This window comes from Heterocephalus glaber, unplaced genomic scaffold, assembly GCF_053883595.1.
Source record: "Heterocephalus glaber isolate CG9 unplaced genomic scaffold, H.glaber_assembly_v1.0 deba00000896, whole genome shotgun sequence".
NCBI classification, from domain to species: Eukaryota; Metazoa; Chordata; class Mammalia; order Rodentia; family Bathyergidae; genus Heterocephalus; species Heterocephalus glaber.
The window spans coordinates 1,567,972-1,640,060 of record NW_028258170.1 but is presented as its reverse complement, the minus strand read 5'-3'; the positions used below and the strand labels follow the sequence as shown (position 1 = coordinate 1,640,060).

Genomic DNA, 72,089 nt, shown 5'->3' with positions numbered 1-72,089 from the left:
CTTAGCACAGTTATATTTTATTTTACTTCTTCCTGTAGTCTTTTCATACTTTTATTCAGCTTTTGCTTTCTGTATATGTTTCTTTATTATTAAGGAATCACAATATACTAACAATAAAATATGGAATATTATTGAACTCTCTAATTCAACTGGCATTTTAATGTAAGATCTATGAAAATATCTGTTGTAAGCTTTATCATGATTTTTCGTGGAGAGGAATGGACTTGCTTCCTTTTGGGTAAAGCTCAGGATTTAAAAGGTACAGCTAACATCTATGCTTAGGGAAGTAACTAATTAGAATGTGAAGATTTGAATTGTGCATTCATGGTATGGAAGAAGCAAGACCAACATTCATCTCCATGATTGCCCTGCATCAAACAGGTCTTCAATGATTGTTGTTTTTTCTTCACATTATTTGCTCTATTCAATCCTTAATGTATGTATATGTGTTTTTACATGTTTGACTGTATGAGACTGTGATTATTTATCTTAATACATTCTTTCCTTATCATTATAGTTATACTATACATTTCTGTTGGTATTTCATACCTTTTGTATGCAATTCAGTATTTCACAAAATTGGATTCCCTAACAACATATAAATTATAAATGAGTGAAAATGGTTGCATTACTAGACTTCCCCAAGGTGGACACCAGGCCCTTACCAATATGCAGATCTCACCACCAGACAGGGATTGAGTAGAACTTCTGGTGTGTCTCTGTTTGTGCTCAGGATATGTGGTTGGAATTGGGGTATTTACCAACTACTGTGATTTAATCACTATTGCAGAAGTAGCAGTTCATCTCATTGTTACTGTTATGTACTGGATCACATCCATGTTATTTCAAAAGCAAAGGAGACTAAATCAACACTCAGAAGAGACTCACAATAATCCTAAGCTGAGACTCATGCTGAGTCTGGACCATGATCAAAATGGAAGTTTAGAAAGTACACAGACGAAGGTCCTGGGTGCAATGGGGGATATCTGTGGTCCCAGCACTCTGGGAGGCTGAAGAGGAAGGTCTCAAGTAAAACCCAGCAAAATACAGAAAGCCTATCTGAAATAAAAAAAAAAAATACAGGGCTGCATAAAAACCCAGGATTCAGTCTCCACTATTATACAAATACCACACACACACACACACACACACACACACACACACACACACACTCAAATGGAGAAATAACAGTGCATGCACCACAGGGCACACTAAAGATTTTCTGAAAGTGAAAGGAAACATGTATATGAATCCATTTCATAATCTACAAAATTCCAGACAAAGCATTAAGGTACCTCTCAAAGTTTGCTTAAAATATTTAAATAAACTTTCATAATTATATACTTCCCTTGAAATGTGTTCGAGATTCTAAAGCTACCATAACTTGATATCACATAAGGGAGAGAAGAACGCTGGAGGTGAGGCTGTGAGGGTGATGAATGGATATAAAGCTCCAGTTAGAGTTAGTAGCTGTGCTTTGCTGCTACTTGAAATGAATATAGAGAACGTGTAAGTGTATAGTTATTTTAAAAATATAAAATAAATGAAATATTTTGAAGGTTTTCATCATAAAGAAAAACTATGTTCAATGGATAAATTTATTCTGAATTGAGAATGACAATGTTTACATGTACGCAAACATCACATGTCAGAATATAAATACAGAGACATACATAATATTATATATATATATATATCAACAAAAAGTAAAAGAAAAACGTTGATGGCACATCCTGCTAAAAAATAATTCTATAACTGAATTTCTCTGATGGTCAGAAATTAGTATATAATTAAGACAGTAAGATATGACTTCAAGTTAAGACAAAAGTATAGTCTTTTTTACTATACTATCCTTCACACTATAATCACATTTTATTCATTTCCTGTTTATTCAAAATAGACATTCATGTGGGAACAGTAAGCAAAACAACCAAGGCACGCCTTTGATATAGAATCACATTTCAATGATGTCTATTCAGTATCTTGCTCATTAATTACATAAAGTTGAATCCTAGGAAGATAACACTCCAGGACTTATTACAGACACAATGTTTAAGTATACACTTACACATAGTAATCATTTAATAATTAGTGAGAAACACAATGCTAACAGTGATAAAATTGTAGTATTTAATCTATGAACTCATTATACAAAAAGTACTTTTCATTTTGATCTTGTCATAATTAAAGCTAGGAAAACACAAGGTCTATCTGAATCAGTGGTTTGAAACTTAATATAATAAAATTACTTTTAAAAATTTTTGTGTAATTTCCCAGAGCTAAAGATACAGATACTTATACTATTTAATTTGCATTAGATGGAAGGAGCTCAAGCTTAGCTCTTTGAATCAAGGTTAAATATAATATTTATCTTTATTGGCTGCATAAGAGATGAGAGAGGAAGAAGAAAGTTTTATTTCAAGGCTAGGTAATTTATTTGAAGGAGGGGCAAACAAACAGCTCAAATATGTTCTATCATCAGAGCTAATAATGCTCTTTAATACTGAATATTTTCCACCCTGAGGTGAACTCCTTTCTCAAGTACACTTCTAATTGAGCTAAACCATTGTGCCTGCCTCCCAAGGAATTAGGGGTACCACCAGAAAACCTCTGTGGCCATGCTGCTTCCATAAATTAGCAGACACACATCCTTTAAAGTAACCATTACAAACCATGAGCATTGCCAACATCAGAACATTATAATTATCATACCAAATGAGATGTTCTTTAAAATATGCAGGCACAGCATGTGTTAAGACTAGAAAGTTCATTTTTCTACTATCCAACATTGAGATATAAGAGTTCTAGGACAGCCAGATGGCTGTGCTATCTTCACTGTAAGTCTTCCTTTGCCAGCTACACACTTACTAGGCCAGCCTCATCATACCTTCCACTGAAAATGGGATGGGAGACAGGATAATGAAATAGGACCTCTTACCTATTTCTTTTTAGAAGTACAAACAGGCAAAGGTATGCAGAATTTCTAGACACAACTGCTCATATAAAAAAGAATTAAAAGAGTTCACCAAGACGAAAGAGAGACTACAAAATATAATTTCCCGGTGAATTGCCCTATGACTAGCTATGAGACTCTATTTCTATCATTAAAAGCCCTTGATAATCAAAATATAAAATTCCAAGTAGTGACCTGAACTGGATATGGTGGGAGAGGGCAGGAAGGAGAGAAGGAGAAAAGAAAGTAAAAAGGATCAAGATGCACTATGTGTGTCCACAAATACCCCATGATAAATATGATTATGATATATCACAAACACACATTATTAAAAGTTTTTAAAAAGTGGGCTTTTTCCTCATCTTTGACAAAGGAGCCAACCACCCTCATTGGAGGAAAGACAGCCTATTTAATAAATGGTGTTGGAAAAACTGGATTTCAACCAGCCAAAGATTAAAATTAGACCCATAGCTATCACCATGCACTAAAATAAGATCAAAGTGGATTAAAGATCTAAATATTAAAACAGAAACAGTAAACTTGCTGCAAGATAAGTTAGGTAGAAATCTTGAAGATATTGGCATAGGAAAAGCCTTTATGAACCAAACCTCAGTAGCATGGGTATTAGCATAAAGAATCAACAACTGGGATCTCATCTTATTAAAAAGCTTCTGCATGGCAAGAGAAACCACCAACAGAACTAAGAGACAACCTACAATGTGGGAAAAAAAAAATTAACAGCTCTACCTCAGTCAAAGGACTACTATCTAGAATATATAAAGAACTGAATAAAAACAGACCCCCAAATTCAAAGACTCAATTGAAAAATGGGAATCTGAACTGAACAAACATTTCTCAGACAAAGAATTAAAAGCAGGAAATAAACATATGAAAAAATGTTCAACATCACTGGTCATTCCAGAGATGCAGATGAAAACATTGCTGAGGTTCCACCTCACTCCAGGAAGAAATCAACTAATAACAAATGCTGACAGTGGTGTGGGTAGAAAGGATCCTTTTCCTTTGTTGGTGGGATAGCAGACTAGTGCAACCACTGTGGAAATCAGTATGGAGATACCTCAAAGAACTAGGACTAGAGGTCCCATTTAATCCAGCTATTCCCCTGCTGGATATCTTCCCCAAAGAATTAAAAAAATCATACCACAGTGATATATGCACACCCATGTTTATAGCGGCACAGTTTGTAATAGTTAAAGCTTGGAAACAGCCCAAGTGTCCATCAACTGGAGAGTGGATAAGGAAGATGTGCTTTTCTTTTATATATAAAATGAAGTACTACTCAGCCATATAGAATGAGAAACTAGAGACAATTATAGCTAAATGGATGCATATTGAGGCCATACTCTTAAGTGAAATAAATAGAACACACATGTGAAATTATTGAATAGTTTCTCCAATGTGAGACACTGAAAGTGTAAATAAGGATTAAAATGAGTAATTGATGATTTGAAATAGGAAGAAAAGGTGAAAAGGGGTAGGAGAAGTGGGACGGGAAGGGGAAAGGAAAGAAGGGAAAGGAAAAATTATGAGAACAGTAAAAAATGGAAACAAAGTCTTTGTAAGTAGGGAAGGGAACACAGAAAATGGGGAAAAAATAAGAACTAAGATGCATCATGTATAGGTACAAGCACCCAAGGAAAAATGTAAGTGTATTGCATACCTAAAATGTACCAATAAAAGAATTTACACACACACACAAAAAAGAAGTGGGGTTTCATCCCCATCTGCAGCTCCTGTTCAGTGGTGGAAAAGTCTCTTCATGGGTCCAGAGGTGAGGGAGTGTGGCAGTCAAGCCTGAACACGGAGCTCTCTGCACCTGTGGCTGAGGAAATTGATCTAGTTTGGAAAACAACATATGATACTCTATGTCTAACTTTTTTGTCAAAAAATAATGGCGATCTTGTGGGGGAGACCAGTGATGTTATAATAAAAACTCCTGGAAGATATGTTGATGGCTCCAGGGAAAATGCATTACCATGCAAAATGGTGTAAGAATTAAATGTTTAACAGAAGAACAGAAAGACAGCAAGAAGAGCCTCCCTAAATCCAAAGTAAACTCTGATAGAAAGAAATTCTGATCCCACTCAGGGGTAATAAGACAGGGTGTTAGGGGGATTGAATAGGTTTAGAAGATGGAGACAAACCAATGTCAAAGGGTGGAAATGTTACCTCTTCAGTACTTAAGTTTAACTAGTACTGTTGACCAATAAAGATCCCTGAGACACAGGAAAACTGAAGAAGCTTTCAACACCACAGACATCCTTGGCTCTCTGGGATGCTGTGATGCCCAGGCTGGGCCAGCTCTTCAGGGTTCCACAAGAGGCAATGCCACTCAGTGTTTTAGCTGAGTGACCTGACAAGCTAGCACACTGAGGAGTTAGCTGTACACTGAGTTTGACTGATGAGAGACTTGTTCTTTCCAGTGGTGGCTCTTGGGCAGCAAGACCAAATGACAAGCAGGACATACATAACCCTGTTCCTGTAGGATTCCTCAGAGGTTGTTGTGACAAGGGTTAGAGTCATGTTTCCTGGGCCTTCTCTAATCTGTGGAGGGTGGAGGTTGGCACGTGGTGTACACTGGCACAAGTGGGCAAATCTCCTCCTTGGTCCTCTTGTGTGCAATGCACACCTCATGGGTGTTCTCCACTTACAAAGTGACCTGACAGGCAAGACATGATAACACACTCATACATCCAGTCAGATCCTGTGTTTAAATGCTCTAATTGTATTTCCTAGACATAATCATGCTTTCTTTATATTCTCATTTTGAACCAAAATAAAATCATGATCCCATTTGTATATTAAATTCATGAAGAAAGCTTTTGGTTGTACTTCTTCTGATGTAAAATTCTTTATTTCATTCATTTTCTAAGTAATGCACAATTATTCATACCAGCTTTTTCAACATAATTTTAGAGGAAATGTGAAAATTTTATATAAATTGCATATATAATTCTGCATGACATAATATCTCAGAAATCAGTAATGGTAAACATTCATGCATGTTTCATCTCATTCATATGTTTTATTACAAAAGTCTTTAGAAATTAACTTGAGAGGCAAAGTGAGATCACTGGAAGTTCTTATGAAATGCTGCATATTTTGGTCTATTATCTATTTTATTCTACACATTATCATGTATTTCATATACTATATGTATCATAAAATTTACACTGTCTTAAAAACCACATTGCATAGATGTAGCAACTGATACATAGAATCTCAGAGATAATAGGTTTTTTAAAATTTAAGAAAGTGTGCCCTCAACAAATTCCTGCTTAAAGTTCCGTGAAGTGAATCCCTTTGAAAACAACAATTACATGGCTACTCTCATGAGAGGCTAAAGAATTTTTAGATGGATTTACACTTTCAAACTTTACAAAATCAATTATCTACAGAATTTTAGAATCCTAAACCAAGTGAAAATTTATCTGAATCCCATGTATAAGCTTGGTATAGTTTCAACCAAGATGATTAAAGATCAAAGAATAAAAAGACTACCATATATGGAAGTAGGGTTTTATCTATTTTACTCAAACAATTCAGCATTATTAACATTGATATTAAGAGAAAATGCTGTATAATGCTGGTGCATTGGACAATTTCAAAGACTACATAGAAAATAAGAAAAATGATTGCACCCTGAAATCCTGCAAGCTGGAGCTCTGAAGAAGCTTCTGTGTCAGCTTTTTGTGAAGTCATAGTTTATAATATGTGAATGGTGACACTGCACCTACAAATTTGCTTGCTATGTGTTCACTAAATGTTGCATGACAGCTGCAGATAATTGCAATAATCTCCACAATAGGTGTATGTTTTTAGTCACAATGCAGTTATTAGTCAGTAGGCCACCAACACAAAACTTGTGGACAAAACCAACAAAATGAGATGTGGTTGGCATATTTCATTACGTGCAATGAGTAATTTAGGTATTTCTTCTGAAACCTCACCATGGGATTCATTGCTACATAATTGTTGCCTGTGTGTGTGTGTGTGTGTGTGTGTGTGTGTGCATTTATGTGTGTATGTGCTGTCTTAGGCATATTCTCACCTTTGGGACACAATGTCCAACACCAACAACCTCTAGGAGGAGAAAACATTTACTCTAGTGCACATTTATAAGTTCCAGTCCTCCCATCTGCTGGGTCCAGGTAGGAGTGGCATGGTGGAAGGCAGCAGCAAAGCTGCTCATGACATGATGCTCACCAGCCAGAGAGCTGAAGCAGAAGCTGGATGGGAGAGAAACATTTCCAGGCCATGCTCCTTCTTACCCACCTCTGCAGTCAGGACCCACCTCCTCACCTCAAATTCAGCTACAGATTCACCCGTGGACTAATCCACCTGTGAATGTACTGCCCCATTACCCAGTCACCTCCTGGAAGCCCAACCTTCACAGGTTTTGGGGAGACATGCCTTAGTTTCCATATGATTTTATGCAATTCATGAGTGTATATATATATATATATATATATATATATATATATATATTTAAAGTACATGTCATTGTAAGTTTATTTCCTTTTATTAACATTTGATAACACTAAAAATATCTAGCTTTTAAAATTATTTGGTTGTTTCTGCATTTGTAGTCACAAGCACAATGCACACAAATTAGATAACATCGATGGAACTCTCAGTCCTTGGAAAAAGATCTCACAATCTCATATTGGACATCATCATCTCAGCATCTGAACATGCTCATTAAGGAGCCAGTTGTCTGTGGACTAAACTTCTAGGGCCTTTAACAGGAACAGAGTCAGGTTAGAAGGGGAATATTTCCTAGGTATAATTATAAAGATTCTATAATTAAGAATAACAACACATGGACATCTTTATCAAGGCAGTTTCTATCACTCTTTAGCCATATTGAAGACATCCACTTCTTGAAAGCTATGGAATTCCTCACCTAAAGATATTGATAATTATTGGACCCTCTTCTAGAATCCTTTCTTTTCCCCAGTTTGCACTTTTTTATGACTAGGATTTAAAGTGTATATCCAAGGATGCCTCTCTTCTGCACAATGAAATTTGTTGTTTGCCTTTCATTCATTTCCTTTAGCCTTTCTATTTGATGAAGGATTTCAAAGTTATTAGGAAATATTTGATTACTTAGTAAATTAATGCCTCTTCCTTTTACTAGACTACAGGATCCATTAATTTAGAAATCAATGAATTTATCATGAAAATGATAAACTTAAATGCACAAAAGCATTAGTGAAAACTTGATAAAATTTAATATATTTGAACTAATGTGTGAATGATAGAATAAGCAAATAAAAAAGCTGGTAAAAGTAGAAGTATCAGGAAAGTTTTCCAAAGAGAATTAGTACTATACAAGAATTTCAGGGAATTTCAGCTTAGAGAAACAAAACATATGCACAAATGAGTATTAGTAGAAATAAGTGTCAGTATATTCATCTGGGAAAGGTTTGGATTTATTATAAATATTTAAATCCATATTCTAGTTTTCAGTTTTTCAATAGCTGCTTTCACATATTTATTTCTTAAAATATAAATCAGAGGGTTCAGCATGGGAATCACCAGGGCATAAAACAAGAGGTCATTTTGTCTTGATCTAAGGAATAAGATGTACTTGGCTGGAAGTACATGCAGAGCACAGTTTCTGGAAAATTGTACCTGCAGTTAAAAGGGAGGTGCAGGTGGAGGAAGCTTTAAACCTCCCCTCAGCAGAGCAGGTCTTTAAGATGGGTAAGATGATATAGCAATAGGAGACAAGAATTCTCAAAATGGTGCTCAGTTCAATGAATCAAAAAATGGTAAATATGGCTAACTCAATTGATCTGGGTCTCTGAGCAAGACAGTAATAAGATGGGTGGGATATCCAGAAGAAATGGTCAATCATTAGACCCACAGAAACACAGGCATAATGTCAGTGTGGTGTGTATCAGAGCATCTGCCAGTCCCACCAGGTAAACCCCAGCCACCAGCAGGGGGCACAGCCTGCAGGACTCATGGGCTGTGTACAGCAGGGGACTGCTGATGGCCTTGTAGTGATCCAAGGCCATCACCACCAGCAATATGCACTCAGAATCTAAAAATGTGCAGGCAATGAAGACCTGGAGAGCACAACCCAAAGAAGGGATTGACTTGTCCTTGCCAAATATGGCAACCGGCATCTTGGGTCCAACTGCTGTAGAATACCAGAGGTCACAGAAAGACAGGTGGCTGAGGAAAAAGTACATCAGCATGTGAAGCTGGGAGTCCATTCTAATTAAGATGATCATTCCAAGATTTCCCAGAAGATTAATGACATAAATAAGCAGAAACAAGTTAAATAATGTTACTTTCATCCTAGGCTTATTAGTAATTCCCACTAAATTGAATTCAGTTAATGAGGAACAATTTCCTTGGTCCATTCTTCATAATCTTGTTAAGGTTTTGAGAAAATAATAAAAATTGTACATTCATATATTACAATTCTGGACATCAATTATATATATGGCAGACATATGATATTTTCTTCATTGTCCTATTTATCATGGTCATGTTATGTTTTAAAAAACATTTTCATCTATTTGAAAAGCAAAGAAAAAATCTAGTATGTCAGACAATTGAGAAGATTTGATCCAAATCAGAGATCTAAATCTTCATGATTTATTTGTGTTTCAACATGTTCCTTGCTTTTTAAGGGCCTTATTTCCTTATTTCATGGACTACATGTGGATGAAATGAAATCATATTAGATCTTTAAAATGTTACTGAATAAAGCAGATATTACAAAGGCAAAGGTTTAAAATACCTTATTAAGCCACTTCTAGTTTTTATAATATCTAAATATACATAAAATGTATATTATGTTCTGAAATATATAATATATATCATCGACATTTCAATTCTCATATGTCAACAGAGAAAGGTAAAGTTGCACTTGTCTAAAGGTGGAGTAAGCTAAATATCTCAGAGATATTGATTTTCTCTCATTCCATTCCAAATTTTTAATATCCAAGTGTTCTTAACTCAGTGAATTGTAAATATATTGTTAAATGTATTGCTTCTGCTTTTTTTCATCCTTTTTTGAAGAAAAGGCTGATTCTTTCGTAACAGAACATTGCTATAAACAGATAATGAGTATTATGGTAAAATTATAATAGATTTCTAAAGAAAAGGTAAATAAAAATTACTTCTCTCATAAAATGCTAAAGAAAGCATGGACCAATAAAAGTGTCATAGTAATTTAATATTAGCCAGTGTTATGTTCGGTACTTTTAGGACAACTTTTGAACAAATCATGGTATTTAAGAACATAATATAGTTTCCTCCCACCTTGAACCCACTTCACCTCTTGGCTTTGTCCCATAAAACACCTTTGAGAAGTTGGGTGAGTGGGCAACCCACTTTCTGGTCCCCCTTCTGTCTCTCATAGACAGAAGCTTTCTTTCTCTCAAAAATTTTTCTGACTTTTAAACTCTATTGTTCCTAGAATTCATTCTTTGACTTTAGAGAACAGGAACTCGCACTTTGGATATCTAGCAGGGCTGGAAGTTACAGCTTTTCCCCCTATATCAGTAAAATATCATAACTCATATTAGCCAGAAAGAAGAAATAAGTCAGTTGCCCTCCAACCAATGAAGGAATAATCAAAATGCATTATACCCCAAAAAAGGAACATTCCACGAAAGTAAGGGCATCCTGACACAAAAAAATGAAAGAACCTTGGAAATATTCAGGTAGATGAGAGAAATCTGTTGCAAATGACTAAATATTCTGTAATTCTGACTGTGTAGGCTGTTCAGAATGGACAAATATGGAGCATTGGCAGGAGAGTAGTAGTTGCCAGGCATTGTAGGGTGAGGGTGAGGATCATAACTGCTAGTCTGAGGAAACTATATACAACTAGTGAGGTTACAAGTACAGTTGCTTAGGTAATATTGATCCAATGAGAAATCACAAATTTGTTTTAAATGAGGCCATCAGGTAGGCCCTGGCAGTGTGAGGCACAAGCTCCTTCCAGAGATGAAGTGTGAGTTGCATGTCCCTTACCCTTTTCTGCAATACTCTGAGGGGTGTGGCCCAGGAAGTACACATGAATGTCAGAAATTTCCTATTCTGACACACTGCTGATGTCATCTCTCATAAAGACCTAACCACAACAGTTTGATTATATTATTAGTTAGTGTAGGCCTTTTTGATGGAATTTTGGAAAATTTTTGAACTTCCTGCACTGCATTTGAATTTTTATACCTTTCTCCAAATGTGGCAGCTTTTTGGCTGTTATTGCTCCTCTCTCTCTCACTCTTGCTCTTGCTCTTTCTCTCTCTCTCTCTCTCCCTCACCCTCTTGCTCTCCCTCTCCCTCTCCCTCTCTCCCTCTCATTTTTTGAGCCAGGTTCTCACTATGTAATTCAGGCTGGCCTTGAACTCACAATGATCCTCCTGTCTCAGCCCCCCAAATGCTGGGATTACAGGCATGCACCACCATGCTCAGCTTGGCTGTTATTTCTGTAAATAAGCCTCCTGGTATTCCTTTAGTTTTTCTTATCTTTCTTCAACTCCTATGATGTAAATTTTTGTTTACTTGATGTCACATATACCCTGTGAGTTTGCCTCACTCTTTTTCATTACTCTTTTTCTTTCTTCAATTTTGATTCTATATTTTCAAGTAACCAGTCTCACAGTTCATAGATTCTTTCACATCCTTTATTAATTCTGTTGTTGATGCTCTTTCTCATTGTTTTTATTTCATTGTTTGCATTCTTTACTCCAACATTTTGGTTTGTTCTTCTTTCTGATTTCAATCTTTCTGTGAAATTTATTGTTTGTTTTAGTTCAATAAATCATCTCTTTCTGTTCCCCTAATAAAATTCTCTAAGTTTCCTTAGATAAATTATGTTGAGTTTTTAGGTGAGAAGCATATAGATATCTTTTTCTTTAAGGACAGTTACTAGGACTATTTGGGTTTTTTGGTGGAGATCTATTTCTTTGCTTTTTTCCCCTTGATTTTAAATTCATGTTTCTTACTGGTTTATGTTGACATCTACTCTTTTGAGGGAATGGTTCTTTCTTCCAAATTTCACAGGCTGGTTTCACTGGGGAAAGATTTTCCCTTATGGAAGATTGTGAGCACTCTGTCAGGGAGACAGGGTGGTTCTTCCTCAGATGGATCAGTGGCATTGCCTCTGTGCTGTTCTCTCAGCTTCAGTTGGCAGAGGGGAGCACAACACAGACATCAGGGCCAATAATGAGCGGGTGACCAGGGCAGTAGTGAGGGTCTTGAAGCATTCAGGGATAAAGTTTCCTGGAGTTCTCACAATCTCCTTTCTTCTCACTTGTGCAGTCATTGTCAGGGGGCTCTTTTGTGGTACTGGGTCCAGGTCATATGCATATGCAAGACTGCAATGAAACAGATATGTTATCTGTGGCTCCCATGGAGTAGACAAGGGACAATTTCGGGGAAGGATTTCCCCACCTACTTTATTCTTAAAGGTCTACAATAGAGGAGGGTTCACTGGACAGTGAGGGGCCAGGGGCCAGTGTGTGTGTTTGTGTGTGTGTGTATGTATGCACACAATACTACAGCAGCTTTGGGTGGCTATGGCAACAGAACTTGTGTATCAGTCAGTTCTCCTTGTTATAATAGCTAGAATCTAATGAATTTCACCTATGCTAGATTACTTACTTAGATATCTATCTTTATCTTCTCTTTTTATCTTTAAATCAGTTCCTTCTCACACATGCATCAATGACTGACAACAAATATTAATTATTGAATAGTATAATATTAACAAACATTTATAGTGGAATAACATTATCTTCAAGATCCTATATCTTGGCTCCTTTCTTTATTCATGTTCCTGAAATTACAGAAGAGAAGCATGATACAGATTGCATATCATCATATGTGTATTATGCAATGTATGTGATTGCATGTCTAGCACAGGTAATAGACATGTGATGGTGAGAGGTCATATAAGTACACTGACTAAAGTGTATGTTATTACATTTCTGGCACAGGTGCATGTGATTATATATCTAGCACAGGCAATAGATATGTAGGGGTGAGAGGTCATATAAGTACATGGATTAAAGTGGTGATGATGTTCAATGCCTTGGTGAACAGGAGATTCTGCATTTATGTCAGGTGCAGTAACTGTCTTCCCTTCAGCCTTCTTGATACAAACACATCATGAAGGAAGGAAGTACTCAGTGCCACACTAGGTCTCTGGATGTATAAAGTGAATCTTATATGGAACTAGGGTCCTCTCTGTGACAGAGGTAATGAGCCCAGGTTGTTTTAAGGAACTTCCACATGACATTTCTGTCTCCAAATTCTCAGAACTTTGATTTCCCTGCTCTGTGAGCCGCTCCCCACTTTAAAGCAAAGAGGAGCTATTTCTGCACACGAAAGGGGTGTCCTGCATCTCTAGTCTGTTTTGACCAGGAAAAATGGTGACAATGGGTCTGTCTAGAGAGTAAGAATTTCACAAGGTCAAATATTTTCAACTGTGACCATAGTAATGGATGTCTTCACATTCAGAATTTAATCAGCACTGCTTTCATATGCAGTTTTATTACTACTATGTAATTAGAAAACTAAGCTTCAATGCTATATTATGATTTACCTAGAGACAAGTCATAATAAAAACATGTGTTAACAGTAGTACCATTGAGGTTATGAAACAACCCACAGTTCTTATTAGAAAAGAGAATTGGTTCCATTGAGTAAAATTGTATGAAAATGCCTGCCCTGTTGGCACACACTTGTAATTCTGGCCATTTGGCAGGTTGAGGCAGGAGAACTTCAAATTGAGTACTTCCCTGGGCAACTCAATAACTTAATAAGACTCTGTCCCAAAGAGTGGGTAGAGAGATTGGGGATGTAGCTCAGTGCAAAAGTGCTGGTTCACTTTTCAGTGTATAAAACAAACAAACAAAACACAACTATACAGACATACAAAACAGTAAGACAGAAATCTCATGATCCCCAAATTCCATTACCATGCCCACTCCCAGACACAAACACAAACAAGTAACCTTGGCATTATTTGCAGTAGCATAGGACTGAAGGAACTCAATTATTCTCAGCTTTAGCTCAGATTGTTACTTTGTAACATTAATGTAGCTATACCAGCTCAGGTTGTGAATTAGGGTGAGCTTGTGGGGAAGGTGATATTTATGGTTTTGAGGAGCAGCTGTGTTGAAGATGTTAAGGTGATTTAATTTCTTGATACATTCTACAACATGGATAACCTGGAAAATATTAAGATGAATGAAAAAAGTTGTACACAAAAAGTAGCATATTTCATTTATGTGAGCATCCTGAACAGGGAACTAAGCTGAGATAGTAAATAGGTGAATGGTTGAGTTGCTAGGTACTGGGGAGAAGGAAGTATTTGTGAACTGGGTGAAGATTTTTTCCTGTTGGTGAAAGTATTCTAAGTATCAGAGAGTGATTTAGTTACACAATAATGTAAGTTTTATGCTTAGTGAATGTTACCTTCATTGAAAAAAAAATTGGAAAGAAAAAAGAAGCTAAAGCTGGGACCTGACTAAACAAAATGTAACCACAGAGTATTTAGCATTTCTCATAAAGGGACAGAAAAGCAGCTGAGGAGAAAATAAGTCTGGGAAGAATCAGATGTTGAGCAAGGGCAACTCCATGTCCTGCATATATACATCAAAGAAGTAAAAGATGAGCAGAAATATCTAACTTCATGAGGTAAATGGCAGAAGGTTACTAGCAATCAGTAAAGTGGTTTCAGTTGGCTTAGGATTATAGCCCTGCATTAGTAATGGGCTCATCATGGAAAATGCTAATGAAGTAGAAAAGGCCATTTAAAACATGACTGTCTGCAGTCTGAAAAAATGTTTCTACTTTGAACAGGATGAGTTTCCCATCTTCATTAAAAATGGCAGGAAAGGGCGATGCAACAAACAAGTACAATAAACAGGAACACACACACATACACACACACAAGGAAAAGCAGTCTCCTTAAGTCCCAGGTGAGATTTGAAAAGAAACTTTGAACACTAAAAATACCCAGTGATTACATGTAATTATTTGTTTTCCTATCTCTTCTCACAATCACCATGCATTGTAGGTAAGCAGACAGGAACACCAAGTCCTTGAGGGATTCACAACCTTATATTGCATGTAAGGGATTCACATGTTTTCAGGGTAAGAGCAAAACAATGCTCAGAGATAACTCTGTGAACTGCACTCCAGGAGGATTAAAACAAGACAGAGAGGGGCAAGAACCTTTCTGGGGGAAGACACTGAGAGATGGTGTTTAACAGTGTCTGCACATGGACAACCTGACCAAGGCTCTTTGCATTTCTCCCCATTCTCCTCATCTTTACTTCTGAAAAGACACAGGCCTTTCTGCCTCAGGCCTTCTCTAACAGAAAGATCCTGTGCCTGTGAATCTTCTACTTTCCTCTGTTTTCATTTGCATGGATCTGATGTAAAATCCCTCCAGCCCAGGATCCCCTCACCTGCACACTGGGCTTAGACACTTTGCTCTGGATATGTTTACCTGAGTTTTTGGAATTCATAATGGATTTGAGGCTTATCATGAATTCAGTAAATGAACTGTTTATTGTCATGGTTTTCTTCCACTAGTTTATGTGATTAAATATGAAGATTCATTTCAGCTTATCAGATGCTGCAGTATTTACCATGAAAACAAAGCCCTTAAATCCACAAAAGCACTTAGGAAACACTGGATAGATTATAATATAATTGAACTAAACTTGAATTACTAATTTACTAATTTAAAGAATTACTTATGGAAAGTCTGTCAAATTGGAAATTCTGGAACTTTTTCACAGAAAGATGACTTCATATTCATCTTCATGATACATAAAGGAAAGACAGGCATGAAGTCATATGCTTGAAATCCAAGCTAATCCAGAGGCTAAGGAAGGAGAATTAAAAAATTCAGTGGCATTCTGGAAATATAGTAACATCCTATCTAAAAAACAATAATAATGAAAGATAGCAGATGAGAGAAATACTTCACAATATTTTCATATTATTAGGTTTTAGCACTAACACTCATTTCATTAAACTAAATTACATTCTCTGACATGTGGTTTTAATAAAAATTACTATGTATGGGGAATTCTGCATAAATTTTTAAAACCAGCTTTTATTTTTAATTTTTTTGGGGAGGTACCAGGGATCGAACTTGGGTCCTTGTGTTTGCGCAGCAAGCAGTAAAACTACTGAGGTAAATCCCCAGCCCCTATTTTTAATTTTTTAATGGGATTCTTCCACATCCTTGTTCCATAGGCTATAAATCAGTGGGTGCAGCATGGGCATCACCAGAGTGTAAAACAATGAGGTCATTTTATCCTGATCTAAGGAGTAGGAAGAACTTGGTCTGAAGTATGTGAGAGTTTCTTAAAGGAGAGTTCCTTGAAAAAATGCAACTGAAGTTAAGTGAGAGGTGCAGGTGGAGAAAGCTTTGACCTTCCCCTCAGCATAGCGGATCTTTAGGATGGATGAGATGATATAGCAGTAGGAGATGAGGACTCCTGAAATGGTGTTCAGTTCAAAGAAGAAAACAAAATGATGAATAATACCAATTGATTGACCTCTATGTCAGAACAGGAAAGGAGGTAAAGTGGAGGTAAATCACAGAAGAAATGATTGATTTCAATAGACCCACAGAAACACACGCCAAATGTCAGTGTGGTGTGTATCAGAGTGTGTGCCAGTCCCACCAGGTAAACCCCAGCCACCAGCAGGGAGCATAGCCTGCTGGACATGTGGGCTGTGTACAGCAGTGGGCTGTGTACACAAGGGGGCTGCTGGTCAAAGACCATGAATGCCAGCAGCACACACTCTGAGTCTGCAAAGGTGCTGGAGTTGAAGACCTTCAGAGCACAACCAAAAAAAGGGATTGACTTGTCCTTGCCAAATACGCCAACAAGCATCTTGGGTCCAACTGCTGTGGAATAACAGAGGTCACAGAAAGACAGGTGGCTGAGGAAGAAGTACATGGGTGTGTTGAGCTGGGACTCCATTCTAATTAAGATGATCATTCCCAGATTTCCCAGGAGAATAATGAGATAAATGAGGAGAAATGTGGTAAATAGAGTCACTTTCATCTCAGGGTTACTGGTAGTTCCCAAGAAGATGAATTTTGTCACTGAGCAATTTCTCTGGTAAATTGTCCTTGTTCTTCTCTAAACTACTGATAAAACAATTAAAAGGATAGCTGCATGTTTTGCATTTGGAAGATCAACAATATATTTGTCGGGGCCAGGGATTTGGCTCAGTGGTTCCACTGCCTGCCTCTCAAGGACAAGTTCCTGAGTTTGGTCCCTGATACCAAAAACAAAAACAACCCCCCCCAAAAAATATATTTGTAAATTAGAATACAATTTGTTTATTGTTATTTATGTTTTGGGAAAATTATCTATGTCATCATATGTTTCTTTTAAAAAACTATTATCTACTTGAAAAGAATAAAATGTGTCTGAGATAGACAATTGGATATTCTGATAAAGCTAAATTCCATTTATGAAGCATGAATCCTTTTATGAGTGCCATAATTTCTGTGGACCCTACTTTCCTTACCTCAGGGGATAGAGTTGAATAAACTGTAATATCATTTGATCCTCAAATTAATGTGTAACATACAGAGACATTGGAGAGACAGGGTGTAAGATTTGCAAATCTTTGTTTCCATTTTTTCCTTCTTTTCTCATATTTTTTCTTTCCTATGTACCAATAAAGTTAATTTTTGAAAAAAAAAATATTTACAGTGCCTCAAATTATTTGTGTGGACACAAATTAATAACATTACATTCCTAAAAATCATGACTGGTTCAAAATACTTTACATTACTTCTATAAGTAAAAAGCACTTAAGTTACTGATATTGAAATTTGCCAGACTACATTTCTTATTGTTTGTTTCTTTAGTATTAGAAGTGACATGAAATGCATTGTACTGAGCATTTATATAAGCTTTTCTTGGTTTTATCACAATACACCTTACCTATTTGTAGCAGTGATCTGATTCCAAGGGAAAAGTTCTCTGAAAAAATATACTAAGAGGCAAAGTCAACAGAATTTAACACCTTACCTTGCATTTTCTTATATGTAAAATAAACTTGTGTGTTACAACATAGAATTAGCACAAGGGAAAGTAAATATTCTGTCATGTAAAGGCTTTCTTGCTATGTATGTGATTTCCTGCAAGTGTCCAATACTTAATGTGTTCACATCTCTTTGTGAATGTATGAGAGCTGGAATACAGTGATTCATATTTGTGGGGTTATTTTAAGACTAAAATACAGAATATATTTCACATAGAGTTGAATCTGCATACATCATTATTATAGTGTAATAACTAAAATAATTTTGAGATAAAACCAATTTTAAAATCTATGAAATTCATGCACATGCTTATACAATGATAAAAGGAATCAGGGCTCTGCTATGTATCAAGACTAGAATAAAAGAATCAAAATATTATGTTGTGGATACTATGAAGTTCAGTCAGATTTTTTTTTATTCTGAGGGTAAAATATTTTCAAGCACCAGAATTTCCAGAACCATTTATTAAATTTGGCATGCATAAAATGTTTTATTCACAAATCTTTTTGCTGAAAAACTAAATTATTTTCCTTTTCTTCTCTCCCTTTAAATCTGAGGATTCTGAACCTACCTGAGGTCTTAGTAGCTAAACACTAAGCAGGGAGCATTTTATTTTGGTAGGTGGCAGTTGGGATTTTAGTTTCTGATGCTATTTTCCCTGGGTTTGGGGAGATTATGTTTGTCATTATGCATTCTCCCCTGTGAATGTCATCAATTTTAGCAAAAGGTGAACTTATATTCTTTATAATCATAATGAAATTGATCTATTTCAAGAAGAAAACCAGAAAGCATTTTGTATGTGTGTACACACTATATAATATAATGTAAACCTTCCTTTTCCATAGTATGAATCTATTTAAATTCAAATAAACCTGTGCTTAATCATTACCATCAGTTGTCTATTGTTTGTTTCTCTTTCATTTTAAAGTTTCCTTTATGACTTCACACAGGAGCATTATTATCCTTCAGAGAATTATTTTACTTTTATTACCATGTGATTCCTATACTTTTATTCATCCTTTAGAGTTGGACACTCATTTTGGTTTTAGTGTATTCATAAAGTTGAGCATCTGTGATCACTATCTCATTCCAGAACATTTTCCATCACCACAATAAGAAATCCAAAACTATTAGTAGTCACATTCTCTCTCCTTTCACTGTCACCCTGGGACCATTCATCAGTTTCTGTGGCTCTGTGTTTGTCAGTTCAAGGAGCACAGTTAAATAGAGGCTACAATGTGTGCACTCTGTATCAGGATTCCTTAGCCTGATATCATTCAGGGTTCATCTATGTTGTTGCATGTGTCAAAATCGTCTTCCCTTAATGTCTGCGTGAGATTTACATTCCACACATTTGATAGCATAATTTAATATATTTACATTCAATGTAATTATTAATGGGTATGGACTTAATTGTGTCTTTTTGCTACTATTTTCTGGTTGTTTTATTGACCCTTTATTGTTTTCTTCCTCTATTACTTCCTTTGTGGTTTCATTGCTCTCTGTAATGGTATTTCTGGAGATTTCCTATTTGGTTTATGTAACTGTAATAGACATTTGGGTTTACCCTGAGGATTACATAAAACACCTTGTGTTTGTAAATGGCTATTTTAAGTTAATAAGAATTTATTGCATACATAAATTCCATTTTGCTCCCCGCTTCTCATATTTTATATTTTTCATGTGATAAGTTTTTATGTTCTGTATGCTTAGTAAATTATTGTAACTAATTTTTTTGGTTCTCTTTTTACTAATTTTTTTCCTAAGTTCATTAATTGGTACATTTTAGGTATATGATTCTTTTACATTTATCATTGTGTGTTTATACCTGTGCATGGTGCATCTTGGTTCTTATTTTCTCCCCACTACCTGTGCACCATTCACCCCCTCCACCCTTCCCTATTTATACAGACATTATTTCCATTATTTTTCTTTTCTCATATTTTTTCTTTCCCAACTTTCCTTTCCCCTTCTCCTCCCTTCAGCCCTTCATCTTTGGACCTTTTTTCCTATTTCCAATTATCCAATATTCATTTTAATCATGTTAACCCTTGTTTTCCCTATCAGTTTCTCACACTAGAGAAACTATTTGGTATTTACATAAGTGTTTCCTATTTATTTCACTTAAAAGTATGGCCTCAATATGCATCCATTTAGCTATAAGTGACTCTAGTTTCTCATTCTTTATGGCTAAGTAGTACTCCATTTTATAAAAATACCACATCTTCTTTATCCAGTTTCCAATTGATGAGGACTTGGGCTGCTTCCAAGCTTTAGCTATTGCAAACTGTGCCGCTATAAACATGGGTGCACATATATCGCTGTGGTATGATTCTTTTAATTCTCTTGGGAAGATACCCAGCAGGGGAATAGCTGGGTCAAATGGGACCTCTAGTCCTAGTTCTTTGAGGTATCTCCATAATGATTTCCACAGTGTTCGCACCAGTCTACACTCCCACCAGCAATGGAGAAAGATTCCTTTCTCCCCTCACCCTGGCCAGCATTTGTTATTAGTTGATTTCTTGATAGCAGCCATCCTTTCTGGGGTGAGGTGGAATCTCAGTGTTGTTTTCATCTGCATCTCTGGAATGACCAGTGACGTTGAACATTTTTTCATATATTTGTTTGTTGCTTTTATTTCTTTGTCTGAGAAATGTCTGTTCATTTCAGATGCCCATTTTTGAATTGGGTCTTTGAATTTTGGGGGTCTGATTTTTTCAATTCTTTGTATATTCTAAATAGTCCTTTGTCTGATGTACAGCTGCTAAAATTTTTTTCCACATTGTAGGTTGTCTATTGGCTCTGTTGGTGGTTTCTTTTGCAGTGCAGAAGCTTTTTAATAAGATGAGATCCTAGGTATTGATTCTTTGTGCTAGTTCCCGTGCTACTGAGGTTTTGTTCATGAAGTCTTTTCCTTTGCCAATGTCTTCCAGAGTTCTACCTAACTTATCTTCCAGCAAGTTTAGAGTTTCTGGTTTAATATTTAGATCTTTAATCCATTTTGATCTAGTTTAGTGCATGATGATAGGTATGGGTCTAGTTTTAATCTTTGGCAGATTGAAATCCAGTTTTTCCAACACCATTTATTAAATAGGCTGTCTTGCCTCCAATGATGGTGGTTGGCACCTTTGTCAAAGATGAGGTGGCTGAGTATGTCTGGAGTTGTTTTTGTATCTTCTAATCTATTCCACTGATCCTCAGGTCTGTTCTTTTGCCAGTACCATGATGTTTTTAACACAGTAGCTTTGTAGTATAGTTTCAAGTTGGGGATAGTGATACTCCCAGCCATGTCTCTGTTACTTAGAATTGCTTTTGCTATTCTAGGTCTCTTCTGGTTCCAAATGAAATTTTGGATTGTTTTCTCTAGTTCTGTGAAGATATTATTGGAATTTCAATCGCCATTGCATTGAATCTAGATAGTAGTTTTGGAAGTATGGGCATTTTCACTATATTGGTTCTTCCTACCCAGGAACAAGGGATATCTTTCCATTTTTTTATATCCTCCTCAATCTTCTTTTTCAGAGTGCTATAGTTTTCAGTGTAGAGGTCTTTTGATTCCTTTGTGGGATTGATTCCTAGATATTTCATTTGTTTGGATGCTATTCAAAAAGGAATTGTTTCCCTAATTTCTCTCTCAGTGAGTCTGTTATTTGTGTACAAGAAGGCAATTGTTTTTTGAGAGTTGACCTTGTATCCAGCTACTCTACTGAATCTGTCAATTAAGTCTAGCTTGGAGGAGTTTTTTGGGTCTTCTATGTAAAGTATCATATCATCAGCAAATAATGGCAATTTAACTTCTTCCTTTCCTATCTTTATTCCTTTTATTTCTTTCTCTTTTCTAATTGCTGTGGCTAGTGTTTCCAGAACTATATTGAATAGGAGTGGTGATAGTGGGCATCTTTGTATTGTTCCTGATTTTAAAATGAAAGTTTTCAGTTTTTGACCATTTAGTATGATATTAGCTGTTGTTTTTTCATAGATAACCTTAATCAGGTTGAGGTAAAGACCTATTGTAATTTTCTGTAGGATTTTTATCATGAATAGTTGTTGGATTTTATTGAATGCCTTTTCTGTATCTATTGAGATGATCATATGGTTTTTGTCCTTGACTCTGTTTATATAGCGTATTACATGTATTGATTTATTATTGATTTATGAATACAATTTTTGAATGAACCTTGCATCCCTGGGATAAATCCAACTTGGTCAGGGTGTATGAACTTCTTGATGACCCTCTGTATTCTGTTGGCCAGTATCTTCAGGATTTTTCCATGTGTGTCCATTAGGGAGATCGGCCTGTAGTTCTCTTTTTGGGTAGTGTCTTTTCCTGGTTTTGGAATCAAAGTAGCACTTGCTTCCAGGGATGAATTTGGTAGTATTGCTTCCCTTTCAATTTCCTTGATGAGTTTAAAGAGTAATGGTGATAATTCTTCTTTAAATGTCTTGTAGAATTCAGCAGTGAAGCCATCAGGACCTGGGCTTTTCTTTGTTGGTGAGTTTTTTATTACATTTTCATTTTCCATCTTTGTAATTGGGGTGTTTAGAATTTCTATATCTTCTTCATTTAACTTTGGCAATTTGTATTGGGTCTGTTCTGACTTCACCTTTTTCTTTCTTAATTGCATGTATTTGTGCCTTTCCTTTCCTTTTTATGGTAAGTTTGGCTAAAGGTTTATTGATTTTATTTATTCTTTCAAAAACCCAACTCTTCGATTCATCTTTTTTTGTATTGTTCTCTTAGTCTCTGTTGCATTGAATTCTGCTCTGGTCTTTATAATTTCCTCTCTTGTATGAGCTTTGGATTTGTCATACTCTTCTTTTTCTAGCAGCTTGATGTTCTGCATTAGGTTATTTATCTGACTTTTCTCTCTTTTCCTTATATGGGCATTCACTGCTATGAATTTCCCATGTAGAACTGCTTTCATCATGTCCCATAGATTCCTTTATGTTGTAGTGGCATTTTCATTTATTTGTAGAAATTGTTTAATTTCTTCTTTAATTTCTTCTGTGACCCATTTTTGTTCAAGAGGGTGTTATTCAGTTTCCATGTGTTTGTGGGGGTTTTGCTGTTTCTTATGTTATTGATCTCAAATTTTATTGCATTATGGTCCGATAAAATACAGGGGGTAAATTCAATTCTTTTCCATTTACTTAGACATGACCTATGTGCTAGCATGTGGTCTATTCTGGAGAATGACCCATGTGCAGCTGAAAATAATGTGTATTCTGATTTTGTGGTGTGGAACACTCTGTAAACATCTATTAAGTTCATTTGTTCAATAGCTTGGTTCATTTCTAGAATTTCCTTGCTAACTGTTTGTCTAGATGATCTGTATATTTGTGATAGTGGGGTATTGAGTTCCCCTACTACAATTATGTCAGTGTTTATTTGATTTTTCATGTCCATTAATATTTTTTGTATAGTCGGTGGCATTCATATTTGGTGCATATATATTTAGGACTGGCATCTCTTCATCTTAGATTGTTCCCTTCACAAGGATATAGTGACCGTCTTTGTCTCTCTTAATTAGTTTTGGTTTGAAATCTACTTTGTCTGCAAATCAGATTGCTATCCCTGCTTTTTTCTGTGTTCCTGTGGCATGGAGAACTGTTTCCCCTCCTTTTGCTTTCAGTCTATGAGTTTCTTTTTGAGTTAGATGTGTTTCTTGTATACAGCATATTTTGGCTTTTGCTTATTAATCCATCCTGCCAGTCTGTTTCTTTTGATTGGTGAATTGAGGCCATTAACATTGGTGGTTACAATTGATAGATATTGATTCATCCTTGTCATGATGTTTTACTTTCATTGGCTCTTTATTTCCCTCCCAAACCCTTTCCCTTTAGTGTCTTACCTTGCCTGGTGGTTTCCTTCTCTTGGGACTCATGGAGTTGTGACCTTCATTGTTTTTTTCTGGGATATTGTTTAGAATTGCTTGTAGTGCTGGCTTGGTGTTCATGAAATTTCTCAGGTGTTCTTTGTCATGGAAGTGTCTAATTTCCCCATGAATTTTTAAAGATAATTTTGCAGGATACAACAGCCTGGTTTGGAAGTTATTTTCTTTTAGGGCTTGAAATACTTCACTCCAGGCTCTCCTTGACTTGACGGTTTGTGTTGAGAAGTCTGCTGTGATTTTGATGGCCTTTCCTTTGTAGGTGATTTGTTTCTTTAACTGCTTGTATAATTTTGTTCTTCTGTTGGGTTTCTGGGATCTTGACTATCATATGTCTAGATGTAGATTTTTTTGATCATGCCTAGTTGGGGTTCTATATGCCTCACTTCTCTGTATGTCCAATTCGCTACCTCTGTCTGGGAAGTTTTCCACTATTATTTCTGTGAACAGGTTTTATGTGTCAATTGTGCTTTCTCCTGTTTTTTCATGGACTCCTATCAGTCTTATGTTATTCTTCTTTGCATCATCTAGCAGCAGTTGGATTGATTTCTCATGGTTCCTTACTATTTTTAAGAAATTTCTGTTTTCATGGTCTTTAACTGCAATCCTTTTTTCTATATCTGATAGTCCATCTTCAGATTCCCTTAATCTTCTGTGGATACTTTCAATGGAGTTTTTAATCTCCTGAATATCTGTTTGAATCTGTTTCATGGATTCCATTTCTTTCTTATGTTGGGAGATCATGGTTTCTATATCTTTGTTATGCTGGGTATTCATGGCTTCCAGGATGTTTCTGAGCTCATCTATTTTTTATCTGTTTTTTTTCTGGAGCTTCTAATCATGTCTGTCACTCTGCTCACCATCTCTGTAGATATCTGGGAGATTATTTCTGCTTTGAATTTTTCTAGAGCCTCATTCATCTGTTTTGTTACTTCTGGTGCTATCAGCTCAGGGTGACGAAGTGGTTGGTTATTGGACTTTTCCACCTCATTTCTCCCAGGAACCCTTGGTGGGGTGGAAGTCTGAGTTTGCACCTTGCTTAAATGTCTTCTCATATTTGTTTTTGGTACTCTGCTTGGTTTAACTCCTGGGTTGATACTTTGGAATTGCCTATTGTAAGTATCTTTGTTGCTTATAATTAGAACACTTATGGAATGATTACTTCTCAGAGGGGACTTTCAAATATAGCTGGTTTTTAAGTTTTGAGTCTCTAATGACTCTGAGGCTATCTCATTATCATTATAGTAGGAAGGATCACTGACTAGATCAATAGCAATACCTTAGCCCAAGTGATACAATCAGCAACACCATTGCATCAAGTACATCTTAGAAAATGACATTTTGTGGTAATTATTAATCTATCACCTTTAACTGTGTAAATTAAATCAAGGTCAAGGACCAACCCAACATATGATTATAGTGAGTAAACTCTTCAATATAACACTTTACCCTTCTGGATGGAGAGTTAGAAGGAGTTGGGGAAGGAGGAACAGATAGATAGAAGGATCAGGGAGGGTTAGCAGTGAGGCCAAAGGACACAAGCGAGAAGGAAAAAGAGAATAATAGAAAAATAAAGAACTCTGAATGAGGCTCATAACAAGGACATAAAGGGAGATGAACAATATGGGACAGCAAGAGAGTGAGTGTAAGAAAGAGAGTAAGGAAAGAGAAAAAAGAAGGAAAAAAGGAGAGAAAAACAAAAATTTGCAAACAGTAAGAGAGAAAAAAGTTAGATAAGAGGGAGAAAAGTAAAGAGGAAAAAGAAACAATCCAATAATACTAATTTTAGAAACAAAAAATGAAAATAAAAATGAAGGGCCTCTTTCAGGGTATGTCTCTGTTGTCACAATAGACAACGTGGGTAGCAGTGTGCAGATATAAGTCAATGGGTCTCAGTAAGCCAGTAACAGAACCATGAGATTCAGGCAGATTTCTGACTGCAAGTCTCAAGGTGAGCTCCCTGTCCTCTTGTAGGTTTGAACTCTGCAGGGTTGTACTGCAGGTTCCAGCTGCCCTTCCCCTGAAGATAGTCCCAATTCCAATGGGAGGTGATGATCACTCCAACTTACCCAGTACAGTGGACTGGTGGGCCGGTGTCCTCTGTGTCTTTGTAGTGTGGAACCAGATGTCAGTGCAGCCAAGAGGCTAGAGGAGTGGAGGGGAGGGGGGATCCAATGGATTGCTGCTGGGTTGCGGGCTGGATGGGCAAGTTGAGTGCCAGCAGGAACTTCCTATTGTAACTTACTTTAATAGGTTTTTAAAATTTTATACTAGAGAGATAATTGATTAACTCATCACCATTATGGAATTAAAATATTTTGTATTTCACAATGTATTTTTATCACTAAAGTTTTGGGTTTTTTTTTACATCATGTGGTACTAATCACATCCTTTTGCTTTTAGCTTGATAAAAAACCTGTGGTATTCCTTTTCTTTTTTTGTCAGTATCTCAGGCTGGCCTTGAACTCACTATGTAGCCCAGGCTGGCCTCAAACTCATGGTGATCCTCCAGCCTCAGCCTCCTCAGTGTTGGATTACAGGCTTCCACCTACACATCTGGCCCTTTAGCATTTTTATAAGGTAGTTCTAGAGCTGATGAACTATCTGTTAGTATTAATCTTAGGAAGTCTTTGTATAACCTCCATTTTTAAGAGGTAAATTTTCTGGCTAGCATAGTCTTGACTGGTATGTGTTTTTCATTCCAGGATTTTGAGTCATCTCAAATTCTTCAATTCTTCATGGTTCCTGATGAAAAATCTTCTGACAATATTATGATGATTCTTTTGTATGCAGCAGTTCCCTATTTCTGTGCTGAGTCCAGAAATGTTAAGCTTCTGTATTAAATTTTTCATATTTCTATTTTGATGTGTCCCCAAGGAAGAACTTTTTAGATTCCTTCTAGATCTTGCCTGTGGCTGGAGATGAGTTCTATCTTATTTTTAAATATATGTCTGTCTTTTTCTCTGTCTCTCCTTTCCTGCTGGCTCATGGAAAATATGCATGTAGTTAAGCTTGGCATTGTCCTATAAGTTTCTTAAATCCTCCTCTATTTTTTCCACTTTGCTCCTCATGTTGTTTTTTGTCCATTTAATTGTCTTTAGGTTCTCAGGTAATTATTCTTGAATGATCTCATCTTCTCTTGAATCTCTCTATTGAATTTTAAATTCAGGTGTAAAAATCATTCTACTCTCATATTTCTATTTGCTATTTTTTGTACCTTTTCTTATTGAAAATTTCCGTTTATTCCTGCATTATCTCTAGAACCTGTGAGCATTTTCATGAGCATTGTTTTGAATTCCTTGACAGATGAGTCACGTATCTCAATTCACACTTAGTTTTTAGACCTTTATCTTTTTATTAAAATTTGGAATAAATGAGCTTCTCTTTTCATCTCCTTGATTCTTTTGTTGCTACTCTGCATTTGATAAATCAGCAATCTCTCTCAGTGTGCTCATGCTGGCCTCCAGTGAAGAACTAGCTCACAACTCATTCATCCAGGGAATACAAAGTGCTACTCAGATCCTTCTGTTTGTCCAGATTAGTATTTTTTGATGCCTCTGGAAGCTAGGAATGTGCAGTATCCTGTGAGTCCCTCCGAGTCTGGATGTAGCAGCAGGGAGTGGAGTATCAAAAGCCATGCTCCAATTCTGCATGTATGGTGATCCAAAGAATGAATGTTCACCTACCACTGTCTGTAAATGCCTGGAAGAATGATCTGTGAAAATACTGATATTCATGCACAGGTTGGACTCTACGATGGTATGGAGAGGCTTGCTGGAACTGGAACTGCATTCTCTCTCTCTCTCTCTCTCTCTCTCTCTCTCTCTCTCTCTCTCTCTCTCTCTCTCTTCCTCTCCCTCTCTCTCATCCTGGGAGGTCAAAAGCCTTGTCTCCCTATGGAGAAGCTGAATGTTTGGAATGTCTTCCTCACTTTTGTATGCCACTCCCAGGACAGGCTCCATGACAGAATGCCAGAATGCACCTCATGTTCTGCTAAATATTTCATATGGATGTTTTCTCAATTTCCTGGTGAGCTGAAGCCTCTCCATTGTTCTCTGATTCTCTCTCAATGAAATTGATTTATCAATGGATGTGTATTTGGCTTGTCCATGGGAAATGGGAGCTTTAGGTGATTATTTTGAAATGTTGCTGACATCACTCCCATAGCAATAACTTGACAGTTTGTTTAAAATATGTACTGGTGTAGTTGCCTTTGCACTGAACCTTACTACACATATTTGAATTTTCTGCACTTGCATACTTATATTTTTCTCCAGATTTCATCACTTTCTGGTCATTAATTTTTACATCAACTTCCTCTCTTTCTTTTTTCTACTTCTTTAACTCCTGTGATGTGAAATTAGCTATCTTGATGCTCTCTGATGAATCTTATAGGTTTTTCTTCATTTCTTCTCAATATTTTTCTTCTTGGGTTGTATATTTTCAAATAACTTGCATTAGAGTCACAGATTCTTTCTGGAGGACCCTAGTTAGCAAGACAGACTCCATATTGCTGCTTCACCTACCTGCCTGTCCTTTAGAAGAACTCAGAAGGAGGAAGCTTAGAAACCTCCTCCCCTTAGAAAGTCTTTAGAAATAAAAATTAATCAACTATTGTTTCACAAATGTTCTAACAGCAGGACTTTCTGCTTCTGTACCTTTCCCTTGCTTTGCTAGTTCTATCCCCTAGAGGGGCCTAGAAACTGTTGGCCTCAAGGGTATATAAAACATGTTTGTCTCCCCCCTAGTCAGGGCTTGAGTCCAATGTTTGGCTCAGGTTCTGGCCTGTAATAAACTCCTGTGTGGATTTAATATCGGTCTCTAGTTGGTTCTTTCTCACTGGGTCTAACATTCTTGAAGGCCCCAGCAAGATATCCAGTTGCTCTGGAGCTTATTATCTTGGAGCCATTGTTTGGTTTTAGGAGAGACCATGATCGGACATTGGAAGCATTTGGCCCCTCTGGACACCAGTCTGTCAAAGGAGAGGCCACCCTGATGGTATTCTGGAGCTCTGGGTAGGCCGGTCCCAGTGGGGCCCTATCACTGATCAACTGACCCACAGGAGCTTATTGGGAAAGACTCTAGAGGTAAGAATTGAATGATTTTTAGTGCACTGTGGGTAGATAGGAGGAAGCTGGATGCAGCACAGTTTCCCCTATCTAGAGTCTCTTTGTGACTGCAAGCAGAATCACTGGGTCAGAGTCAGAAGGGCAACTCCCTGGGTGGGGGCTGTATCGATTTGGCCCCAGAGGTTTTACTTGGCCAAAGTTTGTCTTTATCTGTTTATTGTTGTCTGTCTGCTTGTTCTGTGTGCCTTTTGTGTTTTCAGAGGCTAAAATTATGGGTTCCTCACAGTCCACAGAAGGAACTCCACTTGATTGTTTTGAATAACTTCACAAAAATTTATTCCACAGATGGGGAAGATGAATATGGCATGAAATTTTCTAAAGGCAAATTACAAACTGTATCAATTAGAATGGCCCAGTTTCAGAGTCAGTTGGCCCCCAGTGGGAACTTATTCTATGCACATTGTTCTCAAGGTTCCAAATGTGGTCACGGGAGTCTGGGCCCCATGACATCTGGATCAATTCCCATATATTGACATTTGGATTGATATGTTTTAAGATCCCCCTAAATATTTTATACAATGTTCAAGTGCTGATCAACCTTTGGCAACCCTGAATTGGAGAAGAAAGGGGAAATTAGAACCTACTGGAAAAGAGCCCCTCTCTGATGGTTGTGTCAACCAGTAAAGGTATTTTCCGGTCTGACCCTGAGGACAATTTGCACCAACCTCCCCCTTATCATGTGGGTGGAATCAGCACCTGGGGTAGGGGCCCTGAATCTCCCACTGGAGACCCCCCAGTTCTGGATTCCTCCTCAGACCAGATCCACTCACCTCCCCATACTCGATTGGGACAGGACTGCAGTCCATCAGCCCAATCTTCCTCCTCCCTTTTTCCTTTAAAACAGACAGAGCTCAGGGGAGGATTGATTTATGTCCCTTTTGCAACTAGTAATCTTTACAATTGGAAACATCAAAATCCCCCCTTCTCTGAAAAACCTCAGGCATTAATCTCTCTTCTTAAGTCTGTTTTTCATACCCATCAGCCAACCTGGGATGAGTACCAACAGCTTTTACAGATCCTGTTCACCACTGAGGAACAGGACCACACTTATGAACAGGTAGTCAAAGAGGCCCTGGGGCCAAACCCTGGCATCACTCCTGGAACCCTGGGATATTCAGACAGTGCTGAAGTGGTGGTTCCATCCCAGCACCCTGAATGGGGCCCCAATGATGATGACCATAGGAGGTGGCTGGGTACCTACTGCCAGCACTTATTAGGGTGAATCTGGGAAGCTGCCAGAAAGCCCACTAATTTCAGTAAAGTAAGTGAGATTTGCCATGGAAAAACAGAGTCTCTGCGTTTTTAGATACTCTTGGAAGCCTATAGAGTTTTCACTCCTGTTGACCCAGAGGATCCTGAAAATGCAGCAGCTTTAAATTTTGCCTTTATTTCCCAGTTGGCCCCAGACATTTGAAAGAAATTACAAAATTTGGTGGGATTTGAGGGAAAGAATAGGACTGAACTCCTGAGCATAGCCCAGAAAGTTTATGATAACTGTGATGCCCCCGAGGAAGTCCTAGCCAAGAAACTGGGAAAAGTCACTATTGCTGCACTCCAAGCACAAGGGACAGTCCCTCTGGACAGGAGGAAGGGGAAGCCCCTTGGGGACTCACACTGTCCCCACTTGGGGAGGAACAAATGTGTTAGATGCAAGAGGATTGGACATTGGAAAAATGAGAGTCCCTATGGGGGAAAAGGAGCCCCCTCCAAGAAGGGCAAACTGGAGGTTTTGATGATACAGGAGGAAGAGGACTAGGGGTGTCAGGGCTCTTATCTGTTAAGCCCTGAGAGCCCAGGGTAAAAGCCAAAGAATGGGTCAAAATTATAAATTTCCTGGTTGATACATGAGCAGCACATTTGGTTCTGATCCAACCACTAGGGCAATGACAAAAAGAAAACCTTTTGTTCAGGGAGACACTGGGACCACCACTACAGGCATCCCTTGGACTACAGAAAGGACAGTGGACCTTGGGCATCACAGGACGACACACTCATTCCTTGTGATCCCAGATTGCCCATACCCATTGCTGGGAAGGGACTTACTCAAAAAGTTAAGAGCTACAATATCCTTTGAGGGCCAGCATGCTAGTCTTTTAATTGGTAACAAGCCTGCCAAAATTCTTGTTACTTGCCCCTATCAGAGGAATATCTGTTGCTCCTAGATATGACACCTATGGACTCAAAAACCTCAGACTCTCAATTTCTTCAGGAATTGACCACCTTGTGTCCTAGAGTATGGGCACAGACTAACCCCCCAGGACTGGCCACCCATCAACCCCCAGTGGTGGCCACTCTACATGCCACCTCAAAACCAATTGCAGTAAAACAATATCCAATCAGACAAAAGGCCAAAGAAAAAAATGGACTCACATCAAGAAGCTCCTTGCTACTGGAATTCTCATGCCATGTAACTCCCCCTGGAATACCCCTCTCCTTCCAGTCCTAAAATCAGGCACAGATGACTTCTGACCAGTCCAGGACTTGAGAGAAGTCAACAAAAGGGTAGAAACCATTCACCCCATGGTCCCAAATCCTTACACATTGCTGAGTTTAATTCCCCCTTAGAGACAGATCTATATCATTCTGGATCTCAAGGATGCCTTTTTCAGTATCCCACTGGCCAAGGTAAGCCAGCCCTTATTTGCTTTTGAATGGGTGGACCCAGACAGCAGCTACTCTGGTCAATTAACTTGGACTAGATTATCTCAGGGTTTTAAAAACTCCCCAACTCTCTTTGATGAAGCCCTGAACAGAGACTTGTCCCTGTTTTGAGCCACCCACCCCGAGGTGACTCTACTACAGTATGTAGATGTCCTGTTGATTGCAGCAAAAGACACTGGCATGTGCCAAAAAGCTACCTGAGATCTTTTAAAGTTGTTAGAACAACTAGGTTACTGGGTTTAAGCCAAGAAGGCCCAATTATGTTTAACCAAGGCCACATACTTAGGCTTCAAGCTCACTAAAGTAAACAGACTGCTTTCTCCTCAGAGGATACAAGCTGTCCTACAAATTCCCCCACCCACCAATAAGAGACAAGTGCAAGAATTTTTAGGGACAGTGGGTTATTGTAGGCTGTGGATTCTTGGTTTTGCCAAGATTGCCAAACCACTATCCTCAGCCACCGCAGGGGGAAACCACTCCCCTAGTGTGGACAGAAAAGGAGAAAGCTGCCTTTTTGGCTTTAAAGGAAGCCTTAATGTCAGCACCAGCCCTGGCCTTACCTGATGTCATGAAGCCCTTTTGGTTGTTTGTGGCTGAATGAGGGGCCATAGCCAAAGGAGTGCTAGCCCAGGCATTAGGGCCTTGGAACAGACCTGTGGCCTACCTGTATAAAAGACTTGATCCTGTGGCAAGTGGATAGCCTACTTGTTTGAGGGCATTTGCAGCCACCACCCTCCTGATCAAAGAGGCAGATAAGCTCAGCCTGGGACAGGACCTGGTCATCACCGCACCCATGTGGTGGAGAGGTTGCAGAGAGGAGCCCCAGAATGATGGCTCTCCAACACCCACCTGACTCAGTACCAAGCCCTGTTGCTGGATGTGCCACACATCAAATTCACCCAAGAAATGGCCCTTAATCCAGCCACCTTATTCCCAGACTCTGATCCACACATGCCCCCCCATGAATGTCTGGACACTCTGACAACTTCCACTACCAACTTCCCAGACCTGACAACACCTGGATGAGACCTCCTTAACCAATGGTAGCAGTTTTTTGGAAGACGGAGTCAGGTATGCGGTGGCTACCATAGTCAGTCCAGAAGGACAAGTATACTGGGCACAGGCATTAAGCCAGGAGGCATCAGCACAGAGGGCTGAACTAATAGCCTTAACTCAAGCCCTAAGGTTAGGTTGAGATAAGGCTGTAAACATCTACACTAACAAGCAGTATGCATTCACCTCTGCCCATGTGCATGGTGACATCTACAGGTAGAGCAGGCTATTGACATCAGAAGGGAAAACTATCAAAAATAAAGAAGAAATTTTGGCCTTATTGGAGGCAATTTGGGAACCCAGGGCATTGGCCACTATTCATTGCAAAAGACACCAAAAAGGAGACATCTTCAAGGCCCGCAGTAACCAAGAGGCCAATGATGTGGCTCGATGAGTGGCCAGAGAACCCGTGGGGCCAATAGACATTCTGCCCATCTGACCCTTTGGCTACCTGCCATAAAGACCCACTTATACCCCAGAAAAGGAAGAGGAAAACCAAAAGCAAGGGGGTACAAAACTGGACTCAGGTTGATGGAAAGGGACAAACAAACAAATTTGTCTCCCCTGAGCCCTGGAGCGACAACTTGTTCATCAGTTATATCACTTAACTCACCTGGGAGAATCAAAGTTAAAAAGACTAATGAGCTCTAAGTTTTCAATCCCAGGACTGGCCTCTATGGTCCAGAACATCAGTTCCAGGTGTCAGGTGTGTGCACAGGTAAACTCCAAGACAAGACCAAGTAGTCAACATAATCGACTATGGGGAAGAGAGCCAGGGGAACATTGGGAACTTGATTTCACCAAAATAAAATCCAGCAATAGGTTCAAATATTTACTGGTATGGGTTGACACCTACTCAGGTTGTGTAGAAGCTTTCCCCACTCACGGAGAACTAGCCAACATAGTAACTAAGGTTTTGCTCCAGGAGATAGTTCCCTGATTTGGCATCACTCATTACCTGGGGTCCACCAGTGGGCCTGCCTTCATGGCACAGATATCCAAATTGTTGGCAAAGCACTACACAACAATTGGAAGCTACAATGTGCCTATCACCCACAAAGTTCAGGGAAAGTAAAAAAGGATGGAAAGAACCCTGAAAGAAACCCTGACTAAATATGTTCTAGAAACTGGTAGTAGGATGCCCAGTCTGCTTCCTCTAGCCTTGTTAAGAGTTACATCTACCCCATATGTTGACAAGTATATCCCTTTTGAAATCTTGTATGGGAGGCTGCCACCACTCCTCCCTAAATTAAAGCTTGAACAGATAACAGAGAGTTCTTGTGTCTCTTTACTTCAGTCTCTTCAAGCCTTACAGATTCTTCAGAGTGAGATCCAGGATACAATACAGCAGGCTCAAGAAAAATCCTTTGCGACATTTCAGCCCCATAGTTTCAAGCCAGGAGACCTGGTCCTGATATGCTGACATTAGACTAAAAGGCTCAAGCTGCATTGGAAGGGCCCATACCCTGTTATTTTGGTAATCCCCTCCGTGGTCAAAGTAGCTGTGGTCACAGCTTGGATTCATCACACCCAGGTCAAGTCAACACCAGCAGAGGCCCCAGAGCCAGCATGATGGAAGATTCTAAGTGCCTCAGGAGACTTAAAGTTAAAATTGGGAAAAGAGGACTAGTATTCTTGGTATATATTCTCTATCAATCATGTCAGCTTGGGGGAACAAATGACTTATTTCTTCCCCTTTCAGAAACCTGGGAATTGACTGACTTCTAGTGGAAAAATCCTGGCAAGAATAGAAAGAGGACCCGACCAATCCGAGGTCACCTTTACTGCTAGCTTATGTCATATGGTTGAGGAGGCCTGGTATCATGTGTACAGGGGCTGTGCAAAATCTGAGTGCTGTACTCTCACTAAATGGGAACTCCATCCTGTCCAATACTATGTATGTCCAGAAAATGAAGACTCACATTGTGATGGTAATGGCAATGACTATCATTGTGCTCAGTGGGGATGTGAGACTATAGCTCCTTGGTCCATTCAAATTACAGATCCCTGGTTAAAATGCCTCCCACCACCTTATATCATGATAAACCCTATGATACTGGCATATGTTACCTGATTACCATTGCACCCCAAAGATTGGAAGATCCTGGGTGGGTAACTGGAAGGACATGGGGAATTAGATTATATGCATCTTGGTGGGATCCTGGGTCAGAATTTACCATCCAGCAAGGTTGCCAGGGGGTTGAGTGACTTGTGGGGCCCACCAAGGACTTTGTTCTACCTATCCCCATAGCAAGGCCTAAGCCTGTGCCCTAGCCTATTCAGAAACCAAAAATCTCTACTCTTCCAACTGTATTACCACAAGATGAAACCCCCAGCCCTGTGCTGGAAGTGTTGATGAACGTCCATTTACTCCTCAACATATCCAGGCCTGAGCAGGCTAAAGATTGTTCACTCTGCCTCAACCCAAGGCCCCATATTATCTGGGGTTGTGGCTCATGACTATGCCAGACTTGTCTCCCTCATCAGCTTGTGATTGGAGCCACCCTCGACTCATGTTGGGGGACATTCAAGGAAAAGGGGCCTGCCTAATAGGAACAAATTACAGTTTAGACACATCACCTTATAGAGATCTATGTAATAATATTTATAATAGTCATCCTGCCTCAGGCGCCCATTACTACAAGGCTCCAGAAAATGCTTGGTTTGCATGCACCAAGGGCTTGACTAAATGCATTCCCAAATCAGTCTTGGCTACCCAATCTGCCATTTTATTTTGTGTCACCAAGTATGTTGTTCCACAAGTCTTGTATTATAATGGAAAAGGGGGATGCAAACATCTGGGATTAACCCCCTGAACACTCTAGGAGTAAACAGGCTGCCCCCATTTTAGTGCCCATTCTGGTGGGATTAGGAATAGCTGGGTCAGTGGCTATTGGAACTTCCTCCCTGATCTTTCAGGACACAAATTTTAAAGCCCTAAGCCACCAAGTAGCCAGGGATTTGGGCCACCTGGAAGACTCAATCTCCAGATTAGAGAACCAGGTTGATTCTCTAGCTGAGATGGTCCTACAAAATTGAAGGGGATGTGACCTCCTGTTCATTAAACAAGGAGGGTTATGTGTAGCCCTAGGAGAAACCTGTTACTTCTATGCTAATCAGTCTGGTGTCATAAGAGATACCTTAGCTATGGTCAGAGAAAATTTAAAGACTAAATATCCTCAACAAAAGGATCAAAATTGGTTCCAAAATCTATTTGATTGGCCCCCATGGTTAACTACCCTAGTTTCTGCTGCAGTAGACCCCTAGTTATCTTCTGCTTTTGCTTGTGGGACCTTGCATTATAAATGCTCTGACTAAATATGTTAGACACAGGGTTGATGCGGTGAAACTGATGGTGTTCAGACAAAATTATGAGATTTTAGAAGACGTTTCAGAAGAAGAATCCAAAGAGCAAATACAGAAATCAAAGATTTGATTAAGTTACAAGAGCCAGTGGGGAATGAAAGACCCCAGTTAGAAAGACAGACTCTATATTGCTGGTTGACCCACCTGCCTACCTTTTAGATGAACTCAGAAGGAGGAAGCTTAGAAACCTCCTCCCCTTAGAAACTCTCTTTAGAAATAACAATTAATCAACTATTGTTTTACAAATATTCTAATAGCAGGATGTTCCGCTTCTGTGCCTTTTGCTTGCTTTGCTAGTTCTATCCCATAGAGGGGCCTAGAAACTGTTGTCCTGAATGGTGTATAAAACATGTTTGTCTCCCCCAGTCAGGGCTCAAGTCTGATGCTCAGCTTGGGTCCCAACTGGTAATAAACTCCTGTGTGGATTTAATATTGGTCTCTGGTTGGTTCTTTCTCACTGCATCTAACACTTTCACCTTTGTGATCATTTCTGTTGTATTTTTCAGCTATTGTATTCTTTGATATCTCTTACAGTTCTTCATTTGTTTACTTATTGATTTCCTGATTTTGTGAAATTATCTCTTTGTATATTTGTTATCTTCACTATCATTCTTGAAACTGCTTGTTTAATTATGTGCCTGGTCATTCTCAGATGTCTTTTTCTTTGGAGACAGTTACTTAAATTTTATTCTGTCCTTCAGTGGAGATAAATTTTCTTAGTTTGTATGTATGTATTTTGTCTTATTTCACTGATAGCTGCACATCTGAGAAAGTGGTCACTTTCTAGATTGATTTTCTTGGCTTCCCTATGGAAAGACTTTCCCCTGTGGAAGAGTGTGAATGCCCTGTCTGAGGGTGGAAAGTTACTCTTCTTACACTGAAGGAACCGTGATGGTTTCTGCGAAGCACTATTGGTTTGAGTCAGCATTGGCAGATACTGCAGGGATCTTCAGGATCAACTCTGGGTAGCAGACAGGGCTGTAGGTGTGGTCCTGGGCAATGGCTCCATGGTTTTCCATTCCCTTTTCCCCTAGTAGTGAAATCACTGTCAAAGGGGCCGCTCCAGACACTGAGTGTCACTTAGGGCACATGAAGGTGAACGTGACCCCAGGGGCTGACAGACAATGCCCATGCAGTGACCAAGCAGGAGTGCACATGCAAGAGCTACAAACCTGAGGTTCAGAGTGGTGATAGCTTCCATTATTGCCATCACGAGCAGTATGAGTGCTGCTGAGTGCTGTTTCTTACTGCAGCTTTAATAAAATGCTTTAGACTGGGTGACTGACAAACAACATGAATTTATTGGCACAATCCAGGAGGTTGGGAAGTGCAAGAACAGGTGACCAGAAGGCAATGGTGAAGGCTTATTTTTTCAGAGATGCCATCTTTTTAGTGTCCTTCAATGGCACTAGATTAAGCAAAAGCTATGTTCTCACAAAGCAGAAGACCCAGGGAGATTTCTGACCTCCTTCATAAGGACACCATGAGGGTGTGAAGGCAAAGCCCTTGTAGCTAATATTTTTCCAAAATGCCCAACTTCTTAATAACATCAAAAAAGAATGAAGTTTCAACCTGAACATTTCAAGGTCACTTTCAGACTATGGCAGCAGTTGTTCAAAGCATGCTTTTGCACACAGACACACACACACACACACACATACACACACTCACACAGGTGACTGTGGGCTGGGGTGAATGCAGTGCAGCAGTAAACCAGGGCCCAGCATGCACACTGCCTTGCTATTGAGTGTTTCTCATGTCTCTGGCAAGGGTGCACACAATTTGGCTGTGAAACTAGGGTCTGAAAGGAGGGTGTTCATGAAAAAGCTATAGCTCTGTGGTCAGGGCATTTGTGTGTTTTAAACAGGATGTGGTATATCTATCCCTGGGATGGCACAACAGCAGCTCCTTACTGACAGAGGGGCAGCAGCATCTCCCACTGCAGGGGTCCACTTCAAGGCTCACTGTTGGGACTCAGAGGGCAGAGATGCCAGAGCTGTCTGCAGAGGCACCTTGCTGGGGAGGAACACAGTGCCCACTCTGTGGTGGATAAATGTAGCTCCCATCCTCCTCCTCTGTGTCTGCCCATCTGCAGATATTGCAAGTGTCCTGAGCTCAGTGTATTTGTCTGTGAGGTTTACCTCTATTTTTACTTATGCATTCATGCTTAGTTCTACTGTGTCCTTGCAGGTTAATAAATGGTCACAGGAATCCTACTCTGAATGCTATAATTTCTAGCTAGTTTTCTATTTGTTTTTTGTATCTGACATGCCAACTTGCTGATAGAATTTTTTCCAGTAGGAACAAAGTGATATAAATCCCCCAAATGCTGCCTGACATTCCAGAAATTCTTCCTACTTCCATCATTGTAGATCAGGAAGTTCAAAACTCAGTAAGAATCACCACAAAAAAATAAATCAGAGGAGTTTGCCTCTTGATTCTTTAGCTTGAGTATTTCAAAGGGACAAGTAGCCATCTTAGTCTAATTTAATAAATTAATATTGAGTTCTTTGAGGCAATTTCTAGGGAAAACTAGGTGGAAAAGTCTGATAATTAACCACCTGGACACCCTGAACTGATATCACAGGAAGTAACAAAAGAGATGAATGAGGCTCTAGAAAAATTCAAAGCAGAAACAATGTCCCAGATAACTACAGAGATGGTGAGGAGAGTGAAAGACATAATTAGAGGCTCTAGAACAGAAACAGATTTTAAAAAATTGATGAGCTTAGAAATATGCTGGAAGACATGAATGCCCAGCATAAGAAAGAAATAGAAACCATGATCACCCAACATAAGAAAGAAATGGAGTCCATGAAACAGATTCAAACAGATATTCAGGAGATTAAAAACTCCATTGTAAGCATGCATAGCATATTGAGGGAATCTGAAGATAGAATATCAGATATAGAAGACAGGATTGTGCTTAAGGACCATGAAAACATATATTTCTTAAAAATAATAAGGGACCACAAGAAATCAATCCAGCAGCTGCTAGATGATGCAAGGGAGAATAACATAAGGCTGATAGGAATCCAGGAGAAAATACAATTCACATAAAAAAAACTGTTCACAGAAGTAATAGTAGAAAACTTCCCAGACAGAGGTCGAGAATTGGACATTCAGACAAGTGAGGCATATAGAACTCCAATTAGCCATGATCAAAAAATATCTACACCTAGACACATAATAATTAAGATCCCAGAAACCCAACAGAAGAACAGAATCCTGCAGGCAGTTAAAGAAAAGAAACAAATAACCTATAAAGGAAAGCCTATCAGAATCATGGCAGATTTTTCAACACAAACCTCCAAGTCAAGGAGAGCCTGGAGTCAAGTATTTCAAGCCCTAAAAGAAAATAACTTCCAACCTAGACTGTTGTATCCTTCAAAATTATCTTTCAAATTCAATGGGGAAATTAGATACATTCACGACAAAGAACACCTAAGAAATTTCATGAATACCAAACCAGCACTCCAAACAATCCTAAGCAATATCCTAGAAAAGCACAATGAAGATCACAACTCCATGACCCCAACAGAGGGAAGCCACCAGGCAAGGTGAGAAACTAAAGCAAAAGAGAAAAAACAAAACAAAATGAAAACAAGAAATAAAAGAATCACCAATAGTAAAACATCATGACAAGGATGAGTCAAAATCAATCATAACTATCAATGTTAATAGTCTCAATTCACCAATCAAAAGAAATAGACTGACAGAGTGGATTAAGAAGCAAAATCCAACAATATGCTGTATACAAGAAACACACCTAACTCAAAAAGAAATACATAGGCTGAAAGTAAAAGGATGGAAAACAGTTCTCCATGCCACAGGAACTCTGAAAAGAGCAGGGCTACCAATTGTATTTCAGACAAAGTAGATTTCAAACTAAAATTAATTAAGAGAGAGAAAGATGGTCATTGCATCCTTGTGAACGGAACAGTCCAAGAGGAAGAGATGACAATCATAAATATATATGGACCAAATACAAATGCCCCCAACTATACAATACAAATAATAATGGACATGAAAAACCAAAAAGGACTAATACAATTGCAGTGGGGGATCTTAATACCCCTTTATCACAATTAGACAGATCATCTAGACAAAATATTAACAATGAAATACTAGAATTGAACCAAGCTATTGAACAAATGGACTTAATAGATGTTTAAGAGTGTTCTGCCCTGTCAGTCGTCTCTCTAGAAGGAGACCTGAGACCCTGGAAAGCACCAACTTTTAAAGAAAGAAAAGGAGACAACCTGGGGGATGAAGAGTAGTTTAATTCCTCTGACACTGTTTGACAGTCACAAAGGAAAGAAACAAGGCTTTTATACATGCAGGAAAGTAGCTCAGTTATTCTGGTTATCTATCCTCTTTCTGATTTTAACCTCATGACAAATGACTTTATGTGGCTCATAAAAGATGCAGGCGAATTCACAAGTCCCCTATTTCCATTCACCAATCCTTTATATCAAAGAGCACACCACAGCCCCCTTCTTATCAGATAGTATCAATAAAGCAGGATGAGTTCAGCCAAAATCAAGCCCACAGGCCCACCACAAACATCACAGATATGCATAGTGAGTCATATCTCTCTTACCACCCATAGAGCCATTGGGTCAAGGTCCTCTGATCCCAGGCAATGGTAAATAAGAAAACTAGGAAAACCTGTTTTTCTCCTGTGAGACTTTTACAACATCTCTTAAAGTTTTCTGGCATTCTTTTAACAAACAGACTTGTGGAATTTCCCAGAAATGACTTAATTTTCTCAGTTAACAAACTTCTTGTGATCAATTCTTATAACTAGATAACTAAATTCTACAATTTCCCACACCACCCCACAAAATCAGAATACACAATCTTTTTGGCTGCACATGGGCCATTCTCTAAAATAGACCACATGGTAGCTCATAGGACATGTCTAAGTAAATGTAAAAGAATTGAAGTTACCCCCTGTATATTTTCAGACCATAATACAATAAAATTGGAGATCAATGACATAAGAAACTGCAAAACTCCTACAAATATGTGGAAATTAAATAACATCCTCTTGAACAACCAATGGGTCACAGAGGAAATTAAAGAAGAAATTGGACAATTTCTACGAATAACTGATAATACCTGTAAAACATACAGGAATCTATGGGACACAATGAAAGCAGTTCTACATGGGAAATTCATAGCAGTGAATACCCATATTAGAAAAACAGAGAGAATGCAAATAAATAACCTAATGCAGAAACTCAAGCTCCTAGGAAAAAGAAGAGCATAACAAACCCAAAGCTCATAAAAGACAGGAAATTATAAAAATCAGAGCAGAAATCAATCCAATGGAGACTAAAAGTATGATAAAAAAATTAATGAGTCAAAGAGTTGGTTTTTCAAAAGAACAAATAAAATAGATAAACCCTTAGCCAACCTTATCAAAAAAGGAAAGAAAAGGCTCAAATACATGCAATCAAGAATGAAAAAGGTGAAGTCACAACAGACCCAGGAGAAATCCAAAGCATCATGAATTCTTACTTTGAGAACCTGTACTCTAATAAAATGGAAAACACAGAAGAAATTCACAGATTTCTAGATACATACGAATTGCCAAAGTTAAATGAAGAAAACATAGAAATTCAAAACATCCCAATTACAATGAGTGAAATTGAAAATGTGATAAAATTTACCAACAAAGAAAAGCCCAGATCCTGATGGCATCACTGCTGAATTCTACAAGACATTTAAAGAAGAACTATCACCATTACTCTTGAAACTCATGAAGGAAATTGAAAGGGAAGCAAAGCTTCTGAATTCATTCCTGGAAGCAATTATTACTTTGATTTCAAAACCAGGGAAAAACACAACTGAAAAATAAAACTACAGGCCAATCTCCCTAATGATTATTGATGCAAAAATCCTCACCAAGCTACTGGTAAACAGAATACAAGGGTTATCAAGAAGATTATACACCCTGACCAAGTCAGATTTATCCCAGGGATGCAAGGATGGTTCAACATTCATAAATCAATAAATGTAATACACTAAATTAACAGACTCAAGAACAAAAGCCATATGATTATCTAATAGATGCAGAAAAGGCATTAGACAAAATCCAACACCTATTCATTATAAAAATCCTACAGAAAATTGGAATAGAAGGTCTTCATCTCAACTTGATTAAAGCTATCTATGAAAAACCAACAGCCAACATCATACTAAATGGTCAAGAACAAAATTTTTAAAATGACTAATGATGTGTATACTTTAGCAATAACAGCTTGCATGTATTCATCAGACTAGAATCAGTAACAGCTGTGATGCTTGTAGCAGTCCCAGGACCACAGGGAGAGGCTATTGTGGAACTCCAAGGAATTGGTGCTTCTGGAAAATGCTGACTGTGCTGAATCTAAAATAAATGCAGCTTCACTAGTTTCCTAACAGGGGAACTTAGCAAGCCTCTGGGGCATCAGGTGATGAAACATAGGATCCTCCCTGTAAAATCAGGCAAGAGGGCCTATGAATGCTTAGCAGATAAGAGGAGCCCTCAAGGTTTTTAGAGAGAAAGAAGAGGTGCATTGAGGTTTCCTCTCTCTAAGTGCTGCTTAAATTTGTACACAGGAATCATTTTTGGACCTTGAAAAAGTACAGGGACATGCTAATTTTCACCATTTCCTTATTTCAAAATAATTGTATTGTCTCACAGGTGATATAATCACTGAGTCACATGGCAGGTAATATAATCACTGAGTCACATGGCAATAATAGAGCAACGCTAAGATTTTCATATGCAGCTTGATGCTATTCATTTTAAATGTAAAGTATAAATAAGGATCAAAATGTATAATAGATAATGTGAAATAGGAAGAAAAGATCCATAGGGGAAGGGGAAGTGGGAAGGGTAGTGGAAAGGAAAAAAGGGAAAGGAATAAATAGAAAAGAAAAAATTGGAAACAAGGTCTTTCTAAATGGGAGGGCAGTTGGAGGGGTTGAAGGGAATACAGGGCAATGGGGAAAAAATAAGATCCAAGATACATTATGTAAGTTACAAAAGTCCCATAATTGATATCAGCATATTGTATACCTGAAATGTACCCAAAAAATTAATGATTGGAAAAAAATTAAAAAATAAAGATTTCCATTCTTTCTGGAGAGAAACAAAAAAAGCTCTTTCTAGAGTCCCTTAATCTCTAAAGCAAGCATATTTTTCATACCTTCATGCAGCTAAGCCTTTGTTCTGCTTATAAGATTTAAAAATTTTTCTCTCCAAATAGTCAATAATATATTTATGAGAATTTCAGGTAATATGAATTAATTCTCTATTAATATTTGTATTCTACTGAAATATAAGATTCACATGTGAATAATCTAGTAGATTTGCCAAGGGATAAAAACACGTAAATATATTCAAAGTCAATCAGTAAACCCTCACTCAATTTTACTGAATGGAAGAAAGATCAAATAAAACATTGGCACACTTAAAAATGTTAGCAAAATTTCTCTAAATAAGGAGTAGCACATATTTACTCAAGACTGATATGGTAGAGTGACACAAAAACCATCACTGTAAATATATGAGTATTCACTTATAAGAGAATTGCTTAAAACCACCTTTTACTTCTCAGCTTTTCTAGAGCCTCCTTCACATCCTTGTTCCATAGCCTGTAAATCAGAGGGTTCAGCATGGGTATCACAAGGGTGTAAAACAGTGAGGTTATCTTGTCCTGATTGAGGGACTATGAAGAACTGGGATGGAAGTACATGAAGAGAATAGTTCCCTGGAAAATGGCAACAGCAGCGAGGTGGGAGGCACAGGTGGAAAAACCTTGAACTTCCCTTCAGCAGAGTGCATCTTTAAGACTGATAAAATGATGTACCAATAAAAAACAAGGACTCCTGAGATGGTGCTCAATTCAATAAACCCAGAAGTGATGAATATCACCAAGTCATTTAGCCATGTGTCTGAGTAAGATAGTAGAAGGAGAGCAAGGGCATCACAGAAGAAATGATTAATCTCATTGGACCCACAGAAACACAAGCAGAATGCCAGTACTGTATTTATCAAAGCACTGCCAATGCCACCAGGTAAATTCAAGCCTGAAATCATGAGCACACCTTGCTGGACATGTAGGCTGTGTACAGCAGGGTGTTGCTGATGGCCTTGTTCCTGTCAAAGGCCATCACTGCCAGCAGCATGCACTCTGCATCTGCAAACATGATTATGGTGAATTATGTTACAGAGCACAGCCAACAAAGGGAATCAATTTCTTCTCAGCTTAGAGGTCCACCAGCATCTTGGGTCTGATTGTGGTGGAACAGCAGAGGTCAGAGAAAGAGAGGTTGCTGAGGAAAAAGTACATGAGTGTGTGGAGCTGGGAATCCATTCTGATTAATAGGATCATTCCAAGGTTCACCAAGAAATTAATGAGGTAAACAAGTAGAAACATGGTGAAAATGGTCACTTTGATATCAGCATTATTAGTGATGCCCAAGAAAATGAATTCTCTTAAGGAGGAGCAATTTCTTCTGTCCATTCTTCTTTTTTCTCTTGTAACTTAAAGAAAAATTGTTAAAGTAGATACATGTTTAATGTTTCTGCACATTCCTGAATTATCTCCAAGATAGATCACTTTCTGCACCTATGATTTCCTTTTAAAATTGTAGAAAATTATTCAGTTGTTTGTCATTCTTTAAAAAACATTCCATTTATTGGAAATACTTTAAAATCTTTAGACATCAATTGAAAAACTTCTGGTTGGGATCTAGACTCCATTCATGAGTGATATCACTTTGTACATGGTCTTTAATGTCTCTGTACCTTACTTTACTTCAAGAAGTGAAGTTTAAATGGCCAAACTCTCAATATATTTTCAAATAAATGTGGAAGAAGCATCACTCTTAAGGATGTTAAGCAGCAAGATGCAGGATTAAACCATTGACATTTTTGAAAACATTAATATGGACACAAAATAATCCCAATTATTATGTTTCACAAAACTCACAATTGGCTTTAAAAATATTGTATTAGTTCTGGGGACAATGAATATATTATTGAATAATACAAAGGAAATTATATTCTACCATTTCTGATCAGTGTGTTGTTTAGTTTTAATAAGGCATGGGATAAGTGGTACATATTATTGACTTTTTTCTTGAGAGTCATATTATCATTTTGCCCCAATATCCTGTTCCCAGGGGCAGTCTGTGGCAAAATCCTAACAATTAAAAGAGAAATGCTTACAAAGAAATTTAAGCATAATAATATAGGTATGCATTTGCATTATAACTGATTTTATTTGGACTTTTTATTTGAAAAAGCTATGAGGGACAATAAACAGTTTTGTGGTATTTAGCCCTCACTTCCTTCAGAATATGTGTATGATTTCCTGTATTTGTACATATGAATCTCTTCACTGATGGGAGAATTAGAATACAGGAAAAGGATGGTTGAATTTTATATTCCCATTTTTTGTGTTTATTTATTTTTTTCCTAGATAATTATAGTATGTGGTACAAGTGAAGTCAAATTATACATATTTTTATGTGCAACTATCATTTCAGGTTTTTTTTAATTAGCACAAAGAAACAAGAACATTAAATGAATGTATGTACTTACAGAATGATGAGTAAATGCTTGTTTATGAGCACAGATTGAAATACAATAATTAAAACACTGCTTTGTCAAAAATAATTTCAGTCAGTGTTTTCTGGTTCTGAGCATAAATTGTTGTTTTTGGTCATTGGATTTTAAAATTTAACATAGTTGGCATAAAATTAATCATTTGTAAATCTTTTTTTCATAATGATAATTTTAACCTTACATTTTTAAATTTGGCAACTCAAGATCTTACCTGAAATGTGCAGTTGGAAATGAAGTACAGAGGATATTAATATATCAGGTAGCATTTGGGCTTTGCTGTCAATAATTATATCTAAGGTTCAATATTTTCCCTAGTGAATTTTTCCCTTGTGAATACATGAACTTCTTTAGCACAGGTTGAACTTTAAATATTTACTGTTGTCACCAAAATTATCTGCATTATGATGAAAGTGAAAACAAAACTGACTGTAAAATATCATGACATGTTCATATTGTGTTCTTTGAAATGTAATGTGCCTCATTCTGGTTCAGAGAAATCAGAACCAAATGAAACTCACAGAGCCCCAAATCATTTCCAAATCCTATCTAATGTTCATTTTTTTTTTTGCCACTTTTGAAGTATTCTCTCCTTCAGTACCATAATGGCCTATAACTACATTCTTCTGATACAGTATTATTGTGAGACATAAACTCTGTATTTTAAATCTCAAACTTTTAAATTGAACAATTCTTGGTTTTAGTACAATCTCAAGGTTTGGCAGCCACAGTCGCTATTCCGAATGTGTCTTATCTCTTCAGTAAGAAACATGGGAGTGGGTAGTTAGTCCTTCTTCCACCTTCTCCTCTCCCTTCAGTTCTTAGCAAACTTTGCCTTCTGACTCCACATATTCACATATTCTGATCATGAAATTCAGTATAAAATACAGTATAAAAGAAACATACCATTTCTGCCATTATGTGTTGATTCTCTTAGCATAAATTTGCAAAATCTCAATTTTGGCAAGTTTCAGAATCCCCTCTATCTCATGCTGAGTTAGCTGTCATTGTAGGGATATGACACAAAAATGTTGATCCTTTGTAAGTTGATGGGTGTCTAGCTTAATTCTAGATTTTACCTTTATATGTAGAAATGCTATGGACATCAATTTTAATGAAGATTTAAAGGCCACTTTTTCACCCAACATATCACATTCCCACCCCCAGCCACTGTAGTCTAACCACATTTCAATGATTACATGAATATGTTAAGTTTTTTACACTTAGAACATTCAATTTTGAATTATTTTAAATACAGTGGACCCTCAAGATATGATCATCCTGACATATGAACAACTTGGGTCACAACATGAATTTTAGTTTTAACTTATGACTGAACCCTTGAGTTACAACCCAAATGCCAGCCACTTGTGCTTCCAGATGGTCTCAGGTAGATTTAACCCTTAAAGACTTCTCAAAAGAACATGACAACATCCTCTCCTGTGAGCAGTTCATTGAGAAATCCTGGGCCAATATCTCTCTAAGGACACTGAGATCTGTCTGGAAGAAAGTGTGGCCTAAAATTACAGAGGAGAGAGACTTTGAAAGTGATTGACCAACTTCAGTTACAACCAGCCCTCAAGAATGAATTGAGTTCATAAGTCAAGGGTCAACTGTATATATCCATATAATCATTCCTCTCACATTTAAATTTTCAAAAAAATTATGTTTCTTTTTCTTTATTCCCTAGAATTTCTAGTAATACAACGTGTGAAGATAGTCACTTGCTGAATATTATCATCATTAATTATTTTTGATATTTTATAATGGACTATAGTGAACTGAAAATAGAAATCTACTGAAATTTGGCATTATTCTTACTAAAATAGTTAATGTGTAAGAATGATTCACTTCATACTTATATACAACAAATTACTTTTCTCAAAAACAGAGTTCCATGTCTTTTTCTACAAATAATTTCCTTTACTATTTCCCATTCTAATTCTTTATAACAATGAGAATTACTGGAAGATTTGATTTCATATTTACAACAAATAACAATGACATTCTCAATATTCTTTTAACCATTGTCTATTATTGTAGTATCAGGTTTATTTGGGTTATTTCAACAATTTTCAGATCCAACCCTTCCTGAGAATTGTTATTTTCTTTGTTGAGTTGATCTTTTTATCATTTTATAATCAACCTTCTCTTCTATTTTTACCATTTTGACTTAAAATCTAATCTTTCTGCTAGAAATATGGTACTCCTGCTATTTTGGTCTCAAATTTTATTGAATATCTAATTCTATTCATTCTCTTTTAATTGACATGAATCCTTAGACATGAGGTAAGTTTCTTCCAGAGAATGTGCAGCTCATATCTTGTAGAGACAAAAAAGAGGACTGCCAGAATGGCTTCAGAATGTGATTAGAAGCATTATATAAGCAGTGTTTGAAGTGAGGGGGAGTATTTTGAAGGGGATTAATGCCAATGTGTCTTTTACTGTGATACATTATTTAATTTAACATACATAATATTTCTGCTGAGCTCTTCTAATTGTATCAGTACCATCACCCAAAGAATAACAATCCTGAAAAGACATTTCAGTGTATCACTAAGATATTATTTCTTATAAAAAACATTTTTAATAACTTAGCCTAAGGTTTACTCTAACTTTCAAAGAATTTTTAAAAAGACTTTGTCCTTATCCAAATATATATCAGATATACATCAAATATATATCAGATGTAGAAGATAAAGGAATTACCTGGAGCTTTATTTATATACTTTTATTTAGCCTCTCAGTTTTTACATTATTTTCACAAATGCAAAACTTTAATTTATGGATTTTGTAGTGAAAGATAATTTAACTGCAATACACATAAAAATCTATCCACTCTGTAGTTACTCTTAATTATTCCTCAGAACATGGCAAATATGGAGCATTTTCTCCAAGATTATTACATGGCACAGCCTCAGAAATATTGTTTTATTTATTTTCCCTGTGCTCCTTGAAATTGTGAGATAAGGTAGGCCTCTGAAATAAAGTTAATAATACTGAGTGTCCTGCTAAGGTAAATAGAGTAAGTCTAATATAGAAGTATAGCAATTCATGATAGTTCCCAAAAGAGTTATGCTTTTTTCAAGGATAGGCATTTTATTGTAATTACACAGTAATTAGAAATGTGTTGAGAGCACGTGCTTTGGAGTCAGACAAATGTGATGCAGAAGGATTCCAGAAGATTCCCAATTACTTCTGGAGTTCATGTTTTCTTTCTGAGTAATGATTTTCTTAGACATGGAAACACAGTGCAATGCTTGAAATAATGATAGCATATATATGAAGAAAGAAAACTATATAAAATATGATGCCTTTACTAATAGATCCATAATATTTTATATTTAATTTATATATTTGGTTCCTTTAAATCCAGTGCTGCATGAAGATGTTCAGAAAATGCACATTCATAGGAGGAAGAGTAGAGTTATTTTTGTGGAAAAATATGAATGTAGTACTTAGGTCCTGGTATTAGTGAAAGCACCCAAGAAATTGTCAGCTAAGATTCTAAATCAGTATTGGGTGAGAGGAGGGCATGGTATCCATAATTACAGAGGAGATTTAGAGTACACACAAATCCAATCTTCCTCAAAAAAATGCTCTAAATAATAATGTGTGAGTTATTCTGAAAATAAATATATTGTTTTTTAAAGTATTGTCTAAACTAACTTTTTGCAAAAAGAATAATTGTCATATATATATATATATATGAACTATATTAGTAGAAAAAGAACTGAACTGTTGTTTATTTTTACTATTTGTGGAACACCTACCAGTTTAACAATCTTAATATATTTAATAGCACAAATGTATTCATGTCAATCTGTGTACTAGCCTCGTGGGAGTGTAGAAACACACATATTTTTACCATGTAAATTCTTAAATCACAAAGAGCATACTAGGTGTATTGTACAGCTGTAAATGAACTGAAATAGGATGGGGTTGAGGGAGAAGGCTAGTGCAATGTTTAATGAAACAGCAGCATGTAGGATCACCATATTTCTAAGTGGGATGTGAGACAGACTGTTTCAGAACTGGAAGAAGCAGGACAGACAATGAAAACAACTTGGGAATCTCTAAGAACAGGGTGTATTCCAATCTCATTAGATTTCTACTTTCACAAGAAGTTGTGACAGCTATGAAGCATGTTGTTAAGTTAGTTTTGGGAAACTCTGACATTAGTCAATCTGCTGACAACAGGTAGAGAAGCAGGAGTTCAGCTTTTGGCAATGTTATTACAGTGTTCCCAGGAAAAAAACACAACAGTTTAATCAATCGTGTTCAAAAAATGCAGTCAGTGTTGATGCTTTGGGGGACTTAAGTCTCTACAGTGAAGTAAGTAGGTGAAATAAATATGATCTAATAGAGTTCAGCTACCAGGGATAAGGACAGAAAGACTGACATCCCACTTCTATTTACTATGTTAAACATAATCTGAATCTGATAACCAATGACATTTTTGTTTTGGTCTGTGTGGATGTGAATGACCTCATTTGTCATTTGTATAAAGATTGTGATTAGATGAAAAAAGAATTAAGATGTGTTACATACATGTCCCAACTCCCCACAAGGAATATAATCTTATGTACTGCAAACATGGACTGATAAAAATATAAATTAAAACAGACCTATTTGGAAAGGTGTGATTATTTCCACTTCTCTATTTTGAAGCTGTTTGACCTATTCTTATATTTGTAAATAATGAACCACATCATAGTATTAAATATTAAATCTATGGCTTCATCCATTTTGAATATTATGTATAATGTTAGTGAAATTACTGCACTTAATAAGCAATTGTAAATATTTTGGAGTCATAGATTTGGTTAGCATTATGTGTTTAGTGCTTCTTTCATAGCCTCTCAAATGCAGTTGATCTTGAGCTCCAAAGAAACATACTGTGCTTTTAGTTTTTATCCATTATTAAATGGAGATATTCATCTTGGTAATGCAAACAGCTTTTGAAAGTGTCATCTTAAGTGAATTGAACTTTCTTTTGGAGAGAGACATTGTGAGATTAGATCAAAGATGAAGGTATAAATTGAAAAACAATTACAGTAAGTGACATTTTGCCAAGAAAAATGGGATAAACGTCCTGTAGCTGATGGGAAGTATTTTTTAGTATGGGGGGGTTTGATACAAATGTGTGTTTAACTGTATAAATTTTAAAATTTAAATACTTGTCATTTTTTGATCCTGAATAATAATATTATGGTGTTTCCCTATCTACCTTACTCACCAGATCTGGTACAGTGTATTTTCTGACTCTTCCCCAAAATAAAAATGACCATGAAAAGTTAGTGTTTTCAGTCAGTTGAAGCCATCAAGGCAGCCACCATAGCATAACTAAAGACAAGAAAGAGGACTTCCAGAAATGCTTCAGAAAATGGCAAGCATAATGGGATAGTGTGTTGGAAGCAAGGGGAAGTATTCTGACAATGCATCTTACCATAATATTTTTTTACCACTTATACATATTTCAGTGATAAAATAACTCATTTGAGTGCTTGTTTGACCTGTTACTAATGGAGTATCTTTATGTATCTTATGATGTATTTAATTTGTATAATTTTATTTTTATTTATTTTTATTGGTAAGTTTTAGGTATACAATATAATGACATTCATCACTGGAAATTTGCACTTTTATATAATCTGTCTTGGTTCTTATTTTTTCCCCCTTTCCCTGCCCTCCCTTCAACCCCCCATCACTCCCTATTTACAAAGACTTTGTTTCCATTTTTTCATTTTCTCATATTAATGACAGTCCCTTCTTTCCTTTCCCCTACCCCTCCCACTCCCACTTAATCTTCCCTTTGCCCCCTTTCTTCCTATATCACAATATCAATTATAACTTTTAGTTCTTGTTTACACTTTCAGTTTCTCACACTAGAGAAACTATTTGGTATTTGCACATGTGTGACATTTATTTTACTTAAGAGTATCACCTCAATGTGCATCCATTTAGCAATAAATGTCTCTAATTTTTCACTTTTTATGGCTGAGCAGTACTCCATTTCATAGAAAAACACATTGTCTATATTCAATCTCCAGTTGAGGGGATTTGGGCTGTTTCTAAGTTTTAGCTATTACAAACTGTGCAGCTATGAACATGGGTGAACATATATCACTCTGGTATGATTCTTTTAATTCTTTGGGGAAGATATCCAGCAGAGAAATAGCTGGGTCAAATGGGACTTCCAGTCCTAGTTCTTTGAGGTATCTCCAAACTGATTTCCGCAGTGGTTGCACCAGTCTAAAGTCCCACCAGCAGTGGAGCAGTGTTCCTCTTTCCCCATAGCCCTACCAGGATTTGTTATTCATTGATTTCTTGATACCAGCCATTCTTTCTGGGGTGAGGTGGAATCTCAGACTTGTTTTCATTTGCATCTCCTGAATGACCAGTGATGTTGAAGATGTTTTCATATGTTTATTTGCTATTTATACATCTTTTTCTGAGAAATATCTATTCATTTCAGATGGCCATTTTTGGATTGGGTGTTTATATTTGGGAGGTCTAATTATTTAAGTTCTTTATAGATTTAAGATAACATATCTTTGTGGGACTGTTGGTGAAAAATTTTTCCCACATTGTGGGTGGTCTCTACACTGCTGGTGGTTTCTCTTGCTGTGCAGAAGCTTTTTAGTAAAAAGAGATCCAATTAGTTGATTGTTTGTGCTAGTTCACGGGCAACTAAGCTTTTGTTCATAAAATCCTTTCCTACTCCGATGTCTTCAAGAGTTCTTCCTAAACCCTCTTCCAGGCAGTTTAGTGTTTCTCTTTTAATATTTAGATCTTTAATCCATTTCAATTTTAGTAGAGTGCATGGTGAGAGATATAGGTCTAGTTTTAGTCTTTGACAAGTTGAAACCCAATTTCTCCAGCACCATTTATTAAAGAGGCTATCTTTCCTCCAGTGAGGGTGTTTGACACCTTTGTCAAAGATAAGGTGGATGAGTGTGTCTGGAGTTGTTTCTGCATCTTCTAATCTGTTCCACTGGTCTACAGATATGTTTTGTTGCTAGTACCTGTTACTATTTTTATCACAGTAGCTTTGTAGTATAGTTTCACATTGGGGGATGTGATACACCCTGCCATGTCTTTGTTACCTAGAATTGCTTTTGTTATTCTGGATCTCTTGTTCCAAATGAATTATTGGATTGTTTTCTCAAGGTCCATGAAGTACGCTGCTGGGATTTCAATTGGGATTGCATTGAATCTATATAGCAGTTTTGGAAGTATGGCCATTTTCACTATATTGATCCTTCCTACCCAGGAGCAAGGGGATGTCTTTCCCTTTCCTGATATCATCTTCAATCTCTCTTTTCAGAGTGCTATAGTTTTCAGAGAATAGGTCTTTGATTTCTATTGTTAGATTATTTCCTAGGTATTTCAGTTTTTTGGATGCTATTGTACAGAGAATTTTTTGCCCTACTTCTATCTCGGTGAGTCTGTTGTTCATATAGAGGAAAGCTATTGATTATTATTTTTTTTTTTTTGGTACCAGGGATCGAACTCAGGAGCTTGAGCTTGCAAGATAGGTGGCAGAACCACTGAGATAAATCCCTGACCCATAAAGCTATTGGTTTTTCTGTGTTGACCTTCTATCCAGCTACTTTACTGAATTTGGTTACTAAGTCTAGAAGACTCTCAGTGGAGTTCTTGGGGTCTTCTATATTGAGTATCATGTCATCTGCAAATAAAGACAATTTGACTTCATTTCCTATCTTTATTCCTTTTATTTCTTTCTCTTTTCTAATTCTCATGGCTAATGTTTCCAAAATTATATCGAACAGGAATGGCAATAGTGGACATCCTTGTCTTCCTGATTTTAGTGTGAAGGATTTCAGTTTCTGACCATTTAGTATGATATTGGCTGTTGGTTTTTCATAGATGGCTTTTATCAGATTGAGGTAGAGACCATTTATTCCAATTTTTTGTAGGGTTTTAATCATAAATGCATGTTGGATTTTTGTCAAATGCTTTTTCTGCATCTATGGAGATGATCATATGGTTTTTGTCCTGGTCTCTATTGATATAGTATATTACATTGCTTGATTTGCATATTTTGAACCATTCCTGCATCCCTGGGATGAATCCCACTTGGTCAGGGTGTATGACCTTCTTGATGATCTTCTGAATTCTATTTGCCAGTATCTTATCAAGGATTTTGGCATCTATGTTCATTAGTGAGATTGGCTTATGGTTCTATTTTTCGTCTGTGTCTTTCTCTGCTTTGGACATCAAGGTGATGCTTGCTTCCAGGAATGATTTTTGGAGTATTGCTTCCCTTTCAATGTCATTGAAGAGTTTAAATATTAATGGCAGTAGCTCCTCTCTAAATATCTTGTAGAATTCAGCAGTGAAGCAGTCAGGACCTGACCTTTTCTTAGTTGGGAAGTTTTTAATTATGTTTTCAATTTCATTGATTGATATTGGGTTGTTTAGAATATTTAGGTCTTCTTTGTTCAACTTTGGTAATTCATACATATCTAGAAATCTGTCCATTTCTTCCATGTTTTCCATCTTATTGGCCTATAGGTTCTCAAAGTAGGTATTGTTGGTCCTCTGGATTTCTGCTGACTCCATTGTAATTTCATACTTTTCATTCCTAATTGCATGGATTTGGGCCTTTTCATTCCTTTTTCTGATAAGGTTGGCTAAGGGTTTGTTGATTTTGTTTATTCTTTTGAAGAAACATCTCTTGGCTTCGTTGGTTTTTTGTATTGTTTTCTTAGACTCTATTGCATTGATGTCTGGCCTGATGTTTATAATTTCCTCCCTTGTATGAGCTTTGGGTTTGTCCTGGTCTTCTTTTTCTAGAAGCCTGAGGTTCAGCATCAGGCTGTTTAATTGGGCTCGGTCTATTTTCCTAATATGCATATTCACTGCTATGAATTTCTCTCATGAGACTGCTTTCATTGTGTCCCATAGATTCTGATATGTTTTATTGTCATTGTCCTTTAACTGAAGGAAGTGGCTGATTTCTTCTTTAATTTTGTCAGTGACCTGTTAGTTTTTCAGAAGTGTGTTTAATTTCCATGTTTTTATGAAATTTTTGTGGTTTCTTTGGCTATGGATCTCCAATTTCATCGCTCTCTGGTCTGATAATATGCAGGGGATAACTTCAATTCCTTTGCACTTACTTAAACATGTTTGATGAGCAAGTATGTGGTATATTTTGGAGAATGACCCATGTGCAGCTGAAAAGAATGTGTATTCTGATTTTGTGCAGTGGAACACTCTATAAACATCTATTAAGTTCATTTGTTCAAGAGTTTGATTGAGCTTTAGTATTTCATTGCTTGTTTTTTGTCTAGTTGATCTATGTACTTGAGACAGTGGGGTATTGAGGTCCCCCAGTACTATTGTATTAGTGCTTATATGATTTTTCATGTCCCTTAGTATTTATTTTATATAGTTAGGAGCACTAACATTTGGTGCATATTTATGATTGTACTCTCTTCCTTTTGGATTGTTCCCTTTACAAGGTTTTAATGTCCTTTTTAGTCTCTCTTATTTAGTGTTGTTTTGAAATCTACTTGATCTGCAAAGAGGATAGGTACTCCTTAATTTTTTTCAGATTCCTGTTGCATGGAGTATTCTTTTCAACCCTTTAACTTTCAGTCTATGAGTTTCTTTTTGAATTTGACTTTCTTTTTTAGTTTCTTTTCTTTTCTTATACAGCATATTGTTGGATCTTGCTTCTTGACCCATTCTGCCAGTCTATTTCTTTTGATTGGTGACTTGAGGCCATTAACATTGATGGTTATAACTGATACATATTGACTTATCTTTATCATAATTTTCTCTTTTTGTTGGATTCTCCCCCTTTGCTTTTAATTTCTTGTGTGCCCAGTGGATTCATTCTGCTTGGCTTCCTGGGGTTTTGATCATCATTGTCTGTACCTAGGATGTTATCTAAAACTTTTTGGAGTGCTGGTTTGGTGCTCATGAAGTTCCTAAGGTGCTCTCTGTCATGAAAGTATCTTATTGCACCATCAATTTTGAAATATAGTTTTGTAGGTTATGTCAATCTGGGTTGGAGGCTTTTTTCCTTTAGGGCTTGCAATACTTCACTCTAAGATCTTCACTTTGAGGGTTTGTGTTGAGAAGTCTACTGTGATTCTGATGGGCTTTCCTTTGTATGCGATTTGTTTCTTTTCTCTAACTTCTTGTAGAACTTTGTTCTTTTGTTGGGTTTCTGGAATCTTAACATTTATATGGCTATGTATACTTTTTTTTTTAATCAAGGCTAGCTTGAGTCCTATATGCCTCATTTATCTGTATTTTAAGTTCCATTCCCCTGCATGGGATATTTTCTTCCATCACTTCTGTGAACAGATTTTTATGCCATCTGCACTCTCTTCTGTTTCTTCATTGACTCCATTCAGTAGTATATTATTCTTCACTGCATCATCTTGCATTATGGGTACAACTTCTCCTGTTGTGTGAGAAATTATTTCTGATTTCATTTTTTTCCTGATCCCCTTTTGTTGTTAGTTCAGGGAGTCCACATGGTTGAATATCAGAGTGTTCTATCATATTTCCCTTTGGGGATGTTTTAGGTGATCTGGCAGTCTGGTTCTGAGGCTTATGTGTCTTCTCATTTCTATGGGGGGGTGCTACTGGTGCCCATGCTTCTCACCTCCTCTGTTCTGGTAGCAGTGGTAGGTTGTCTTTGAAGCCTCCTACTCTTCACTGGGAGCTGCAGCATGTAAACCTGAAAGCCTCCTCTGGGCTGGGAGCCATAGTATGTCAGCCCAGAAGCCTCCTCTGTGCTGGGAGTGATGGTTGGTTGCCCTGGAAGCCTTCTACTCTGCACTGGTAGCTTCAGCACATTGACTCTGAAGCCTCGTCTGTGCTGGGAGTGGTGGTAGGTTGGCCTGGAAGCCTCATACTCTGCACTGGGAGTTGCAACATGTTGACCTGGAAGCCTCCTCTGCTCTGGGAGCTGTCTTTTGTATAATTTTAAAACACCTCCATAAAACTTTTTTTTTGCAGTACTGGAGATCAAACCCAGGCCATTGCACATGTCAGGAAGCCATCTCACACCTGAGGTACATCCCCAGACCATTTGTTTCTCTCCAATGATGAAATTTATCTGAATATCTTAGCCTTCATGTTTCCAAAGTAAGAGCCTTGGTCTCCTTCCCATAATTTCTAAGTCCATGTAGACTAGGGATTTCTTTTACTGTGACTGTTTCCCCAAGACTGAATTATATGATGACTGTCTAGAAAATGAGTTAAATTTTAATTCCATTGTATTTTATTTTGTGCATCAGAAAGTGATTCTATTCTATAGGAATATTTACACCAAGGTTGAGGAAGTAGTGAGGAGTTTATTTAATAATGGTGTGTATTGGAATGTGGGGATCTGAGTTTATGGGTAACATGAATGATGCTAAATTCCAGTAATATTAGAGTGACAGAAGTGTTTCCTAGATGAAAATGGACAAATGCAAGAAAGGCATACAACATTAGAACCAGTTTATTGTCCAGCCTAATGAGAAACTCATTTCTGGAGCTCCAAATACCAGTGAGGAGGGGGGGATTCTTCAGGATGTGGACCTACTTAGCCGATGATTGTCTGCTTGTCTCTGGCACCCTCTAATGTGTGCTCGGAGCTCTCTATGGCCTCTGGCAGAAAGAGTGCTTCACATTCACTGCCAAACAGGCCATGTCCAAGTGCATTCACTGGAAAGACTAAATCCTTAAGGCTGATGCATTGTGGGTGTGTTAGGAATATGGGTAGCAGGATATTTTTCTGATGACTTTCTATACCACATTACTTGCAAGTTCCTTAGTATAAGCCCTCCCACACCCCTCCCTTTCCCCTGATTTTCTGCTCTAGAAGTCAGTGTACTATGGACTGAATTTAATAAGTAGCTCATTCTAAATGCTGTATTTTTCCCATTGAATCTTTTATTTGCCTTCTCATTCTTTTGTGAATGCCTCTATGTTTTTGTCATTATCCAACTAATTTTAAAATTATTTTCTTAATGGTATTATTATAGTTATTTTGAAATTTTTGCATCCAAGCCAGGCATAAGGTGTTACATAGCTGTAATTCCAGTTACTCAGGAAGGTAAAAGTGGAGGATCTTAAGTTAAAAGCCAGGCTAGGCAACTTAGAAAAACCTTGTTTCAAAAACTAGTGAAAAATTTTTAAAAAACATACTCAGGACAAATTCCAATTTGTGGTTTGATATGTGCATTTTCCTTTAGTATTTTTTCTTTTGTTTATTGTTTACAGCTACTTTCACTTATTTAGTAATTTACATCTATTACATCCCACCTGGTGTGTAAAAAATGTTGTAGATCATTTCTCTTGTCAAGGGGCTTTCAATCCACCCTGGGGTGAAATTAAACCTGGTAAACTTAATGCAACAAGAAGCATGTTAAGGCTCAGTATTTCTTAAGGTTTTTGCAAGGTGTAGTATTCCTTCAGTTCCCCCTGTTTCCAGGATATGGCCATCAGGGCTTTCACTTATGAAACTGGGTTCACTGTTCCTCTTCAGAAAGAGATCAATGTAAGGACATCTGCTCCTGTTTTCAGAGGGTTTGGCTTATATTTTCAATCTTCCACCACAAGTAATACTAGAATATGCTGAATATTGTGACAGCCAATTCACATGTTTGGAGATCCTACATTCACCACTGTGGACACCTAACCATTTGCCATTGCCAAACCATGTGCATGTTATTTTGACCACACTGAAGCCTACTTGAAAGAGCCAGGCCTATATTGTTAGCTGTTTCATGTGCCTAGGTCAGTGAGCACTCTCAGAAAGTGAAGTAAAGGATGACCAGGGTTGAACAACATTTCCCTCCAAGGTTTTATGTTTTACTTTCATTGTGAGAATGCAAATCCATAGCAGATCATTTTTTATTTTCCATTTAGTTTATTGGTACATTTTAGGTGTACATTATAGTTACATTCATCATTAGGACCTTGTACCTTTACATGATGTATCTTGGTTCTTATTTTTTCTACATCTTTTTATTTTTTCATTTTTAATTTTATTTATTTATTTTTTTGGCACCAGGGATCAAGTTTGGGATCTTGCACTTGCAAGCCAGGTGCCAGAACCACTGAGCTAAATCCCCGGCCCCTTTTCCACATCTTTTTAATCCTTAGTAGTAGAGACATAGGAAATTCCATTTTGTTTTTGCATTATGTTGTATTGTTTATGTCTATTACATGCCAAAATTGGAATTTTTGAAATAGCATTTGTTTGAGGTCCCTCATATCTCTGCTCTTGACTTTCCTATGCTATTTAATTCCCAAAACTCTGAACAAGTTCATATGCTGGCTCTCACCCTGCACAAGTCATACTCCACCTTGCATCCATACTGGTAGGGAATATATGCAGGGACATCTGAAAGCCTTCAGCTCACCTCCATATGGGTTCCCTTTTCTTCGTGTGCACTCACATGAGTCTCTGTTGTTGAGTTCATCTATGTGAAGCAGTGTAGACTCCTTTAATATAATCAGAGTACAGACTTATGATAAATCTTGGATTGTTCTCTCTACTCTTAAGAGAGGAGAACACCATAAAAAACAGGTTGGGGTAGAGAGCACCACACTGCAAATAAAGAGGAGATATGAACTGAGATTTGACCTCCCAATAATGGAGACTGTTTTTAACAAAGCACTTATATATTTAATTCCACAGAAATTCTTGCCCTGAGAATTAATTACAATGAGGTTGGCTGATCACATTTCAGTCTTGGTTCAGAAGTACGTGGTTGTGTTGCACATGAGCTTTAACAAGATTCCCATTAATATACTTCAAATATAAGCATGAGTAAGAAAAAACCCCTTATGTTGTCCAAAATTAAAGTCTATTATATAATTACCACTACCAATAATTACAACTAGTTGTTAAATATATTTCTTTAAATGAAATTATCATATGCAATGGATATCAGATGTTTAGATTGGTGTGAAAAATCTATTTACTGAATGTGACAAGCTTGCAGGGATCTTAATGTGCTGTGGAATTAGGTGGGAGATATATAGATAGATAGATAGATAGATAGATAGATAGATAGATATCCTTCTCTCCTGTCAGGAAGTGTCTGTTGGTCCCATGTTTTACCAAGGACTCCACTTGTCTCACTTCATAGTGCAAATAAAAGATATTTTATCGAATTACAGTACTGGTAATAAAGTGTAATAAAGTACTATAAAGTGTAGAATTTGTATTTTTAGAATTTTAAGCTTTGATGGTAAATGTTATTTTTAAAAACCTCAATATTCCTGGGAGTAAATATTTTTCAAGTTAACTCTGACATTATTTGTGTTTAATTACCAATGCGTTTTTAGAAAAAAAAAATCACAATTACAAACATTCCCTAGCCATCTCTAGGAAAAGAACATATTTGTAATTTTTCAATGATTAGGTCCCCAGTGACACAAGAATGTACATAAATGCCTTCGGTTCTTCTGGTGAGATTGTACATCTAGAGTCTGTTGGAAAACCGCTCCTTCCTTTGTAAGTTGGTTCTGTTTGTTGGTCTGGCTTGCTTGATTGTCCCTTTGGGGTCAGGAGCAGTGCAGTGGTAGAGTTGCTGTCTCAACTGTCAGAGGGGGCTGAGGATCTGAGAGAGCCATGGATGTCTCCAGAGTGGTGGGGGAGCATCTTCATCACACAGTGACACTGCCAAGAAGTGACCATCTGGTCACTCAACTTGGCCTAGCTTCTGTAGGGATCTAACACATCTTACTTTAAATGTACCTTCTGTTCTAGATAAAGAAACACCTGTGGGTGTTTACTCATAATTTGGATCAATTTACTTTATAACCTAAGCCCATTTTTTTACCATGTTTGGGAAAAGTTTAGTGAAGCACAGCATTTTGATTAGAACTTTTGGTCAATTCTTTTTTAAAACAAGAATCCAAGATTCAAACTTTCCTAACTCTATCCTTGGCCTCTTCATTGACTTTCATCACACCTCTAAGTAGAATTCATAGAGTATCAGAAGGGGTCATCATATTATAATTCTCAACACCCTGATGTCATTCTCATGGATTTCCCCAAGAAGCACTTGAATTTGAATAACACTTGTGAACTACTAGAGCAATGGACTTGGGATATCATTGAAAGCATCAATGTTTTCATCCAATATAAGACACAGTTTATAGTTTGGAGTTTTAGTGATTTAAAGTCAGCATCTTGTACTCCAGCCCCTGTCTCCATCATACTCTCTCTCTCTCTCTCTCTCTCTCTCTCTCTCTCTCTGTGCCCACAACATGGGGTGGTTTTAGTGATTAAATGAGGCAAGAAAAGTATTTAGCACTGTGACTATCATGAAATTTATTATAGGAAGTCATGATCCAGAAATATTTTTTCAGGGCTGGGGATTTAGCTCAGTGGTTCCAGAGCCTGCCTTGCAAGTGCAAGGTCCCCAGTTCCATCCCCAGTACCAAAAAAAAGGGACAACCTTCCAGGCTGCAGATTTAGCTCAGTGGTGCCACCGCCTGTCTCAAAAGCACAAGGTACTAAGTTCAATCCCTGGTATCAAAAAAAAAAAAAAAAAAAAAAAAAAAAAGAGACAGCCCTCTATTAGGGGCCTGGGATTTAGCTCAGTGGTCTTTTCACCTGCTGTGCAAGTGCAAGGACGCAAGTTCGATCCCCAGGACCAAAAAAAAAAAAAAAAAAAAAGAACACCGAGAAATATTTTTTCCTTTCTTGCCAATTGAGGTAACATAACATAGTTACTGCATGTTTTTCATGTTTACTTCTTTTATATATTTGCAAGTCCATTGTTTCTAGGTCAAATTGAAATTCTTGCTATTTCAAAATCAAGTTAATTCAAGTTCTTCAAAGATGCTTCAAATTCTATTCTTGGAAAAGTTCTGAGATTCCAGAACCAGATTGATGTATTTCTCAGTCTCAACAATTTTTATAATACTACTATAAAAATAGATGGAAGCTAGTTTAGGTTGCTCACACATTTCATTCCTTAGGATGTCATATAATTTAATTCCAAGTGATTTTATAACTATGTTCCACATGGTTTATTTGGCCAGCCAACTAATGTGTGATGACTATTTCCTAGAAGTGAGTGATAAATATATAGAAACAAATTACCAATTTGTCAGTTTGGCTTAATATGTGGACAGGATTTAAAGCATTATCCTAAACTCTTCTACCCAAAATATTCAAAGACCTTATATTTACTGACATTTGTTTCATTTCAGTAATAATGCTTCTGTTTTATATTTTTAAATTATAAACAATTTTCTAGCATATTCTCAATTAAACCACCCCATCCACTGTCAAGACATATATCAAACTATTATATATCAAACCTTGGATAGAAGAAGCAAATTATTCTAAAATTGTCATTGCAAAACACACTCTGTAAATATATTTTAAGCCATATATCCATTATTCTTTATACCAGCATCTATCTGTTCCTTCATTGATTCCTTATATCACCCCTCTCAGCCAGTATTATTTCATGCTCAGCATTCAAAATGAAGCAGTATCAAACACTGACCCCAAACACAGAGAACCAACTGCCCAGTGGCAAAGCAGTCATTGATTGGATTCTATCAAGTAGCTGTAAGAGTTGTAAAACCTTACAGCCACTATCTCTGAGGTACATCTATGAAAGATTATACTTGAAAGTAGATGGAAATGGTGTCTGTATTTGTAGTGTTTTCATATACTTTCAAAAAACAAGAAAAAGACTGCATAACTAATTATATCCTCTCTTCATCTACCTAACAGGTTGGGAAATCAGGTTCTCTTAAAAAAGAGAAGCCACTCAGAAGATGGAACTTGCACTGGGAAACTATATGCTGGTTACTGGGTTTATTATCTTGGGTTTCCTGATGCACCCTGAACATCAGATCATTATATTCCTCACATTTCTGGTGCTGTATGATATGATTTTAGTAGACAACACTGGACTGATGCTTTTAATCAGGATGGCTCTGCACCTTCAAACCCTCATGTATTTTTTCCTCAGCAACTTGTCCTTCATAGACCTGTGCTACACCTCAGTCATTGTCCCCAAAATGTTGGTCAATTACTTGTCAGAAAAAATCCATCTCCTACTATGGGTGTGCCCTGAAGTTTTACATTTTCTGAGCTTTTGCAGACACCGAATCTTTCATCCTGGCTGCCATGGCCTAGGATCACAATATGGCAATTCGTAACTCTCTGCTCTACACTGTCATCATGTCCCAGGGCATCTGCATACAGCTGATTGTTTTTTCATACATTGGAGGCAACATGAATTCGCTGGTCCATACGTCCTTTGCTTTTATTCTGAAATACTGTGACAGAAATATCATTAATCATTTTTTTCTGTGTCCTCCCCCCTCAGCTTATGCCCTCCTGCACCGACACATCAATTAACGAATGGCAGATCAGTGCACCATGGCTCCTAGGTGGCAGGAGGCATGCCACACTCTGAGCCCAGAGGAGGTGAGCTGCCCAGGCTCCAAGAACACAGACCCACTCTACACCCCCCCGACCCCTCCTCGTGCATCAAAATGAGAAGATGGGTAAACAAGCCACAGAACCAGACTTCCAGATCACCTAGAGCAACCCCAAAGGGAAATGAGATGGAATACTCTGATACTCAAACACCTGGACTCCCTGAACTAGCAACAAAAGAAGATCTGGAAAAAATGAAATCAGAAATAATTTCTCACATAACAGCACAGATCATTCCCATAGTGTAAGACATAATTAATAAATCTAGAGAGGATGGAGACAAAAAAATAGAGGAGCTGAGGAAAATGATGGAAAGCCAACATAGGAAAAAAGTGGAATCCATAAAACAGATGCAAACAGATTTCCTGGTGATTAAAATCTCCACTTAAAGTCTATGCAACAGAATGAGCCAATGTAAAGACACTATTTCAGATATAGAAGATAAGATTGCAATTAGTGACCAGGAAAAGAAAAAATTATTTAATATTTTAAGGGACCAGGAGAAATTAATCCAGCAGCTGCTAGACAATGCAAAGAAAAATAACATAAGACTGACTGGAGTCAATGAAGAAACAGGAGAGAGTGCAGATGACATAAAAAAACTGTTTACAGAAGTGATGGCAGGAAGCTTCCCAAACAGGGTGAAAGAATTTGACATACAAATAAGTGAGGCATATAGGACTCCAAATAGCCTTGATAAAAAAAACCCTACACATACAAATATAATACTTAAGATTCCAGAAACCCAACAGAGGAACAAAATTCTACAAGTAGTTAGAGAAAAGAAACAAATCACATACAAAAGGAAAAGCCCATCAGAATCACAGCAAATTTCTCAGTGCAAACCCTCAAGGCAAGAAGAGCTTGGAGTGATGTTTTTCAAACCCCAAAGGAAAACAAACTCCAACCCAGATTGATGTACCCTGCAAAACTATCTTTCAAAATTGATGGTGAAATAAGATACTTTCATGACCTAGGAGCTTCATGAATACCAAACCAGAACTCCAAAAAATTTTAGACAAAATCCTGGGAAAAGACAATGAGGATCACAACCCCAGGAAGCCCAACAGAATGAATCTACTGGGCACGACAAGAAATTAAAAGCAAAGAGGGAGGATCAAACAAAAAGAAAAAGTCATGACAATGATAATTCAATACATGTCAGTTATAACCATCAATGTTCATGGTCTCAACTCATCAATCAAAAGAAATAGACTGGAAGAATGGGTCAAGAAGCAAAAGCCAACAATATGTTGCATACAAGAAACACACTTAATTCGAAAAGAAACTCATAGACTGAAAGTTAAAGGGTGGAAAACAATACTCCATGCAATGGGAACCTGAAAAAATGCAGGAATAGCTATCCTCTTTGCAGAACAAGTAGATTTCAAACCAACACGGATTAAGAGAGATGAAGAAGGACACTACATCCTTGTAAAGGGAACAGTCCAAAAGGAAGACATGACAATCATAAATATCTGTGCACCAAACATGAGTGCGCCCAGCTATATAAAACAAATATTAGCAGATATGAAAAGTCATATGTGCACTAACACAATTGTAGTGGGGGACCACAACACCCCACTGTCACAAATAGATAGATCAACTAGACAAAAAATAAGTAATGAAATACTGGAACTCCATCATACTCTTGAACAAATGAACTTAACAGATGTTTACAGAGTCTTCCACCCCACAAAATCAGGATACACATTTTTCGCAGCTGCACATGGGTCATTCTCCAAAATAGACCACATACTCACTCATAGAACATATTTAGGTAAGTGCAAAGGAATTGAAGTTATCCTCTGTATATTATCAGACCATAGTGTGATGAAATTGGAGATCCATAGCAAAAGAAACTGCAAAGACTTCATAAACACATGGAAATTGAACAACACACTTCAGAATGACCAATGGGTCACAGAGGAAATTAAACAAGAAGTCAGACAGTTCCTTCAAATAAATGACAATGACAATACAACATATGGGATTCTATGGGACACAATGAAAGCAGTCTTATGAGGGAAATTCATAGCAGTGAATATTCATATTAGGAAAACAGAACGTGCCCAATTAAACAACCTGATGCTGAACCTCAAGCTTCTAGAAAGCAAAGAGGAGAAGAAACCCAAAGCTCATACAAGGGAGGAAATTATAAAGATCAGGGCAGAAATCAATGCAATGGAGGCTAAGAAAACAATACAAAAAATCAATGAAACCAAGAGTTGGTTCTTTGAAAGAGTAAATAAAATTGACAAACCCTTAGCCAACCTTATCAGAAAATTCATACGTGTCTACAAATCTTCTTGCCTTTTTCTTATAAGGTTGACTAAGTGTTTGTCAATTAGGAAAGAAATGGCCCAAATCTAAGCAATTAGGAAAGGAAAGGGTGTAATTACAACAGACCCATCAGAAATCCAGATAATCATCAATACTTACTTCCAGAACCTATATGCCAATAAGATGGAAAACACAGAAGAAATGGACAGATTCTTAGACCCATATGAATTACCAAAGTTGAATAAAGAAGACCTAAAAATTCTAAACAAACCAAAATCAATGAAGGAAATTGAAAACGTAATTAAAAACTTACCATCCAAGTAAAGCATGGGTCCTGATGGCTTCACTGCTGAATTCTACAAGATATTTAGAGAGGAGCTACTGTCATTAATGTTTAAACTCTTCAATGACATTGAAAGGGAAGCAATACTCCCCAAATCATTCCTGGAACCAAACATCACCTTGATCCCCAAAGCAGAGAAAGACTCAACCGAAAAAGAGAAATATAGGCCAATTTCACTAATGAACATAGATGCAAAAATCCACTGGCAAACAGAATGCAGAAGATCATCAAGAAGATCATACACCCTGATCAAGTGGAATTCACCCCATGAACGCAAGGATGGTTCAACATATGCAAATCAATCAATGTAATACACTATATAAATAGAGCCAGGGACAAAAACCGTATGATCATCTCAATAGATGCAGAAAAAGCAATTGACAAAATCCAACATGTATTTATGTTAAAAACCCTACAAAAATCAGAATAGATGCTCTCTATCTCAATCTGATCAAAGCCATCTATGAAAAACCAATAGCCAGTATCATACTAAATGGTCAAAAACTGAAATCCTTCACACTAAAATCAGGAACAAGACAAGGATGTCCCCTATCACCACTCCTGTTCAATATAGTTTTGGAAACATTAGCCACAGCAATTAGACAAGAAAAAAAAATAAAAGGAATAAAGATAGGAAATGAAGAAGTCAAATTGTCATTATTTTCAGATGACCTGATACTCTATATAGAAGACTGCAAGTACTCCACCAAAAGTCTTTGAGACTTAATAACCAAATTCAGTAAAGTAGCTGAATACAAGGTCAACACATAAAAATCAATAGCTTTCCTCTATATGAAAAACGAGTCACTGAGACAGAAATAGGCAAACAATTCCTTTCACAATAGCACCAAAATACTGAAATATCTAGGACTCAACCTAACAAAAGAAATCAAGGACCTCTTCTATGAAAACTATAGCACTCTGAAAAGAGAGATTGAAGATGATATCAGAAAATGGGCAGACATTCCTTGCTCCTCAGTAGGAAGGATCAGCATAGTGAAAATGGATATACTTCCAAAATTGCTATATAGATTCAATGCAATCCCAATTGAAATCTCAGCAGCATACTTCATAGACCTTGAGAAAAAAATCCAAAAATTCATTTGGAACAATAAGAGACCCAGAAAAGCAAAAGCAATTCTAGGTAACAGAGACATGGCAGGGGGTATCACAACCACCAACTTGAAACTATACTACAAAGCTACTGTGATAAAAACAGCATGGTACTGGCAAAGAAACAGACCTGAAGACCAGTGGAACAGATTGGAAGATGCAGAAACAACTCCAGACACACTCATCCACCTCATCTTTGACAAAGGTGTCAAACACCCTCACTGGAGGAAAGATAGCCTTTTTAATAAATGGTGCTGGAAAAATTGGGTTCCAACTTGTCAAAGACTAAAAATACATCTATATCTCTCACCATGCACTAATCTAAAATCAAAATGGATTAAAGATCTAAATAGAAAAACAGAAACCCTGAACCGGCTGGAACAGAGGTTAGGTCAAACTCTTCAAGACATTGGGGTACAAAAAGACTTTATGAACACAACATCAGTTGCCCGTGAACTAGCACAAACAACCAACAAGTGGGATCTCTTTTTACTAAAAAGCTTCTGCACAGCAAGAGAAACCACCATCCGTGTGGAGACAACCCACAATGTAGGAAAAAATTTTCACCATCAGTCCCTCAAAGGTCTACTATCAAGAATCTATAAAGATCTTAAAAAAATCAGACCTCCCAAATTTAAAGACCCAATCCAAACATGGGCATCTGAAATGAACAGACATTTCTCAGACAAAGAAGTAGGCATGGCAAATAAACATATGAAAAAATGTTCAACATCACTGATCATTCGAGAGATGCAAATGTAAACAATGCTGAGATTTCACCTCACTCCAGAAAGAATGGCTGCTATCATGAACTCAACCAACAACAAATGCTGGCGGGGCTGTGGGGAAAGAGGAACACTGCTCCCCTGCTGGTGGAAGTGTAGAATGGTGCTACCACTGTGGAAATCAGTATGGAGATACCTCAAAGAACTAGGACTGGAAGTCCCATTTGACCCAGCTATTCCCCTGTTGGGTATCTTCCCCAAAGAATTAAAAGAATCGTACCACAGTGATATATGTGCACCCATATTCACAGTAGCACAGTTTGTAATAGCTAAAACTTGGAAACAGCCCTAATGCCCATCAACTGGAGATTGGATCCAGAAAATGTGTTTTTTTATAAAACGGAGTACTACTCAGTCATCAATAAAGAGAAATTAGAGACATTTATTGCTAAATGGATGCACATTGTGATGATACTCTTCAGTGAAATAAATAGGGCACACGTGTAAATACTGAATATTTTCTAGTGTGAGAAACTGAAAGTATAAATAAGGACTAAAAGTTATAATAGATAATGTAAAATAGGAAGAAAAGGGGCAAATGGGAGGGGGAAGTGGGAGGGGTAGGAGAAAGGAAAGAGGGGAATGGAATTAATATGAGAAAATGAAAAAATGGAAACAAAGTGTTTGTAAATAGGGAGGGATTGAGAGGTTGAAGGGAGGGTAGGGGAAAGGGGAAAATAAGAACCAAGAGAGTATGTAAAGGTGCATATCTCCAATGATGAATTTCATTATGTTGTACACCTAAAATGTACCAATGAAAGGATATACAACAAAAAAATTTTTTTGAGTGGCTTCTCTCCACCTCTGGCAGCTCTGTGGAAATTATCTGTTTCTTCATCATCATCATCTCCTACTTTTTCATTCTTTTCTCAGTCTTAAAGATCCACTCTGCCAGTGGAAGGATGAAAACCTTCTCCACATGCACCTCTCACCTGACCTCTGTTTCCATCTATCAGGGGACACATCTCTTAGGGTTAGGGTTAGAGTTAGGTGTATTCTCCCAACATTGACAAAGTTGTCTTAGGGTTCTACACCATTATCATTCCAGTGCTGAACCCACTGATTTATAGTTTGAGAAATAGAGATCTAAAAGTTGCAGCTAAGAAAGCTCTAAGATGGAAGGTAGATTCTTCATGAGAAATATTAACATTTCATGATTCAGCTAATTCCCCAAAGTCTAATGGTGAGTTTTCAATGACTTTACTGGTGGACACACAATTACTCACACTAGGATGTGTTAAACATTTGTTTTTCTTTTTAAAACAGCAAAATTCATTTTATAGTCCCAAGTTATAAGTAAGTATTGAAAAGCTCAAAATAGCAGCTAACTAGTAGCTGTTATTCAACATTTCTTTGATTACGAGATGGGGATATATGTGAAAATGGATATATGATGTAAAAGGATATAGTACATACTTTAGAAAAATATGTATGAATATGTGTATAAAATATCTGACTTACAAGATGTTATGGCTTATAGATAGATGCCCAGAAAAGCTTCATACTTTCATAGTGGAGCTTTTGGCAAGTGATTGTGTCTTGAGGACATGATACACATCATTGGACTAGTCTGCTCAGGAGTTCACAGATAAGTGTGATTTAGGACCTGAACTCTGGTTAATGAGTTGAATCACTGGATGTGTGGCCTGGAAGGGTAAATTTCCCTCCTCCCTTGATCCCCTTCTTCTTCCTGTTGCCCTGCTATGAGCTGTTTCCCCTCTGCCATGACACCCTGCCTTAGAGCCAGCCAACTATGGACTGAAAACTACAAACTGTGAGCCAAAATAAACCTGTGCTCCTTTAAACTGTGGGAGTCAGATATTCTGTCTCCCACAGTGATAAGAATGTAACTGAGACATAAGGTTGGATTTAGGGACAAGTGAAGAATCTCAGTTGCCTTTCTTCCTAGTCAATTGCTTTATCTGGAAATTAAATGATGTACTGAAAATGTTATTTAACTTTTCTGTACCTTAGTTAAATTATCTGTAAAAGGAGAGTGAATACTGTACCTATATCATCAGTTGTTGAATGGATAATTAGACTAATGCAACTAGGTGCTGAGAATAGTTTCTAAAAAGTTTAAACTTTTAGATGCCTATTATTATATGTGTATAGAATATTGCACATTAATTAATGGGCCTATTATACAAGAAGATGGTGACAGGCAAGAATCTTGCAGAAGTAATTTTAAAACCAAATACTATTTTAAAATGCAGTTTAGTAAATGTTCAATAGCCTTTCACACCTAATCTGTCCCAATTTGTGATTTGGAAACATTTTCTTTATAGATTGAGCAATATAGGTTACTTATAATGAAAAATAATTGTCATTTTTCCCTCTGCCTCTTATTTTTTAATATACTAAAGTATTGCCGAAAGTGTGAAATTTTCCTTTGTGGTATCTCAGAAACAGACTATACCTTTTTGTTTTTGTTTTTGTACCGGGGATCAAACTCCAGTCCTTGCAATTGTGAGGCAGTTGGAGGAACCCTTAAGCTAAATCCCCAGCTAAACAGACTATAATCTTAAGGTCTCATAGGTTTCTGCTGTGTCCTTCAGGGGGGATCAACCCAGTGCTGCAGTGGAACCCTCTACAGAGAATATGCATTAGAAGACTGAAATTGAAGCGTGTGTGTCTCAGCAAAATGTCTTTCAGAAACCAAGATGCTATGCTATATATACTTATTATTGCATGATAGTAAATACTTAAGACTTTGATATGGAAATATCAGTGAAAATATAAACTTAAAACCATAGTCTCTTTGAAGATACAGCCAAAATGATTCTTTGCACCAGTTTTAAGTTACCCTAAGAATTCTTTCTTGAGGTTTCTGACCATCAGTGTTTCTCTCCTGCAAGTTTTGTATTTCCTTTGTTAGTAAGGGGTCTGTTTCACTCAAAGCTACAAGAGCCAAGCAAACACCCTAAAAATAAAAACAGATTTAGTGAAGTAAATTTAAAGAGAATCCAAGATAGGTGAGATGCAACATATGTAAACAAAGTACTTCCTGTTTTTAAACTCCATAATATGCACAAGCATTTACTGTAGATAATGTCAACTGTGCTCATTGACTGTGACTGTGAACTTGATTAAGAACCCCTTAGCAGATTAAAAGTTCTGGGTGGGCTGTAGATTACTGACATGTCAGCCAGCAAATTGAAAGAAAAGACCCACCCCAGATGTTGGGGGCACCAACCAATAGGCTTCTACCATGAATGGAAGCGAAAAGAAAAAATGGAAGTGTTCCTGTCTTGGAAGATCACGAATCGTCACCACTGCTGTTGGACATTGGTCTCCAGTTTCTTCAGCTTTCTGATTCAGACTCAGACTAGTAACTGCAGTGAATGTCCAGGCTTTTATCCTTGACCACTCCTGGGTCCTCTTCCACCTCCCATCCTGTGAGCCACCCTAATAAATCCTCTATCATAATTACAAATTTATTGCCAATTAATTCTGCAATCTCTCTACAATGAGTAGCATGAATCTGCATATGAAAATCTTACTCTCGCTCTATTACGGCCATGTGACTTGATGGTTAAATAGTGAGAAACTATGATTATTCTGAAATAAGAAAATGGTTAAAATAAGCATGTTCCCATATTTTTTGAGGTCCACAAAGTATTCCAGTGTACAAATTGAAGCAGCACTTAGAGAGAGGAAACCTCAATGCACCTGTCCCTTCCCTCTAAAAACCTTGAGGGCTCCTCTCATCTGCAAACATTCATGGGCCCTCTTGCCACATATTACCAGGAGGATCCTGTGTTTCATCACCTGATGCCACAGAGGCTTGCTAAATTCCCCTGACTGTAAGGAAGCTAGGGAAGCTGCATTTATTTTAGATTCAGCACAGTCAGCATTTGCCAGAGGCACTGATTCCCTGCAGTTTCACAATGGCCTCTCCCTGTGGTCCTGGGGCTGCTACCACCATTGCAGCTGTTACTGATTCTTGTCTGATGAATATATGAAAGCTGTTATTGCTGAAGTATCCACATCATTAGTCATTTCTTAAATTTTATTTTTCATAGTTTCCTATTAACATTTTATCATTAGGAACAAAGTGATATAAGGTCCCCAAAGGCTCCCCTCCATTCCAGAAAATCTTTCTACTTCCATCATTGTAGAGCAGCAAGTTCATAACTCAGTAACAATTACCACAAAGTATAGATCATAGGAGTTTGCCTCTTGATTCATTAGCTTGAGCATTTCAAAGGGACAAGTAGCCATCATAATCTAATTTAATAAATTATTGAGTTCTTTGATGCAAAGAATGACTTTCTTTTAAATATAAAATCTCCCTGTTAAAAATAAACAGTGGATTCTAAAATTGTGAGGATAGGAAAT

The 72,089-nt window shown here is 37.3% G+C and overlaps 2 pseudogenes; one reads left to right on the top strand and one right to left on the bottom strand.

Annotated features, from left to right (window-relative positions):
• Positions 1–16,192: 16,192 nt before the first annotated feature.
• On the bottom strand, positions 16,193–44,346 carry LOC106008587 (olfactory receptor 5W2-like; annotated as a pseudogene).
• Positions 44,347–62,554: 18,208 nt separating this feature from the next.
• On the top strand, positions 62,555–68,885 carry LOC106008586 (olfactory receptor 5I1-like; annotated as a pseudogene).
• Positions 68,886–72,089: the final 3,204 nt, after the last annotated feature.